Source organism: Primulina tabacum, chromosome 17 (assembly GCF_025594145.1).
Source record: "Primulina tabacum isolate GXHZ01 chromosome 17, ASM2559414v2, whole genome shotgun sequence".
NCBI lineage: Eukaryota > Viridiplantae > Streptophyta > Magnoliopsida > Lamiales > Gesneriaceae > Primulina > Primulina tabacum.
The window spans coordinates 15,830,606-15,902,694 of record NC_134566.1 but is presented as its reverse complement, the minus strand read 5'-3'; the positions used below and the strand labels follow the sequence as shown (position 1 = coordinate 15,902,694).

The following is a 72,089-nucleotide window of genomic DNA, read 5'->3' as shown; positions in this document are numbered from 1 at the left end:
ATTTACTAGTAAAAAATTGAGCCAAAAAAGAAGATAAAAGCTTTGAAAATAAAATCTTTTGAAAGTTGTGTGTGAATATTTTTTTCCAAGTACCCATTGATATCGACGAGTTTCGTGGAAGTGACGTAGTTAGAGTATATTCATGACGAAGGTTTTAACGAAAAGTTTAGGCTATGCTTGTTTCTATCTTTTGAAATTGTTATAAAAATGTTAAAATTTGAAAATATTGTTATTTTATTGTATTTTCATTTCTTCTTATGAATTTTATTTTACATATACAAAAAAAAATTATATTATTTTCAAGTTGATTTTATATTCATTCTAAAAAGTATTCTATTATTATATTATAATCAAAATAATTTAGTAATTTATTCTTTTTAGCGATTTTATTGTTTGTTTTTAAAGTCAAAGTTCTGTCTTGGTCCGAGTGGGGATAATATTTGAAATTTTAGTCACTTTTATAGAGAAATTTTTTGAAGGCTGTGTTGATGTCACATTAGCGACGTGTCGAAAAAAAATTAAATTAAAAAAATATATATATATAGTAGACTAAAACTAAAATATATTAGCATAAAAACCAAATTCTCAAAAAACGAATATACGTGACTAAAATTCATATTTCCTCAATATTTAACGTAACAAGAAATATTTTAAATTATATTTCAAAAATGATCAGATATCATATTTTTTCAGTATTACATAACAAGAGATATTTTAAATTATAATTTTAAAAATGTTGAGATACTCTCACAAAATTGATTAGCAGAATATCGCATACATTGTACATGACCATCATCCAGAATTCATGACAAAATGAGAATTCATTCAATCACATGAAATTAAACCCATTGTAATATTAATTAATAATAAAACGAAGTCATAATATCTTGATTTAGATTCATTCATTTGATCCATCTTCCTAGTTAATTAAAGAACAAAATACAACATAACATGAGCAAGTAACATCAATGACAGTCAGTCTTTTTGTGAATTTTAGAGAATGACTGTTTCTGATGTTACAACGATATATACGAAATCTAATATTGGTGACAGATTGGTCGGACTGGAATTCAAAAGCCTCTGCCAAGATTCTGCGGAGGAGCCCAGTGATCGACCCCGTTAACGTCGTTACCCACATGTTGAGTGTAAGATATTTGGAGCGCAATTTTAACAAAGAATTCAGGTTATGATTGCATGCCAAGAAAACCAATAAAGTAACAATAATGAATCTTTGAACATCAATAATTAAAGTGATCTCATCATAGAAAATGATTAATTCCACATTCCCCTTTTTATTATTTTAAAAAATATTCATGAATTTGAAATCCATTCCATTAATGATATCTCGAAACATCACTTACCTCAGACGAATGCTCCTGATTATGCAGATGGTTCTTCCGTTCGACGGCAGTCACCGTGGACTTTTCGACCGAGAAATTCAGCAGGCTGTGGCTCATATTTGTGGTACAAGAAGTGGGAGAAGAGACTGGCATGAGTTGATGCGGCCAACTAGAATTAATATTATTGGAGGGCTGAGATGATCTGTTGGCTTGAAATTGATGGTGATGATCATAATCTAAGTCGTAATCTTGCTTGATATCGACCCCAGAATTCCTAGTAAAACTTGGGTTCAGATTCAAAACTTGCAGGTCTTGATACAAATTCTCTTGCAGCTTCCTCTGTTGCTGAAAAAGACCGCCACCAAACGTGTTCTCTTCTTCATTAACTGCCAACCCGCCTCTGATGATAAATATTTACGTGTAAAATCGATGATTTTAGCAAAAAGAATGGCGTAAATGGTCTCAGGAAACTACAATCTGTATAGTTAATTATATATGTACTGTCAGCATGTATGTATATTGTATGTATTTGTGTGTATATATAAGATACATGGATGGAAAATTAAGAAGGCAGCTAAGATTCCCGCAAAAGGCTTTGATTGAAGAGATAAATTAATGAAGCAGAACAAGCAGTTGAATATATAAACAGGTAATGAAAAAAGTGTCCACAGAAGCTAAGAATTGAAGATATAGATAGGTGTGATTATTAAACAACAGAATACCAATTTCATACACATATTTTATACTAAAAAACAATCTTACAAATTGGAATAAAGGGTTTGTGTCAGAATCATTTATCCGCATGTGTGTGTGTGTGAAAAGACAAAGAACAAGAAGAAGAAATTTACAGAAGAAGTTGGCTCCATGACGAACCGCGAGCAGGGAAATCTTGGTGATGTTGAATATCAGATTCAGAAGGGTTTGGAGAAAGTGAAGGATTCGAACCAAATACAAATTGAGAAGAAAATTGTGGATGCATGCTATTCATGCTCCACCAATTAGGGTTACCAGCCATCATTTATCACACTAAAAACCCCAAAAAAAAATAAAATAAAAAATTTAATGGAGATGAATTCTGCAACAAAAACCACTCTCAACCCTTCACTTAATATAAAAAAAAAACAAAGCTTTTTTCCAATGGATCTCTCTCTTTTGTGGCAAGGTTTTCTCCCAAATTCATTTCTTGGATTTTTCAGACCTTTCTTTTGTTTGTGAACCTAAACGAGCCTTTCTTGAAGCTTTCAGAACTTTGTTTGCTTTCCAGGAAGAGGCTGATCAAGAAACCCCCCGTCTTTGTCAAGTAAGAGTATTTTATACTTGTGGGGGTTGAGTAAGCCTTGTTTGTTTCCACTCCCTCCTCCATCTTTTCTTTTTCTTTTTAATTAACTAGTTCATATTCAGAAAAATAAAATAAATAATAATAAAGAAAATTTATATTTTCGGTCTTTTGTAATTTTCCTATCATCTATATATATCGTCGAGTTTCATTGTTAGTCTTATATCTTTTGATTTTTAGCCTATTTTCTGACATGACGCTAATGTGTCATTGACGTATACAATATCTTATCAACACTCCCGTTAAAAATGATTAAAATTTCCGAAAATCAAAAGATACTATATTAAAACAGAAACTCGACAACATAGATGACCAAAATCGCAACGACATAAATATATAAGATTAGAGATTCAATTTTTCCTAATAATTATATTTCTACACGCTTATATTAAATATCAGTGTAAAGATGTTCGAAATGAATGTATGGTTAAAGGAATTGTATATGTAAATATAGGGTTTTTTGAAAGAAAATTGAACTAAAACTGGAATAAATGCGAAACTGTTAAGATTGAAACTTAGACCTAACTCAACCCCAAAAGCTAGCTCAAGGGGCGAGGATTGTTCAAGCCCATATATACAACTCCCAGGTTATTTATCCAACCGATGTGAGACCATTAACACACCCCTTTCATGCCCAGGAATGAACATCTGGAGCGTGCAGTTTACAAATGACCCAATTATGGGCAGAACGAGTGGCCTAATTATAGGCCGTTCAACACATTACGGTGGAACCCGGGCTCTGATACCATGTTAAGATTGGAGCTTAGATCTAACTCAACCCCAAAAGCTAGGTCAAGGGGCGATGATTGTCCAAGCCCATATACACAACTCCAGGTTATTTATCCAACCGATGTGGGACAATTAACAGAAATCAAATTATAAATTAGTTTGTATATATTAGTAATAATGCCATACCAAATGATCATAAGCAATTATTTCCATAAGTCACTTTCGATCATTTAATATTTAGTACATCATAGGTAGGTCTAGTATGAGATAGTGTCATAGATATTTATTCGTGAGACTGGTCAATCCTGACCATATTTACAATAAAAAATAATATTTTTTTGCATAAAAAATAGTATTTTTCATGAGTGACTCAAATAGAATATATGTCTCAAAAAATTTACTCATGAGACCATCTCACGTGAGTTTTTTGTGTGATATAGATAATATAATGGCTTATCGTGTGTTTGCTGTTTTTTAATATATTCATGCTTTAAACTTTATTACAAAGTGGGACGAAAAAGCTGATAAGTAGCATTTTCAGGCCAAAAGAAACAAATCCTTAATCCTTATGGACATTATTTCCTTAAATTGGGGTGGATTGTGCGAGACCTAAGTTAGAATTTGGGGTAGGAATGTTTTTAGGGTCGTATTTAAATTCTTATTATTTTTTTCAAAAAAATGTGGATGATGTAGAAATATATATGCTAATTTTATTAAAATTGGGGACGGAGCCAAAAATTCAATTTAGAAGAAGCAAAAATGAAATTTTGTTATCAAAAAAATATATATAAATATAAATTAGTAATTGATATGGATGCATAAAATGATAATCATTATTATATTTGAATATAACTTTAGCAAGAAGGTTATTATAATTAAAAATAATTATCTTAATTTAGTACAACCAAAAAAATAATGGTTTCTAGAAAAAGTATCTAAAACTATATATGGCAGCGTTAAAATTATAATTCAAATTTGTTAATGCTTAATTTGTACCACATCAGTCAAGCCTATGAAAATTGAAAGGAAAAAAATAATAATAATAATAATAATAATTATTATTATTATTATTATTATTATTATTTTAAAATTTAATCAGTAATACATAAATTTAAATTAAAAAAACAATCCAAAAAATTAGAATCACTCATTGAGTAAAAAAATTTAAATATTGGGGCGGGATTATTGTTTTGTGCAGAATATAGAATATACTTAAATTGATGTCTTTATTGGGAAAAATTGTCCTGTAGCTGTTCATTTATATCACTTTATACATACATACATACATACATACTAAGTTATATCAAGTGCATGCATGAATAAAAATTAAATGATTCCAGAAAAACGAATTAATTATCTACCAGTTAGCTTATTTATTTTACGTATACTAATAATTAATTCCAAACATGAGTTAGTTTATCTCATATAGTACAGTTAGTACTTATCAACCAAACACATTAAGATTAAATAAAAAAAATTTGTCTTTTTAAGAGTCGGTCTCATAAATTTTTATCTATGATAAATTAAGAAAACCTAAATAAATACTTAAAAGCTGGATAAATAGTATATATAAGTTGAAATTTCATTTGTACCGATACAATACAATACTGTTTTTTAATTAACTATGTAATTTCCAAGTCCATGTCAATTCATTAACAAGTTTTCAGGATCTGTTTGACAACGTTAACACTAATATTGTGAGAAAATATAAATTGTTTCGCGAAATATAGTTAATACATCCTCGATCCTCATAAACCAAGATTTCGTCAAATATTTTAGGAAAACTGTTATTTGATTCATTTATGTTTGTCTCTTCTATATTTTGGTCATTTATGTTGTCAAATTTTAGTATTAATTAATCATCTTATAATTTTTGACAATTTTAGCTATGTTTCAACGGGAGTGTTGATGTATCATTGAACAAGTCGAAAAAATTATCAAAATCGCAAAAAGCAAAATAACGTAACATCATGAAATTTGCAATTTTCCAGAAATTTTTTACTATTAGGTAACATAACAAATCATTATTCGTTTGAACATTATCGTATCTAATCAAGTAATCAATTTTTTTTTTTGAAAAGGAGTAATCAAAATTAGCTTGACAGGAATTGGAGAAAAGCTTAGCTTTACAGTTTTCTATGTTGTTGGCAGTCATTTTCTTGTTGACATTTCAGTAAACAAACAATAAAATGTTGTTGGCAATCTTATGTATTCCCTTTTTATATTTAGAGAGAATAATCTTTAAGGATTAAAATATTAATTTACTTATTCCAATTTAAAAAAGCCACCTAAACTTTGTTATTACTTTAATATTATTGTACTGTTTGCTTTACATTTAACCTATGATTAATGTGCTATTGAATGGATATATAACATTCTTCCACGACTTCTCTGCTTCAAAAAAGTGAAAGTGTGACGCATAATTTATCATCACTATTTGGAAATATTAGGAAGTTGATTAAGATCATTAAATAACTCAAACAAAATATTAGCTTTTAGATTTATAATTATTATTCAAGTTTATATAAATTAATTTTCTAGTCACGCAACTTGAATGTTTTTCATTTTTGACTATGTTATCGTTAATTCACATTCTTAAACCATTAACTTTTACGTTTTTTTTTTTAAAAATAGTAATTTACATTGCCAATGTGACTAATTACAAGAGAAAGAAACAATAAGTTCAAAGAAACACTTCATGAACTCTTCTTGAGCACAAGAGAAACAACTACGTGCATGGCTTAGAGGAACGATGAAGCTGGTCTGATAAGAGTCATATAAGGCAAAACTCTATGTAGGATAGACATAATCATTACTTCAACACTACAAGAATTTTCCCTTCAACAACACACATACGATAACGGTTTTTCACAAAAACCGTTGTCTTTTATTTTTTAACAACGGTTTTAGTGAAAACCATCATTAAAACCGTTGTCGTATAGCCTTTATTTAAACAAAAGACGACGGTTTCTAGAAAACTGTTGTCTTTTTGGGGGTCAAAGACAACAGTTTTCTAAAAACCGTTGTCATTGAGCGTTTTTTAGGGTTAAAGACAATGGTTCTATAAACCGTTGTCTATTAGCGTGTTTTTTTGGACAATCGACAATGGTTTACTAGTGTATTTTTTGGACAAAGAACAACGGTTCTTTTAAAATGTTTTTATATTTCGCAACAGTTTTAGCAAAACCGTCGCTAAATTTAGCGACGATTTTGAAAAACTGTCGCAATTCTTAAACTAACGACGATTTTGCTTAAATCGTCGTTAAATTTAGCGACGATTTTGAAAAACAGTCGCTATATATAGCGACGGTTTTAAACGAAACCGTCGTAATTTTAAAATTAGTGACAATATAGATTAAACTGTTGCTAAATTTTTTTAAATTAGCAACGGTTTAATAATTGTCGTCGCTAATCGCGACAGTTTTTGCTTAACCGTTGCTAATCGTGACAGATTAATAAAACACCGTCTCTAAAGCGACAGTAATTTGATAAACCGTCGATAATTAGTGACGGTTTTTCATGAAGTCCGTCGCTAAAATTAGCGATGGTTTTTCATAAAGCGTCGCTAAAAATCCGTCGATAATTTCAATAATCTGTCGCAAATAATAGCTACGACAACGGTTTAAAACCATTGTCGTTGAATGCACTTTCAACAACACCCTCAGTTACAACAATTTTAAATGGTCTAACGACAACCGACAACGGATAAAATCCATTGTCGTTTTGCGTTTTGTAGTAGTGCAACTTCAGACCATTTCAAAAGATATATAAGTTAAATGATCAAAAGGAAAGGCCTAAAAAAATATTTTTCGAGCACAGACCACACAACACTAGCAAGATTTCAGCATAATCACACATCTTATTGCATACACACAATGGAGGATATGTCAAGATAATTCAAGTGTAGGTCCAAAAAGGCTATCAAATAAATGTGTGCAGTGTGTACCAAAATCATTCTTAATATGTGGTAATATGTACGACAGATCGAGCTGTTGAAGAAATAAACCTGATACATAGACAGTGGATGTTCAAGACACATGACAGGTGAAAGTTCTGTTTCCACAGTGTATGTGTGAGTTGAGAGTGAGTGTTGTGTGTATCAGAATTTAGGTGTTGTGCGTAGGTGTTGTAACACCCACGACAACATGCAGCGGAAATTATGATTTTAACACACCTACACGTAGCTGGAATAATGATAATAATACGAGATACGAGATGTAAATTATGCACAAGTATAAAATACTTGTGCGGTGCCTCAGGGCAAAATAATTCACTAGAAAAACTTGTAAGTTTACAAAAACCAATACTAGTGAAAGAATAAAACTACTCCCTTATTAAGGCGAGTAACAAATTGCATCCTAAACCTCTAACAAACCGTATAACCAAAATACATAGGATGCATCAACTGAGAAGTGAAAAAAATCTTCAAAACTCCACACACTAATCAACACGGTGATTAGGTGTTGTCTTCGGATGTTGGCAGCACTTCACAGCAACAAGTTATCAATCACGAGATGGCTTCAATCAGAAAACCTTTTCTTCGTACAAATGCATCTCTGTCTCTCCGAAAGTTTTTGCTCTGTATCGTCACTCTCTCACCCTTTCGTTTCTTCTCCTTTGAGTCCTATTTAACATAGAAAAACCAATTTTATTAGGAAACAAACTCTTTTTAAAACAAGGATAATATCTTAAAGATATTGTGATATCATATCTTAAAGATATTGTGATATCATATCTTAAAGATATTATGATATCATATCTTAAAGATATTACGAGTCATATCAAAATATAGTCTTATATCACATATTGAATTTATAAGAGATCATATCATCAATTTCGAGATTATCCTCATGTCTAGAAAGGCAAAATATTAAAGATAAAAAAGGAAAATATATCAAGGAATAAAATTCCTTTCAATCTCCCCCTTTTTGCCTTTCTGGACAAAACAACCCAAAAATGGTTGTACATCTCAGCTCCCCCTGAGTTAGCAAATCAGTGACTCAGCCAACTTTAGTTGACTCCCCCTGAATTCTACCGTTAAGCCTTTCCCTGATGAAAAATACAGTTCACACAGGTGTTGTATGTTAGATGTTGCAACATTCAGATCATAACACCGAAATAGTTCATTAATCAGGAGGGAAAAAGATCAGAGAGAATAAAAGGACAACTAAAATACTAAAACAATCAAGAGAGAAAAAAAACTCAAAATCTCATTATCCTTCATTACTGCCATCCAGCTATATCTGTATCTACTCCCCCTTTTTGTCCAGAATGGACACTTTCACCCAGCAGAAGCTCATAGTCAGCCACTTGATTTTCATAATGTTCAATGGTTTTCTTGGCATTTTCAATCTGTTGTCGATCATAGGCAATCTGAGCTTGAATGTAGGAGATAGACAGTGTGACATAACCAGTAGGAGGAACATCTGTAGGTGGTTGTTCAGCTGTCTCAGGCACATGTTCAGATGTTGTATTATCAGTGTTGCCAACATCCGGAGCAACACTGGAAGTCACCCACGGCAGATCAATCTGTCTGTTGCCTTTAAAATACACAAGAGAAATCTTCAGGGAGTCTCTAACAAGGCAGAGATCTTCATCAATGTCCCTAATGAACCCTTGAGACTCCAAGATCCCATAGATCAGTGAGGGATATGGTAGCTTAGTCTTCTTGAAGTCCCCTTCAGCATATTGTAATGCTGTCCTGAACACCAACCTCCCAAAATTAAAGGCCCTTCCAGTGCCAATATTAAACAAAACCAGGGCTTGAGATCTGGTCACAGTGGTGGAATTTTTTGACGGGGTCCAATTCCAAATGGAGGTCTTATGTAGGACAGAGTAGAAGGACGTGAGATTAGCAGCGCTCAGCTTCTTGGGATAGTCGGGGAATACTTGGATCACACCTCCAGTGAGCACAGAGGTGACAGCATGTATGTCAAGATCCTCGTCAGCTTCCTCAAGATCCGGAGTGTTGTAGAATTCATTGATCACCGACGGAAAGAACTTGTAGATATGATCCCGAACAAACACTCTCCCATACTTCACCGATTCCTCATGTCCAACACTGCGCAGAAGATTACAGTAGAATTCTAACACCACACGGCGACAGTAGGGCATAACAGTGGTGACTGTGGATAGCAACTTTCTGTTTTTGAGAAACTCAACCAGGTTGTATTTCCCATAGGCAGTGACATCAATATTTTTCTCCTCAACCAACTCTCTCTGAACAAACAGCGGCCATAATGCCAAGGCATCCTCAGAATAAAATTTGGGGGAAAAAGACTTACTCACATCATAGTCAGCAGAGTCAATGTTGTGCTCGGTGTTGTCAACATCCACCTCAACACCGGCAGCAACATCAGTAGCATCATCTTCAGAAGACTCGCTAGATTCAGAGTCAATGTCCTCAGATGCATCATCACCTTGTTCCTCAGATTCAAAGTCAGATACAGACGATGAGGAGGAGTCATCAGAGGCACCAGGCCGGTTTTGCTCGAATTCCTTCATCATTTCTGAGTCAGGTTCATTCTCCTTAGCCATTTGTTTTCGGGCGGCCTTATCTTCTTTGAGCTGAGCAATAAACTCTGCCAGAGATTGTTCATCATCTTCAGGTTCACCAGGAGATTGTTCTTCTGCAGCTTCATGAGAATCCGTGAATGGTTTTGGCTTTTGACTACCAGAAGTAGAACCAGATTCCTTAGCAGCAACAGTTGGTTTGGGGCGAGCCACCAACTCAAAATCATCATCATTGGAGTCGTCTCCAGATGAGAAATCAGGGTCCAGAATAAATGGGACGGTGGATGCCCTTGGTTTCTTGGTAGGGACAAAGTCAGGATCGAACCCTGCTTGTCTCTTTGACTTACGGCGCATAGGAGCAGGGGGAAAGGCTCTATTCACGGCCTCAAAATTTGGGGGATTCTCGACAGTGATTTCGTTCCCAGGTTCACCAGGAGCGATCATTTCCAGTGGGATTGGTTCTTCTGGTACACCCACAATTTCCATGCCCACAACATCGGTTGCGACTGTGGGTGTTGTGTCAGGTGATTTGTCGCCCATGCTCGCAGCCATTTCACTCCTAATGTCTTGAGGATCAAAGCCAGCCATCTGCAAAATAGAGAATAGCAAAGTAAGGAAGTTCGAAGAAGACAGAAATTTACGAAGAACACAGATACTTTTGCGCGAAAAAGAAAACAAATAGTTAGGGTAGGAGAGATTTTAGAATATGAGGGAAAATAGTAAGCCGTAAAGTTGTTCCTTATTTATCCCTAAATATTTAAGCACACCCCTCCAACGGTAACATTATGATGAGCCGCAACTCCGGCATTTTTTCAACTCAATTTTTACTCTCACCCAACGGTAACTTTCTGAAACAGTGCCATCATTATTTCAAGAAATCAGGCAGGATAAAACACCACGTCGAATTAACCCCACAAACAGTTAGAAATCAAGAAATTTTAAAATTAAGTCGGTTAGGGTTTTCTTCGTATTTCATGAATTAAAAACTGATAGCCCACTGGTCATGATGAATTCACATAACAGCAGTATGAATGACTTAAATTTATGCCTAAAGTATGATCAAAAATGAAATGCACACGCATGTGATCAAACTGTGATCAGTCTGTACTTAGGTGTTGGCAACACCTCTTGGCAACACTCACAAGTTGGACTCAAACTTTCTTGAACATTTTTAATTCAGACATGGTAGCTCCCACTCTAGAAGAACGGTCTTCATAGGACTCATCTAGGTAGCTTTTTCCATCTGTATTTTGACTTAGAAGTGGTAGCTCCCACACTAGAAGAACGGTCTTTATTGGACTCCTCTAGGTAGCTTTTTCCATTTTCTTCTAAACATTTTTTTGTTCTATTTTATTCTCTTTTCTATTTTTCACCATATTGCTCAAGAATTTTCTAAGTCATTCATTATCTACATTGGACAAGATCATGTGGTACACGATCATCCTCAACAGCTTTATGACTTAGATTGAGCACACACCATTCTTTGGAGAATATTGATGGAAAGTTTGATTCACAACTGAGAGCACGCCATTCAGTATCCTACACTTGTATAGGCTTCACACAAAGCAGGATGTATGCAATATGTCTAGCATCCTAAAAATAAAATGCACATGCATGCTGGGTGTTGTCCACAGGTGTGGTAACACCGAGGACAACATCCGTGAGTGATCATTGTGCACACAAGCTGAGAGACTTCCTAAGATTGGAAGATCTCTCAAAATCCAATGGTTTTGTAAAAATATCAGCCAGTTGGTTCTCAGTTCTAACAAATTCCATTCGAATTGTTCCCTTATCAACCAAATCTCGAATAAAATGATGTCTAATGTCTATGTGTTTCGTTCGAGAGTGTTGTACTGGATTTTTTGAAATATCAATTGCACTTGAATTGTCATAGTATACAATTAAGGTGTCACTGTTGAAACCATAGTCTTTAATCATTTGATTCATCCACAAAAGTTGTGAACAACAGCTAGCAGCTGCAACATATTCAGATTCAGCAGTGGACAGAGATACACAATTTTGCTTTTTACTATACCATGACACCAAATTGTTACCAAGATAAAAACACCCACCCGTTGTACTTTTCCTATCATCTAAGTTTTCAGCCCAGTCAGCATCACTAAAGCCCACTAAATTGGTGTTTGTTTCTTTTGTGTACCATAAACCTAAGTCAACTGTTCCAGATATATATCGCAAATTTCTTTTGACAGCCTTTAGATGAGTGACTTTAGGATCAGCCTAGTACCTAGCACACAAACAAACACTAAACATGATGTCGGGACGACTTGCACTTAAGTAAAGAAGACTGCCTATGATGCTGCGATACTGGGTGTTGTCAACACTTGCCGCAACATCGTCTTTGGACAATTTTTCAGTCGACCTCATTGGTGTTTTCATGTGCTTAGTGTTCTCAGTAGAGAATTTCTTCACCAAATTCTTGGCATACTTGGATTGACATAGAAAGATACCATCATGCATTTGTTTAATTTGCAATCCAAGAAGGAAACTTAATTCTCCTACCATGCTCATTTCAAATGTGGTAGACATGCGTTTAACAAATTCATCAACATGCTTTTGAGAAGAAGCACCAAAAATGATGTCATCCACATAAATTTGACACACAAGAATATCATGCTTCGATTTTTGAATAAAAAGGGTTTTATCAACCTCACCTCTTTTGAAGCCTAAGTCAAGCAGATATTCAGTAAGCCTTCCATACCATGCTCTTGGAGCTTGTTTAAGTCCATAGAGTGCTTTCTTCAACTTGTAGACATGGTTCGGGTGGTGTGGATCTTCAAATCCTTTAGGTTGGCTTACATAAGCTTTTTCTTTCAAGATGCCATTCAAAAAGGCACTTTTCACATCCATTTGATATAATTTTATGTCCATGTAACATGCAATAGCAAGTAAAAGTCTAACCGATTCAATCCGGGCAACAGGGGCAAACGTTTCATCAAAATCAATTCCTTCAATTTGAGTATACCCTTGAGCCACTAGCCTAGCTTTATTTCTCACAACAATTCCAGATTCATCAGTTTTGTTTTTAAAGATCCATTTGGTTCCAATAACATTCACATTATCGGGTCTGGGAACCAAATCCCACACATCATTCCTAACAAATTGTTCAAGTTCCTCATGCATTGCATCAACCCAAAATTCATCTTTTAAGGCTTCATTTATATTTTTGGGTTCCATGAGTGAAACAAAACAAGAGTGACTAACTTGAGAGTATACGGAAGTCATGCATACTAGTCCCATCATTTTGCGATAGTCTACCTTCTCCTTTCTTCTCGTTTGCATTCCTCCAAATGTTTCTCCAATGATCTGAGATGATGGATGATTTTTCTGAACCTTGCTGGGAATATCAATATCTTCATTGGTTACACTGTCATCATTCTCAGTATACTTTCCTAGTTCATCATTTGATTCTGCCAGTGCAGGTGTTGTCTCCGGTGTTACAACACCGGGTGCAACATCTATGTTAGGCAGTGTCTCACTTTCGTTCAGCAGCCCATCAATATCATCCTCGATTGTTTTTCCTGTTAGATCTGCAAGATCATCAAAAACAACGTTAATAGACTCCATAGTCGTTCTTGTTCTCAGATTATACACGCGATAGGCACGACTATTAAATGAATAACCAACGAATAAACATTTGTCACTTTTAGAGTCAAACTTTGCAAGATGGTCTCGGTCATTCAAAACATAACATACACACCCAAAGACATGAAAATACTTAAGGTTCGGCCTCTTTCCCATGATGATTTCATAGGATGTCATAGTAGAACCACTCCTTAAGTACACACGATTTGAAATATGACATGCTGTGTTCAAGGCCTCGGCCCAAAATCTCTTTGAAATATTCTTTGAACTTAACATGACCCTAGCCATTTCTTGCAGTGTCCTATTCTTCCATTCGGCTATTCCATTTTGTTGAGGAGTCTTAGGGGCCGAAAATTCATGAGTTATCCCTCTCTTTTCACAAAATGATATAAAGTGTGAGTTTTCAAATTCTTTACCATGGTCAGCCCTTATCTTACCAACCCTCAGATTATGTAGATTAGTAATCTTAGCATGTAATTTCTTGAAAACATCAAATGTATCGGATTTTTCTCTAAGAAATCTTACCCAAGTAAAGCGAGAGAAATCATCCACACAAACGCATGAATACTTCTTACCTCCAAGACTTTCCACTTCCATTGGACCCATAAGATCCATGTGCAAGAGTTCAAGACACCGTGTTGTCCCAAAGTGTTGCAACACTTGATGGGGATCACATGTTTGCTTACCATTTTGACATGCACCACAAACATACGGAATTCCAGAGGATAAATTAGGCATACCTCTCACAGCATCGTACTTACCAAGATTCTTTAATGTCTTGAAGTTTGCATGTCCCAATTTTTGATGCCACAAGTTTAATTCACTCACCTTTGAATGATTGCATACTAAGTCTTCTCCAAGTTGATAGCAATTATCAGCAGACCTTGTACCTGTCAAAATACGAGTATTAGAATTATCAAACACTTCACAATTGTCTTTATCAAACTTAACATGCAAACCGTCATCACAAAGTTGACTTATGCTTATTAAGTTTGAGTTAAGCGCTTCGACATAAAGCACATTGTGTAGATTAGGCAGTCCATCAACATTCAAGGTTCCTTTGCCAGCAATTCTTCCTTTAGCACCACCACCATATGTCACATGACCACTCCTCAGTTCAACATAGTCAATCAAATGGTCTTTAGAACCTGTCATGTGGCGCGAACAGCCACTGTCAAAGTACCATATTCCTGCAATGTTAGTCTTTAATGAAGTATAAATAACGGAACATTGAATCTTAGCCTTTGGTACCCAAACCCTTTTTACCGTCGGTTTTCTGTTGGCCGTGTTGCGTCGGGTGTTATACAACACCTGTGGCAACACCTGTTCTGATTCACATCTCTTGTAATCATCTCTCAGTTTAAAGCAGTAGGGTTTGATATGACAAGGTCTAAAACAATAGTGGCAGATAAAGTGGCGTTTTCTGGATTTGGACTTCTTGGTAGATATTTGCCTTTTAGATGGAGCACCTTTTTCAGTTTGTGTAGCATTTGAGGTTTCAACACTTCCTTTGACAAAAACAGTTGGTTTTCTCTCAGTATTGGAAGATTCTCCAATTTCGAACAGACTGTTCGGATAACCAAGTCCAGCTTTGTCATTTTGTCCAATTATCAAAAGTGAATCAAGTTTGGATGAACTTGAATTCATCTTGGCAAGAATCTGAGTTGCTTCTCCAGGTTCCTCTTTGACTTTGCATAATTCCAAATCTTTCTTGCTTAAGATTACTTCAAGTCGTGAAATTTGTGACTTTAACTCAGCATTCTCTTTGGAGAGAATTGCATTTCCTTTAGTTCTTTTGATCCAGTCTTCATATAATTCTTCGTACATCGTCTGCACACTTTCTAGAGTGACTTCATCATCATCTACCTCTTGAGTTTCAGACTTACTTGCCTCCGCAAGGGTTGTAGATTTAAGACATACTGAATTCGAAGAGGTGTTGCGGCCAGGTATTGCAACACCTGTGGCAACACCCAAAGGATTGATTTGCATTGAGCGTTTTTCCTTGATCACAGAAGATAACGATGTGTGATTTTCAGATTCACTTGATCCTTGATCATCATCAGACTCTTCATCACTCAAAGTGACAGCCATGCCTTTGTTTCTTCGAAGTCGATTGGCACACTCATTGGCATAGTGTCCAAATCCAGAACACTCTCTGCATTGTACTGAGTCCAAATTTCTGACATTTGATTGGATTTGCAATTCAGTTTTTGGTCGAAATTGTCCTTTCATAGGAGTAAACTTTTAAGCTTTTGCAGAAGTGGTGATATTGGGCAACACAGATTTTTGTCCAATTTTCTTCTTCTCTCTCATTTTCTTCAAGTAATCACCGAATTTTTTAGTAATTAGAGAGATAGAATCTTCACCTAAATCAGACTTATCCACCTCTTTAGATATTTGAAGGATTTCATCATAAGATCGGTTGAGGCTTCAAAGGCTATTGTCTTCCCTTTATCCTTCCTTTGTAGATCAAGATTCATCTCAAAAGTTCTGAGAGAACTCATTAGTTCATCCAAGTTGATCGTTGAAGTGTCTTTAGATTCTTCAATAGCGCAAACTTTGACATTGAATCTCTCAGGAAGAGATCTTAGAACCTTGTTCACCAATCTTTCATTTGGTATGGGATCTCCTAGGCCATGTGATTCATTTGAGAGTTGTCTCAACCGGCAGTCATACTCAAGAATAGACTCCTTGTCCTCCATTCTCAAACTTTCGAACTTTGATGTCACCATCCTTAGCCTAGTTTTACGCACACTTGCGGATCCTTCACAGTGCTTCTGGAGTATCTCCCAAGCATCTTTGGCGCATACACAAGTGGTGATTAAATTAAACATCCTTGTGTCAACAGATGAAAATATAGCATTGAGAGCCTTGGAATTAAAGTTTGAAGTTTGCACTTCATCGACAGTTCATGTACTTTCAGGTTTGAGCCGTGTGTCTCCATCAGCATCCTCGAGTTTTGGTGGACTCCAACCATCAAGTACACGTTGCCAAGCTCTTTCTTCAATGGATTTAATAAAAACCCTCATCTTTACTTTCCACAATGCATAGTTTGATCCATCCAACACGGGAGGCCTAAATACAGTATTTGTTGATCCTTCCATAATTCCTTTTCACTCTGAAAACAAAACAAAACAGGATCTCACTTAGTAGCGTCAAGTGGAAGCTCTGATACCAATTGTAAGTTCTGTTTCCACAGTGTATGTGTGAGTTGAGAGTGAGTGTTGTGTGTATCAGAATGTAGGTGTTGTGCGTAGGTGTTGTAACACCCACGACAACATGCAGCGGAAATTATGATTTTAACACATCTACACGTAGCTGGAATAATGATAATAATACGAGATACGAGATGTAAATTATGCACAAGTATAAAATACTTGTGCATTGCCTCAGGGCAAAATAATTCACTAGAAAAACTTGTAAGTTTACAAAAACCAATACTAGTGAAAGAATAAAACAACTCCCTTATTAAGGCGAGTAACAAATTGCATCCTAAACCTCTAACAAACCGTATAACCAAAATACATAGGATGCATCAACTGAGAAGTGAAAAAAATCTTCAAAACTCCACACACTAATCAACACGGTGATTAGGTGTTGTCTTCGGATGTTGGCAGCACTTCACAGCAACAAGTTATCAATCACGAGATGGCTTCAATCAGAAAACCTTTTCCTCGTACAAATGCATCTCTGTCTCTCCGAAAGTTTTTGCTCTGTATCGTCACTCTCTCACCCTTTCGTTTCTTCTCCTTTGAGTCCTATTTAACATAGAAAAACCAATTTCATTAGGAAACAAACTCTTTTTAAAACAAGGATAATATCTTAAAGATATTATGATATCATATCTTAAAGATATTACGAGTCATATCAAAATATAGTCTTATATCACATATTGAATTTATAAGAGATCATATCATCAATTTCGAGATTATCCTCATGTCTAGAAAGGCAAAATATTAAAGATCAAGGAATAAAATTCCTTTCAACAGGAAATGTCAATTTATTATTTGAAACATTTGAATATCATGGTCCAAGAATCACTTTTGAAGATGATTCAAAAGGTAAAACTATGGATAAAATTAAGATTATTAATGGTAATATTGTTATCAATGATATACTGTTAGTTGAAAATATATGTTATATATAACTTAATCGGCACAAGTCAATTATGTGACAATTGATATATTGTAGAATTTCACAAACATACTTTCACTGTCAAGAATCCACATGATAAAACTATGTTGATATGTAACAGAACTGGTAACATATATAATATAGATTAGCATGTAGAACAACCATCTGATCCGACATGTTTTATTTTTGTTAATTTTAAAAATAATTGGTTGTGATACAAAGGTTAAATCATTTGAATTTCAAAACCATATCTAACCTGAGTAAGAACAACATAGTAGCCGATCTGCCCAAGATTGAGTTCTCAAAGGACAATATATGTTTATCCTGTCAGATGGTAAAGCAACTCAAATCGACTTTCAAGAACAAAAGATGTACTGCATCAACTTAATGCTTGGAAGTACTTCACTTGGAATAGTTTGGTTATACTCCGGTAATGAGTTTAAGGGGAGTACACCTTGGTGATGATCGATGATTTCTCAAGATTCACATGCATTATCTTTCTTAGCTCCAAAGACCAGGTCTATTCTCAATTGATAAAAATTTTAAAACATCTACTGAATGAGAAGACCCTAGTGGTTGACAGGATCAAAAATGATCGAGGAACTAAGTTTACAAACAGGTTTCTTGCAACTTATCTGGAAGAAAATAAAATCAAGCACAATTTCTCAGCTGCGAGATCATATCAGCATAACGGTGTTGTTGAGAGACGAAACATAACACTTAAGAAAGCAGCTCGAACCATGTTAGCTGGTTCAGGAATTTCACAGCGCTTTTTCATGTGAAGCTATAAACACTATATGTTATAATTAGAACAGATAGATGATCAACAAAAGGCGTGGAAAAACATCTTATCAGATCTGGAATGGAAATCAACTAGAAATATCATACTTCAGGGTATTTGGTTGTAAGTATTTTATCCGTGACAATAATAAAAACCATTTAACATTGTTCGATGCAAAATCATATGTTGTAATATTTTTAGGATAGTCATGATCTGTTGGTAAATCTTATTGTGTATTCAATACAAAAACTCTAAATATTGAAGAATCAATTAATATAGTATTTGATGAATCTTTTTTTTCCTAATGCACAAAATGCACAGTGGAATGATCTTTCCAATAGAATGAAAAACATTGATCTTCGATCTGACAATAATGATGAGATTCATATCAGAAGAATAAATAACCTGCATTGTGAGACAGATATCCCCACAAATAAAGTTGATTGAGACATCGAGCTTATACCAGAAGATCAAGGTAAACCAACAGCAGATCAAGATCGAAATCAAACTAAGCTTGTTGAAAAAAAAATTGATCCAATCCAAGAACAATCATCCTATTATAAATTCAATTCTTCTTGGGTCATGCTATCAGTGGAATAAAAATCATCCACCTGAGCTGGTCATAAGTAACCCTTCTACTCTTTTAAAAACTAGGAAATAGATGCTTGATGAATATTTGCACGCCACATTTATCTCCCAAAATGAACCGACGAAGAATGATGAAACTCAAATTGATTATAATTGGATAGATGTCATACAAAAGGAATTAGGTCAATTTGATAGAAATAAAGTTTGGCAATTAGTTCTTAGACCGTCAAATCAATCTGTTATAGGTACCATATGGGTTTTCATAAATAAACTTGATGAAAATAACAATATAATTCGTAATAAGGCAATATTAGTAGCACAAGGTTATAAGCATGAAGAAAGAACATATTTTGTTGAATAATTTGCGTTTGTAGCTAGATTATAAGCTATTAAGATATTTCTTGCTTATGTTGTTTTTAAAGACTTTAAATTTTATCAGATGGGTATTAAAAGTGTATTTTTGAATCGATTATTACATGAAGAATATATGTTGAATAACCTCCTGAATATGAGAACCATGTATTGTCTGATTAACCGACAACCCATTATACATAATTATTTACATATAAATTCATATAAATAAAATTGATCCAACAAATTTTTCTCAAAGTCTTCTCTTTAATCATAATAAAAATGTCTATTTTTTTGGTTAATAATTGTTTGGATAGTATCTTTTTAAATTTTTTATTAGCCGACTTTTGTATTTGTATATGACACAAACTTTAGTTTTTGAAAATTGTTGAACCTTAGAAATCATTATTTTAAGTTGCATTTAATTGGAGCGTGGGGAGGTCTTTCATCGGATCCCAATCTTTTGAGTGTAAAATAAACAATTTATTAATTGGTGATATAATTTCAATGTGCGATAAATATTAGAGCAATCGAAATAATTTGGAAGAGACATGATTAATCAGCTTGCGTACGTGCTATTTTTATTAATCTGAGATTATATATATTTAAAAGCTATTAATATTGTAGAATTTCATATATATAAATAAAAATCTTTCTATAATTACCATTACTAGTTCATGATTTTGATTAATGAACTTAAAAAAATTACAGTTAGTGATGGATCTAAAATGATTAGTTTAATATAGATAGAAACACCTCAAAATGATTTTAAATTTTTATATGTGATTGACCGACATCTCACTCGTCAAAATTTTTAGATTCGGAGACGAGGATATCGTCAATTTTCGTTATCATTTAATTAACAGAAGATTGGCTGAAGTTCAGCTCAAAGTAGCATGAATGGTTCATGATTTGTATCCATTGATTCAGAATATCATGATTGTGAAAAATCAATCTGGTCAAAAAAATGGTTTAGGAAGGCATTATTGGTGTAAAAGAATTGACTAAAGGAGTTAGCATCATAGAAAATGAAGAGTAAGTCTCTTGTGAGACGGTCTCACGAATTTTTATCTGTGAGACGGGTCAACCCTACTGATATTCACAATAAAAAGTAATATTTTCTCATTGATGACCCAAATAAGAGACATGTCTCACAAAATACGACCACTGAGACCGTCTCACACAAATTTTTTTCGAAAATGAAAAAAAATTAAATACTTTTTACTTAATTGATTCTATTATTTTAAGATTGGTAAATAGTAGGAGTAGCATAATAATTATTTTAATGGCCGATTCACTCATTATTAAGAAAATGATACTAAGAAATATTATTTTTGTTTATCAATAGTATTATTATTGTTATTGCAAAATTTATGGTTTTTTTATAATTTTAATTTTTTTTCATCCAGAAAAATAAAAAAGTGCTCCAGTTAAACCAAGAAGAAAATGGGACATGTAACACATGTTTGGTCACGAAGAGAATTCCTATTTTCTAATAATGGGCTTGTTACTCACATTGGTCAAATAAAGTTTCTTCTCTCCCATGATTTGGATTTGGATTTGGATTCTTTGGTGTATTTCTTTTCAACCTATTAATTGGCTCAAAGTGGACACTAAATATATCCCCAAAAACATAAAATTTGCGATAAAAATTAAGTAGAAAGAGAGAAGCTGGATATAACGTACGTGCGAAAAGATGGAAGATAATCAATCGGAAAATATAAGATATTACACTGGCAAATGAGCCAGTGAATTTAGTTGCCGACCACCGCGTCCCATCTAAGGGATGTAAACTAGTCAAATCGATCTCATGTATCATATTATTCAAGCTCGAACTCGAAAGAGTATTCATTTTTCAAACTCGAGTTCAACTCGTGAAAATATCTGGTCACTCAAACTCGATAACTCTTGAAGCATAAATATTAGAGTTTACTGACAAAAATACTCTAAAAATTTTTATAAAACAATAATATTAAAGTTATTTTGAATTTGATTCTCAATTGTGTGTAGTCTTTATTTAAAGAATATGGGCATCCCCTATATTGATTTCACGCCAAACCAATGAAACAGAACACGGTGAAGCTACTGAAATCTGGAAACCGTGGCATTACCCCTGTGGATACTGATCAACTAAGAACCAAGGAACAACTAACAATAAATATTCGCGGCATTACCACGAACTGAAGGACATCTAAAGAACCACAAACATCTATGACAACAGTACCTGAAATCGTCAACTAATTCAAAATTACAAGCACTTGAAACTAATCCGATCCCCCAAGTTCAACGATATCATGTTTCTGGTTCAAATACCTGAAGATACACCATTTGAGTGTATCTATTGAACACAGAATGATCAAATTGAGACAAGCCAAGCCTCTTAAATAACCCATATCTACCATCTTCTATGATAGGAGTAGATGCACGAGCTGGATCATACCTTGTTTGATGGGTTAATGAAGGACCAGCAACGAGAGGAAGCTCCCAGTAAACTGATTAAGAACGTGTGATCAACGAAATGAGTGGTTTGACTGTTCAAAGAAATGGAGAAAGAACATGCAAGCTTCACTCTTTCACACGTTAGCCAAATTGATAATAACAAAAATATAGAAGCAGGGAACGAAAACAATCTGGTAAAGATACAGATAGAGCCGCATCCTCAGGAGTCATCCTTATCTGATTATACCCAATATAGCAATCTATAAATGAAAACTTTTCGAACCACTGTCGATGAGTAAGTATATCCATGTTCGCCAGAGGAAAGTTATCCTTTGGGCAAGTCTTGTTGAGGTCTCGGTAGTTGACAATCAAAAGCGGTATACGAAAATGAGCATACTATTGAAATTATGAATATAATGTATAAAAGAACAACAAGAAAACAATAAATCAAACCAAGGCCTGTACGAAATACAGTTTTCTTAAAACATATTTGTTCCCTCCGAAGTACGATGCTTCGAGGATCTGGATTGACAGCTGTTTCTCAGTATACAACGGCAAATTAAAACCATGCAACAACTTAGCAACGAAGTAACTACACCGACGAATTGAAAACATATATTCACTTTATCACCGAAATTTAATGGAAGTCAAATGAAAAGGTAACAATATGAAATGCAAGAGAATGCTTGAAAGAGATCTTCAGTGTTTATAAAAATCTTTTTTTTGTATTGTGTATGGAATGAGGAAATAAACACACTATTTATAAGCCCCAAAATACACATCAAGATTCATGCAAGATAAATTAACTCAATTAATCTTCTCATTAACTCAAGAATATGAAGAGCCAAAAGTCTTCAATTAAATCAAGAATCTGAAAAGTCAAAAGACACTTTCACAATCATGAGCCACAAGTAACTCAAGAATGTGGAATGCCAAAATACATCTCCACATTCATGAGACATAATTTTTATTCAAACTTTTAATTTGATTCAAATTTCCAATATCATATACTCATACAACCATCAGATTCAACTCATCGAGATAATCACAGCCTAAGAGGAAACCAAAGATTGTAACTTCAAAAGGGAAATAATTGTGGTTGCAGGGTTAATGATTATTTCAAAGAGAATCAAGCTTTAACATTAGAAGCTAAGCCATTTTTTGGCTACTCTTTGCATGGTTGAATTCATTAGAAAAGTTGTTAGCCAGTAAAATTACTCTCAACTATGCACCCTTAGCTTTTACTGTCAAATTATTGAATGATTTGGACGAGCATACATAATAAATTGAAAACCTCGAAATCAATATGAAACCCTTGGTCAGCAGTTTGAAAATTACAATCCTGGAGACTGGAAAAAACCAAACCATAAACATCACAGGCGGTTTAAAACAAACTGATCCGAATTATTTCTTGAAGAAAATAAAAATTTTACGTTCTCAACCGAAATTAAACCACATGCTTTGGTTCAGCCATGGTTTGGAAAACCTTAAACTGAAATTGACAGTTTTGACTTTAAAGAAAATGAAACTGCCCAACTCGAACGGAGTACACTCTTAGATTTGGTGATCACTTAGTGATTTTGCATGAAACACCTGTCTATCCACAATTTTCTGCTCGACAAATGGTGCTTCAGTTTCTCGTTATGGGAAGCTAATCCTTTCGTCATACTTGTTTCAGAAACAACACCACAAGGAAGCTCGACTTATTTGGTGCTAGGGTTATTTTTTATTGTTATGGTTCTGAAGAATGGGGAGAGTCATTTTTTCGTAGGATACGTCTAATAGAACGATTTGCACTTTATTCAATTTTCAAAATATAATTTTTTACTAAAACTAAAAGAAAATTGTTCAACCGCACAAAATTTAATTGTTTTTCTTTCTAAATTTAGATTCGTCAAATTTAAAATTGAGAATCATTATTCGATTGACAAGAGAACGCCGTAATTTGAGTTTGAGAATCTAAATTTAGATTCGTCTAATGGAACGATTTGCATTTGGCTTGCATATCACAAGAGGAAAGCTTCACTTTTTCGAAATGTTTGATGAAGATATCGCATGTCGTGCGAGGCACCACTCGAGTATTACTTTTAGGCACCATCGGATCACTCATACTTTCTTGACTTTGATGTGACGTATTTGTTGAGGCTCTTGTTCACATTCTTGATGTTCTTTATTGGAAAAATTAATATCATGGTCATCGATAATGAATGAAAAAAATCGCGCTGCTTTGAAATCGGATGGCATAATGAACTTTCCCTTTCGTTTGGCACCTCTTCTTGATCTACCTCCGGTCATTTGTATAAATATGAAATTGAAGTAATTATAAAAATAAATCAACAATTGCCAATAAACTAATAATCGAAACTTGATATTTTTATCATCAATAAACAATTGAGAATTAGCAATCGAGAGAAACTGTGTGAAAAATATGAAGGGAATTAGAGGTATTTATAGAAAATATTTAGGACAAAAAGAAGTGCAACAGTCGACCCGCCGGTCCCATCTATACCATTAGGTATAGTTAAGGATATTGGCTAGTCCCTTCCCTCGTTTGCACAACAGCCACCCAATCGTGACCTTAGATATTCAACGGTCATTTGATCAACTGATCTTAATTGGTCGTTCATTTAGAATATATAAAAAAAAATTTGATCAACCAGCTGGGTCAACGATTTTTACACCAATAAACTGTAACCAGACCGCCTTAAGACGGTTCTGACCACTGTTCTGGGTCAAACCGATTAACACGAGCTGGTTCAGTCCTTGTTTGGCCCGGACCTTGGCCTGGTCTATGTGATTCATTGGATCTACACCTATTGTAGGGCTGAGTTAACCCCAACTGGGAAACTGTTGCGTTGAATCCTCCTCTCTGCCCAAGTGTGAATCTGGTTTTTCCTTTGATAGTGAATCCTCTTCACCAAGAGTATGTGTTCTAATTTTACTCCCATTTAAGATTACATATATTTTATATGTTATCCATATATTTTACCTTATTATTTTATCTTCTATCATCTGATTATATTTAATTAAAGTTGATAAGTCTTATTTAAAATTACAAGTATACTTTCATTTAACTATATTTTCAAAATTCAATCATATCTTTATCTATATTTTCAAAATAGTCAATCACATCTAGTAAAAAAAATATATGAAAAAAGTCATTAATTCAAAAATAACAAAAATTATTATATTTAAATATCCATCGCATAAATCAAATTATACTAAAAATTAAGTTTATGGATGTTAAAAATCTGTCGCTTATGCCCTCACTCTAGTTATATTTTTAAAAATGGGTTTTTTTCTTTTTTAAAAAAATTTCTACTATCTAGTTTCTATCATGAGCAAGTTTTTTGTGATACGATCTCACGAATCTTTATCTGTGAAACGGGTCAACCCTACGTATATTCACAATAAAAAGTAATATTTTTTCATAGATAACCTAAATAAGAGATTTGTCTCATAAAATACGACCTCTGACCGTCTCACACAAGTTTTTGTCTTCTATATTAGTCATTATTATACACAAAGAGACAGCCTAATAAAATCTGTTTTTGCGGAAAATTATCATATTTAGATAAATATTAAACAAAAACTTGCGTGAGACAATCTCAGAGATCATATTTTGTGAGACGAATCTCTTATTTGGGTCATTCATGAAAAATATTACTTTTTATTATGAATATCGATAGGGTTAACCCGTCTCACAGATAAATATTCGTGAGATCGTCTCACAAAAGAACTACTCTAAATATTATATGTTGTTTAATTTTTAAGAATGAGTTTTTTTAAATAAAAAAAATTCCATGAGGTATTTTTTCGTAAAAAATATCGGAATCTTCAAATTAAATATTATTTTTATAGAAAATATCAGATTTTTTTTTGGGTAAATTGCTCATAAATCCCCAAACCCAAACTCAACTTTATCCAAACTCCCTATACCTCAAAACCTTTCTTTTAACTCCCTAATATCTTAAAATGGACAAAAATACCCTTATTCCTATTTTAATTTCAATTGATCCTCACGCTTTCAAAATGGTATCAGAGCTTTAGGTGGATTTATTTAAACACAAATTTTATTTTTACTAAGTAACTAATTGTATGAGAAGGAGAATTTTGAAAAAATTATGAATCCGAACTACGGTTCGAGAAAAATAATTCACAAGGAATATTCCAATATTTTGGAATATAAACAAGTGCATCTAACTATTATTAGATATCAGAAACAGCAAGGAAAGCTACTGCACTCTCAGGTAAACTTATGATTCAAATAAATAAGTTTTGGAGATAGTTCCAGATTCCTCTAAGCTCTATTCAGATCTTAGAGAAATTCAGAAGACAGTACAAAATTATGGCAATATGCTATATTTTGTACCACAACGAGTTGAGAAAATCCTTGAAACCCAGGAAGAAATTCTTGGAATATTAAAAGATATTCAAACAAGAATTCAGAAACTGGAACAACAACCCAGTTCCAGTAAACGAACTCCAGGAGGTTGGTTACCACCATCCTTTGGTACTAAACCTTTGTTACACCAACAAGGGAAGGCCAGAGTGGTGTCAAAACCTTTGACCGAAGAAGAAAAGATGATCAGTCTAATCAAGTCTGTCTCAGAAAAGAAATTGATCTGATGACAACTTTAGAAAGGATTGGTTTAGAGGATCTACAAGAGCTTGCGGAATCTTTCGCAAATCTCAAAGTTATAGATCTAAAGATGAATACAGCAGGGAGTGAAGTACCTGTTATAACCTGGTCATCTACTCAGGAACCACCAGGGGAAAGTATGGGATCTCATAATGTTAACATGAGAGAATCCCAATCAGATTTTCATACTGGTGGAGGATCACACCCAGCGGGTACAAAGACAAGGAGAAGTCAAATTCCCTTGCACCAAACACCCTACGGGAAGACTGTTTTAGATCCTATACATCCTTATGGGGTTATGCTTAACCTTGATGTATTAGATTTCAAAAACAAAGAAGATCTCATAGATGATTGGACATCTGATATGAGAATCGCAGCAGGAACACTTGATCTCAATAAAGAAGGATTCATTAAACTTTTAGAAATGAGTCTAATGGGATCAATGAAAATTGCTTTGGACATGACTTCATCAGAAATGAAAGAGTCAGTCCTGGCCGGAGAATCTATGAGCGAGATAGCCGGAAAAATGGCTACCCTATTTAAAGCACAATTTATAGGGGTAGACTATTTTAATAGTCAAGATACAGAGAAGAGGAAGAAATATACTCAGGCTCTGTATAGTCTTGAATTACATGATATATGTTTGGTGGATGAATATATTATGTTATTCACTAAATATAGATGGAATTCAGGAGTCGAAGAAGATATAGCTATGCAGCTTTTCTTCGCAAAAATGCCAAGCCCTTGGAGAGATATGCTCATAAGGGAATACGTACCTGGTAATCCAGATACGCTGGCAAGAAGAGCCTCTTTCCTCAAAGGAAAGTTGGCAGAATGGTGCCAAATGGCAGCATTGCAAAAGAATTATAAACGCTTAAGGGGTATCAACAAAAGAACTCATTTGTGTTGTAAGGAAAATGATCTTCCAACAATTATTGGAAGTAAACCACAGAAGCATAAGAGGAAAAGTTTCAGGACTCATCCTTATGCCCGAAGTGGGAGAAGTTCTTGGAAACCAAGAACTGTATGGTCTAGACAGAAAGCCAGATCTTATAAATCTGGACAAAGAAGCGGACCATCGAGAAGTAGGATATCATCCCAAGCATCGAGTATATCTCGAAGCACAGGAAGAACACCTACTAAGAAAACTTTCAGAAGAGCTCATACTCGGGCTAATGAAAGTTTCAAGGACCGTAATTGCTGGACATGTGGAGCAAGAGGTCATATTTCGACCAACTGTCCAGAAAATGAAAAAAGAGGTATTAAACGCTTTGATCCTACTCCGGATATTGAGGAAGCAGTTTATTATCAAGATCTTATTCAAGTATACCGATTTGAGGACATCGCCTCAGATGAAAGTATATATGAATAAGAAGAAGTCTTAAGTCAGGAAGAATCTGATGGAACAGAATCGGAATCTGACTGAAGACGAGGTGTTTCGACACGAAACACATGAAGATCTGTCTGGGTTTTTCAGCCAGACAACAATATCTCATAACATGATTCAAAGAATCATGAGAGAAAATCCGAGTCTACAGAGATATCAAGGTTTCTCTGCAGGACAGATAGAAAAATTCTTAGGAAGTCTTGGCCTAAGAAACAGAAAGCATCATCTAATTTATAAAGTATCTAGAAGGGAAATGGCAATCCCGATGGAACTTACAAGAAATAGAATGGAGATGCAGTTAATTCCTTCCGAAGAAATTAAGGAAGAATTACAAAAACTAAAGATAGAAGTAGAAGGGACTATGTCTTGGATTCATATTGGAGCAATCCAAATTATGATAAAAGCTACTTTTAAAGAAGGAATAGATTCACCTATTGATATTGCTATATGCGATAAAAGAATGGGGAATCTTCAAGATTCAGTACTGGGAACAATCTCAGGAAATCTCTGTGCGGGAAAGATTGTAGAAGTGATCTATCCAAGGATAGCCTACAACCTGGCAGATCGAGATTTCAGCCGAGCCTTGACTTTGCATTAAAACTTCAAGGAAAAAAGGCTGATGAAAGAAGGTAATAGGCCATATTCTATTACCTATCAAATTTCATATGCTCTGTCTAATACACACCATTCTGAACTGTTTATTAGAAATGAGTTTATTGAAATCCCTGAAATATTCGGAAAAGTTGCTCAGGCAGTTTATCCAGAACGAGTAGAGTTTCCTTTGATACAGGAAACAGATATCCAAATACAAGACAAACCGATTCTACAAAGGAATCAAAGTCTTAAATTGGAATCAAGAAGACTATCTTTTCAAGGAGATAGAATTACGAGTTACAGATGGGGAAAAACGCCTGTCATAGAAACCCAACAAGAGCCAAAAAGTTTTTCTACAATGGGAAAACTTAGATGCCCAGAAGGTTGGAAGGAAGTAGAAACAGTATTTGATATTACAAAACAAATTAATCAATTTCCTTGTAATTCAATATACTATTTGGAACAACCGATGATAGGAACTTACCAAGGACTGATTAATATCGGAGAACTGGAAGTTCACATTCAAGGAATTCCAGGGAAAGAATCAGATCGAATGATTCTTGGATTAGAGTTTCTCAAGGAACACAAACCTTGGAAACGTCTAGAGTATGGAATGGAGTTTATGGCAAATGATAAGATATGGAAAATCCAATGACCACAAGCCCATTCTCCATATACATTCCAGTAGGAATGTTGTATGAACAATATAAGGCAGAATACTTTGCTGCATATATTGATTCAGGAGCTGGAATATGTACAGCAAAACGAGGAGTTTTTCCAAATAATTTGGAAGAAGAACTACCAAAGATTGCTGGAAGAGATTTTTCCAGACGAATCTTAATCTTATGTAAAGGGATTAAGATGACTGAAATTATGATTGGCGGTGCTGGACAAACACCTTGGTACAAGGTAAAGACACCACCAATTTATTTTCATGATACAGGAGCTGACATATTATTAGGAAATAATTTCCTACAAATGTTCAAATCATATACTCAAGAAAATGAGACTAGAAGATTAGTGTTCACAACACCATGTGATCACAAAATCATAGTCCAGAGACTAAGAGAAGTATTTTATAGAAAATTGCCGATCCAGTTTCGCAGCAAGCATGGTGATTCAGGAAAACTTCTGAACCCAAAAATGAAGGATTCAAGACGGTTTGGAGAAACAATGCTCCAGTTGAGAGCTGATAAAGAACTCCAACAAGAAGATATAGAATACCTTAAGATAACTCTACAAACAAATGAAGTAGAGTTTGAAGCTAAGGTTTCATTGGAAGATGTCAAGAAAAGGATCAGAGAAAATTATAATGAGGATCCCTTGGCATGGTGGGACAGAAATCAACTCAAAGCTTGTCTTAAGATTAAGGAAGGCAAAGAGTATGAATTTGTCCGTTGTAAGCTTATTCCAATGAATATCATTGATCAAAGGGATATGCAGATTATAATCAAGGAACATTTAGACCTTTGTTTAATCAAAGCAGGTATGTCACCATATAGCAGTCCAGGTTTCTTGGTAAGAAACCATGGTGAGATAAAACGAGGAAAACCCAGACTTGTTATTAATTATCAAGAAATTAATAAAATTCTGGAATTTGATGGGTATTTTATACCTAGTAGAGAACACTTGATTAGTTGTATACGCAACGCCAAGATATTCTCTAAATTCGATTGTAAGTCTGGATTTTATCAGATTAGGATGGAGGTAGGAAGCAAGAAATTCACAGCTTTCTCCACACCTCAAGGACATTATATTTGGGAAGTATTACCAATGGAATTGGCTAATTCACCCCAGATATTTCAAAGAAAAATGGATAATCTTTTTAAGGATTATTTTAAATTTATGTTTGTTTATATTGATGATGTTTTAATAGCATCTAAAGATATGAATGAACATGTTAAGCATTTGGAGATTTTCTCTAATATTTGCAAGAAAGAAGGACTGGTTTTATCTGAAAAGAAAGCAGTCATTGCTAGTAGAAAGATTGAATTCCTCGGAATTGAAATCGATGAGTCAGGAATAATTCTGCAAGACCACATAGTTGAAAAGATGCAGAATTTTCCAGAAAATCTCAAAGACAAGAAACAGCTTCAAAGCTTTTTAGGAGTTGTTAATTTTGCTGGGATGTTTATAAAAAACCTAGCAAAACACAGGAAGGTGTTCAGTCCATTATTGAAAAAAGATGCAAGATTTATATGGAAAAAAGAACACACAGAAGGACTTATCCATTTAAAGAAGGTTTGTAAAAATCTTCCAAAAATGGCGATTCCTCAAGACAAAGATGATCTGGTATTATATACCGATGCCAGTGATCATTGGTGGGCAGCAGTTCTTACTAAGCTTACACCAGATGGAGAACAACCATGCAGATATTGTAGTGGGTTATTCTCAGATGCAGAAGCCATTAGATGGCATATCAATGAAAAGGAATTTTATGCAGTAAAAAGAGCTTTTGAAAAATGGCCATTATTTTTACTTGCAAAGAAATTTACTTTGAAAGTTGATAATACACAGGTAAAAGCATTCTTAAGGAATAAAATTGAATCTAAACCAGAGAAGGCTAGATTATTAAGATGGCAGGCATTATGTCAGAATTATATTTTTGATATTGTGATAATAAAATCTCATGAAAATATTCTTGCAGATTTTTTAACAAGAGATGGACAGTAGTGATATCAATTCCATCATCAAGATGCAGAGGCATTTGAGGGAACACCTTGAAATGCTTCAAAACGAGTTTAACAAGCTAGTCGTAAACGCAGAAGTTGCGGGAAGACTACAACAAGCCGATAAGAGAGTTGTCTCTGATCGAATTACAGGATGTTTACAGGCATATACTCAGTTATGGTCTGTAATGCAAAGGCATATCCTCCAAGGCATTGAGAAGCCATTGGTTTCCCAAATGGAGAGTTTTCGAGTACAGGACTCTATACCTGTAGCAGGGGATTCAAATACCCCTTGCACAAGTGTTAAATCGGGATCATCACCAGATGAGTCGGCTGAAACAAAAATTGAGACTCCTAATCCTTATCTTGAGTCTTCAAGTCAACCCTTCACCTCGGGGATTGAAGAGGGAGAGATCAACCTTAGGCCTCGTATTGACAAAGGCAAATCTAAGGTTGGTACTAACGAAGCAATAATTTCTCCATTTCAGGTTTATCAACAGAATTGGGAGAAATTGAAAACAAGAATTGGAATCAACCCAGCTACTAACAGGGTTGATGTCTCAGGAAAATATCCAAGTGTATGGATGAAACCAAATTCATATCCAAAGGAGGTTAAAGCATGGTATGAATTCGGGGCTCTTGCCTCAGTTTATACTACATCACCCAGCTTTCCGGAAATTTCAGGATTACCAAAGTGGATCCAGGAAGCTGTTCATGAAACTTGGGCGAATAATGATTATTTGTCCAGAGGAGATGTTTTGGAGCTATACTTTTTTAGTGCAGCACCAGAACCAGCAGGGAAAGGTTCTCACGAAGCCTTTCATTTCATCAAGTTAAGGAGACCGGATACAAATATCCAAAATTTTATCAAAGACCCTCCAACAGAAGAAACACCCCTGGTTGCTTCAATTTCTGAAGATGATATGTCTACCAGAAGAGCTTGGGGTCTATGGGTCTGTCTCACTGAGATGGACAAAGTCAAGTTTCCGTTCAAATTTTATAATCATTCAGTGAACGGATCATTCCTGTTAAACACCATGACAGGAAAAACCACAAGTTTTGCAGAAGATTTATTCGAGAAAAAGAGAAATCTTTTGTGGAATAGCAAGCTGCCGGCCAGTAAAGAAACTCGCCGAAAATTCTGTAACATGGCACATATAGGAAGATGGTCAGAAAACATCTGCCTTGAATGCCAAAACCAGAAGGAACTTGAATTCGGTAAAGGATTCAAACCGAGATCTGATCGGAAACACTTTACCGACACAAGCACAAGTGGAGATGGACCACATTCACGTTTTCCTCGAGGAAACCGAAAGCCAAAGATTCCTCGACAAAATTGAAAGTGGACATATGACTAGTCCACTAACAAAAAAAAAACCCACAATGTAAGTGGAAAGACAGGACCACCAATAATCGGTGGACAAGGACAACATGACCACTAATAATAAATGGTAAAAGACGAAAGAACATTGGATCCTTTATTTTAAAAGGGAATCCAATAAAGAAAACAAGAAAACTGGACCCAAACTTTACACTATAAATAAGGGTAAAGGAACCAGTAAACCATACCAGACTTAAACCAAAACTGAAAACAAAAGAAAATGTATTTCAACTATCTCAGAGTTTCCAGAATAAGGATTAAGGCAACAAGAAAAGAGCTGAAAATTTCCGAAGATTATTATAAACAGCTCAAAAAGAAGGAAAGGAGATACAAGCTGATCTGATCCAAACGCATATATACGATTTATGCAGGCAGATAAAAATCCAAGAAGGGGCGGTTTCTAGAATAATAATCTAGAAAAAGACAAATCAAGAAAGGTGGAGGGACCAACCTAATGGACCACTCAACCACTACATGGTCCATATGCAAGCTGTAAAGGTTTATGAAGATTTGAAGTCCGAAGTTTCAAATCTGAAGGAGCCTTCTATAAATAAAGAAGCAGAAGGAAGATGAAGGCATCGATCAACCTCTTCGTTTTTCTTCAAAACATTTGTAATAATTCTCTTTCAAGTTTATGTGTGTAGTGAGTTCAGATACTATCAGTAGCTAAACAAGTTTCTCCTCCTCTACAGGAGGTTACTACGTATGAATAAAATGTTTGTGTTTAAATAAAAGAAATCTTTGCTCTAGCCCTCTCATGTATTATTTTCAAAATTTTATCTTTTATTGTACACCCTAAGGTAGGAAACGAATTAGGGTTGTGCCAAGTGCTGCTGAAGGAATCTGCGTCAGTAACCATCGGTTGCGATCGTGTGGTTGGACTGTGAGGAGCAGTTCGTAAAATACGGTGGATATAACCCGGTGGTACTCCGGTCAAAGAGGTAAAAGATTTAGTTTATTTTCGGAAGCATGATGGGCCATTATTTAAAAAAAAAAAAATCAATTATTTAAAATAAAGATATAAGGGTAAATTTGGAAATTTAAAAGAAATGGGGAGTTGAAACAAAGTTTTAGTATGATAGGGAGTAAAGAGAAAGTTAAGAATGGGTATAGGGTTTTTTTGACAAGTCTCCCTTTTCTTTTCTTTAGTTGGTTTATAATTGCTTATATATAGATATTTATTATAATTGACTATCGAATCAAGATTAATAGCAAATTAAATATATATATATATACATATAAATATATAACAATAATAAAAATATTAATAATAATATACTATTAATATTGAGAAAATACGTATATAATATCGGGGACGCCAAACAAAATGTCGGTTAAAATAAAACCCTGATCTCCCTTCATTTAACCTAATTCCTGGAACCAAAGATATTTCTTCAAGGAAAAAACCAGACACCAGAGCAAGAGATGCCGGGATTGACCTGCAACGCTTGCAACAAGGAATTCCTCGACGATTCTGAGCAGAAGCTTCACTACAAATCTGAGTGGCACCGTTACAATCTTAAACGGAAGGTGAGCCGCTGTCGATTCCTTTTCATAATCTTATTGTATGTGTTTGATTTTGTTTATATTTATGGGATTATTTTACTAGATACTTCACATCATATTTCATGTGTTATAAGTAGTGAAAGGACGACTCTTTTCTTTTTTGGCTTTTGTTTAATAAGTTGTTGATGGGTTGCTTATTGTACGGAGCTCATATTTTTATGAATTCATGATGACTATTGGTGAATGATTGGTTCTCTACCGCAGATAATGATCATAGAAAGAAAGCTGTTTGTAAAAAAATTGACATTTGATGTTATTTGTGGAAGAATATTCAATTTTGTAATGTGAGGTAATTAGAGAATGAAAAGTTGGATATTTTATATAATCGAGGAAAGCACATGATCAAAGTAAAAGTCAGCATGTTGTCTTGAATTTGAACAGCTTACTCGTGAACACAGGGTGCCTGAACTTGAAGGATATGGATTGCCTGTGTTTGGGACTCTAGGAAGAGTTCCTTACTTGCTTATTTTATGAACAAGATATTCTAGCCACTCATTACTCGACCAAATACATGATCGACATGATGATATAAAACTTTATTGGAGAAACACAGCGCTCAATTTTAGAAGTGCTGTTATTTATCGCCTTTGTTTGAAGCTGGTGGTTTGAGTAAGATCATGATCGCCCATGTTTTTTTCGCTTATAGTTTCATGTTAAATTGAGTGTGAAATCAAGTAGTTGTTAGTATGGACATTTTAGTTGTCTTCCACAATTGAGTAATTTGAAATTCTTGTCTTAGGTATTGCTCCAGAGCCATCGTATCTGTATTCTGCTGCTGTATGTTCTTAAATTTTTCCTGATGCTTTAATTAAGTTCCTGGTTTCGTTCAGGTTGCAGGTGTTCCTGGAGTGACTGAAACACTTTTTCTAGCTAGACAATCTGCACTTGAAGAAGAGAAAAAGAAATCAGATGAAACTCCCCTCCTGTATAGTTGTGGACTTTGTGGAAAGGGATACAGAAGTTCTAAAGCCCACGAACAACATCTAAAATCTAAGAGTCACTTATCACGCTCTTCTGAATCAACAACTGGCGAAGATGAGGGAAGTACAATTATTAAGCCACTTCCACGTGTTCCAAAGGTGCCTTTGCATCGTTCGGTACCAGAGGATGACGATAGTGAAGAGAGTGAATGGGAAGAGGTTGATGATATGGAGGAAGACTTGGCTGGTGAAGCCAGTGATTCTAGGGCCAAACTCAGGGTGAACGAGAGTCCTTATAATGATGATATGGATGAGGATGATTATAAGTTGGATGCAACTTGCTGCTTAATGTGTGATTTAGAGCATGATTCAGTGGAGAACTGTATGGTTCACATGCACAAGAAACATGGGTTCTTCATACCTGACATTGAGTATCTGAAGGATCCTAAAGGTCTTCTTACTTATCTCAGCCTCAAGGTATTAAATGTGTTTTTATATCAAGGACAATTTTGTTTTCAACTATATTATTTTCTCCAACTGTTCACGGTGTTTCATTAATTTTATCTTTTGTGCTTCTTTAAAGTTTAAATCTTGATGCCTGAACCCACACAGGTTAAAAGGGATTTGATGTGTTTGTATTGCAATGAGAGATGTCATCCATTCTCCAGTATCGAAGCCGTTCGGAAGCATATGGAGGCAAAAAGCCACTGCAAAGTGCATTATGGTGATGGAAGTGAAGAGGAGGAAGCAGAGTTAGAAGTGTTTTATGATTATAGTAGCAGGTTTTTATAGCACCAAGAAACTACATAGTTGTGTGTGAATAAATTATACGCGTGAACGTGTAACCTAACCTGTGGTTCTTTTTTGTTTATGCGGATAAAGTTTTGTTGACGAGGAAGGAAAGCAGCTGGTTGTGGTTGATGACATGCAGAAAGATGTTGAACTTGGTAGTGGTGGCTCAGAGTTAATTATTACCCGAAGATTTGGCGGCACAACCCTGACCAAAATGATTGGTTCAAGAGAATTTTTAATATATTACCACCAGAAACCACGGCCAACTCCTGCGAATAGCGCCATTACTGCCGCCAAATTGGCCTCTAGGTATGTGAAATGATTGGATAGTTCCTTACTTCCTACCCCTAAAAGTAAAATAAAACTGGATATTTAAGTGAATTTATACAATTTGCCCACAGGTATAGGAGCATGGGTCTGGCAACAGTGCAATCAAGAGAACACGTACTCAGGATGAAAGTAATGAAAGCAATGAATCGGTCTGGTATCGAGGCCATGCGCTCTAAGATTGGTATGAAGAGTAATGTTATACGCAACCTCCCCAACAACGTTCCATATTAGTTCTTGCTGCATCTGTTATAAATGCGCGGTGAAGAAAAGACTGTTATTCCAATTCTTCTGTTCATTCATATGACTGCTGCATGCACACATCAATACTGTAGAAGTTTCATTTGTGACGGGTTAATGTGTAATCTACTTTATTTTAATTATTTTTTAAAAAAAAACTATGAAATAGCATAAGAACAAGCATATTTTTGGATTGCTCTGGCGGTGACTGTGGTTGTGTGTGGAAAGATATCGATTACTTTGTCCAATTTTTTATTTTGGATTTTGCAGCACGGATTTCATATTTGGTCTGTATGTTGGGTTGGAGGTTGTCTTCTTTCTGGATTAGATCAGTTCTTGGTTTTGAGCGTCTTAGAATTTTATAATTGGGGCATTATGCGAAATATTGGAGCCCTTGTATAGCATTAAGTGGTATTTTCAAATATAATATTGTATGTACTAATCGTCTTATTGGTCAATTTTAATGAGACGGGTCTTTGACCCGACCCGACTCCATAAAAATTTATTTTTTATGTCATGTGTATTATTTTTCATGATATGTATAAATCAAGTTGACTCATCTCACGGATATAGATATATGATCAATGGATAGTGGCGTAGTCAGGAAAATTGGATCACTCGTGCTAGGATTTTAAACTTTGAAATCTTTTAATTTTTAAAATTAAGCTACTCTGATTAATTTCAAATTAATACAAATCTTTTTACAATTTATATATAAAAAAATGTTCAAAAAATTTGGGTCACATGTGCTAAATAACAATCTTAGTCATTTTGCCATAGTTTTCTTGATTTTCTAACAAAATTTACAAACTCTCTATATGATCGGTTCTAATAACTAAAATCGATAATCGAATAATAGTTTTGAGATTAAATTAAAATTTTCTTATAATTTACAAATAATCTTATTTATTTACTCTTGAAATTTATCAACATTATTTTGCTATAAACTTTATGATACCCCATGGGCCTCCTAGGCCCGGATTACATCTTGGAGGCCCGACCACATTTGGGTGGGAAACCCATCAGGACCCAAGTATTCTCTTATAAATACCAGGTTTGAGCATACGGTTGATTCATTCACTATATTGTTTTCAGCAGCACCCTTAATTGTTCCCCCCATATATCCTCAGTCACTGACTTGAGCGTCGGAGGGGCTACGTCAGGACACCCTCCTGGCCCTCTTCTAACGGTCTTCTTTGTGATTTCAGGCTCAGGATAATTTCAAAACCTGCGTCTGGATTAGTGACACTCGTTGGAATCGGACCCTAAATTTCCCGTGAGTATCACTTGGCGCCGTCTATGGGAAGTTTGAGTTGAGACATAGAGATGGTAGGCAAGAGAGGGAGTAGAAGAGCTACCTCAGCATCATCGCGTCCTCAGAGGGGACCCGAACAATCTCATGTTGAGACAAGACATGAACAATCTCGTCAAGAGACAAGAGCCGAGCAGCCCCTTCACGAGACAAGGGTCGAGCAAGGCCCTAACCTTGCTAATTAAAGATTTAATTAGCAAGTCCTCCGATTTGATAGAATTAGCGTACCGTTAAAAATAAAATCTTGCGGGTAAAAATACCCAAATAAAATCCTATTTTTGAAAATACCATTAAAAACGATTTAAATTAATTTATAAAAATAGATCATATAATAAAATAATTTTTCTGAAAATTCTCCGGTCTCCGTTCCTCGTTCGAGCGAAATGCATCTAGAAACCCTAATGCATGAACTTTTAAAATTTCGTTAAATAACTCCTATCATGCATGAATTATGCACAAAATGCATAAAAATAACTAAACATAAATTAATGAAAGAAACATGCATTTTAGGCTTTAAAACAATTTAATAAAATACCAAAGAATTTTAATAACTTGCATGCACGTGGTTCACGTGGACTTTCAAATTTTCGGGACCTTACAAGTAGAGTTGAGGGAGCGAAGAAAGGAGGAAGGAAGAGGGGTGCTGGGGAAAGAGAGGAGGATAGAACTAGAAGTAGATGACAATTCTCATCACATGTTCCCCTGGATAGGAGTCGTGACGAGGTGATGGAGGTGAGGGAGCCCGCGGGGAGGTGGTAGAAGTCACGAAGGGTTGAGTGCAGTGCTAGATTGCCTTCACGGGACAGACGAGAAAGATCCGCATCCGGGAGTCGACCGAGGTCTCGCCCGTCCCCTAGAAGTGGCCAAGGCCCTCCATGGATAAATCAGGGGGTTGAGGAGCAGAGAGGAGAAGGTCGAGGTCAAGATGTCCTTCAGTAGCCCGTCGAACCGAGAAGGAGAACGAATGGGGATAACCACCCTACGAGAGGAATGATTCATATGATCTCGAGCGGTGCTACTGATGGAGACTCTGGGCGAGCTCGGAAAGCACATGGGAGAAGGTTGGAGAACTTTGAGATATCTAGGGGAGCAGACTTACCACTAGATCCCATCATCAGCTTTGGGCCGGAAGAGCTCCGAGGCGTTGTGACTCCACATAACGATGCCTTGGTGGTGACGGTCACCATTGTCAATTATGATGTGACAAGGATATTTATTGATAATGGAAGCTCCGTGAACGTCTTGTTCAAGAGCACGTTGGATCAAATGAAGGTGGAAAGATTTGAGTTTGAGCCGGTCTCCACCCCGCTGTATGGGTTTGCAGGACACGCCATCCCGCCTTTGGGTCAAATTGTGCTTCCCCTATCCTTGGGGACTGATCCTCGGCGGGTAACAAAAATGATAGTGTTCACCGTGGTGGATACCCTTTCAGCGTATAATGGAATTCTTGGACGGCCAGCCCTGAAGGATTTCAGAGCCGTAACTTCCACTTATCATCAAAAGCTTAAGTTTCCTGTGGGAAAAGGAGTTGGAGTCTTGTGCCGGGACCAAAAATTCGCGCGTCGGTGTGATGAAGGGGTAATGAGGGAGGAGGGAAAAAGAGCGTGTGTGGAGCTTAACATGATTAGGAAATGAAGAAGTGGGTAACTTTGTCCTGTGGAGGTACAAGAGGAGCAGAGATGAAAGTTGGAGAATGTGCCGGGCAAGGCTCTAAAGAGGCTCAGGAACTCTTACCACCTTAGAGAATATTAATCTTGACTTGAATTTTGCTGTATTTCGTTTCTGAATTTGTTTTATGTTATCAGTTGAAATTTAATAAAGCCAAGTTCTTATATTAAGTTTGTGGATGTTGTTGTATTGTGAGGATGAAATGAATTAAATTTTCCTACTAAGGCACCGCCTAGCATAGGAGCAGAGTTAGGGACGAGAAAAATTTTATTTTCCTGCTATGGCATCGCCTAGCAAAGGAGCAGAGTTGGGAAAGAAAAATTTTTATTTTCCTGCTAAGGCACCGCCTAGCAGAGGAGCAGAGTTGTGAAGGAGAAAAATTTTATTTTTATGCTAAGGCGTCGCCTAGCAGAGGAGCAGAGTTGTGAAGGAGAAAAATTTTATTTTCATGCTAAGGCGTCGCCTAGCAGAGGAGCAGAGTGGAAGAGAAGAATTTTATTCTATTTTTCCTACTAAGGCATCGCCTAGTAGAGGAGCATAGTGGAGTAGAGACAAAATTAAATTTTTCTGCTAAGGCACCGCCTAGCAGAGGAGCAGAGTTAGGGAGGAGAAAAATTTTATTTTCCTGCTATGACATCGCCTAGCAGAGGAGCAGAGTGAGCAAGAAGAAAAATTTTATTTTCCTGCTAAGGATCGCCTAGCATAAGAGCATAGTTGGGAAAGAGAAAAATTTTATTTTCCTGCTAAGGCACCGCCTAGCAGAGGAGCAGAGTTGTGAAGGAGAAAAATTAAATTTTCCTGCTAAGACACTGCCTAGCAGAGGAGCAGAGTGGAGTAGAGACAAAATTAAATTTTCCTGCTAAAACACTGCCTAGCAGAGGAGCATAGTTGTGAAGCAGAAAAATTTTATTTTCCTGCTAAGGCACCGCCTAGCAGAGGAGCAGAGTTAGGGAGGAGAACAATTAAATTTTCCTGCTAAGGCACCGCCTAGCAGAGGAGCAGAGTTAGGGAGGAGAAAAATTTTATTTTCCTGCTTTGGCATCGCCTAGAAGAGGAGCAGAGTGAGGAAGGAGAATAATTTTATTTTTCTGCTAAGACATCGCCTAGTAGAGGAGCAGAGTTGGGGAGAAGAAAAATTTTATTTTCCTGCTGAGGCATCACCTAGCAGAGGAGCAAAGTTTGGGAGGAGAAAAATGTTATTTTCCTGCTATGACGTCGCCTAATCGAGGAGTTAGAGGATGAGGGTGAAGAATTTTTATTTTCCTGCTAAGGCCCGGCTTAGCAGAGGAGTTATGAGATGATGAGGTGAGAGTTTGATTTTTCCTGCTAAGGCCCGGCTTAGCAGAGGAGTTACGAGATGATGAGGTGAGAGTTTGATTTTTCCTGCTAAGGCATCGCCTAGCAGTGAAGTTAGATGGTGAGGAGGTTAAAGTTTCATTTTTTCTGCTAAGGATTATTCTAGCAAAGGAGTCAAGGGCACGGGGAAGTGAGAATTATTTTCCTTTAAAAGCTTAGTAGATGACCTTGAATATGGGAGCGACGAGGGCAGACGGTGTTAGAAAAATTTATTTGGTTCGTCGATAACGAATTATGTTTGCAGGGCGAATGTGGCGTCAGGGGCGCTCGGGCGAGGGGCAAGCGTGGCGGAGGCGCTCGGGCGTTGGGCGAGCGTGGCCGGGGCGCTGGGCGAGTGTGGCTGAGGCGCTCGTACGGGCGCTGGACGAGCGTGGGAGGGCCGAGGGGTGAGCGTGGCGGAGGCGCTCGGACGAGCGCTGGGTAAGCGTGGCAGGGTCGCTGGGCGAGCGTGGCGGAGGCGCTCGCGCGGGCGTTGGGCGAGCACGACAGGGGCGAGGGCTCAACGGCGTCGGGAGAGCTCACGAGCGCAGGTGTAGGGAGAAGAAGGTGGGTTGCGATGGTGGAACGTATGTGAAGTGCAGAAAAAATTATGCAGGGGAGAAGTGAAATTGAACAGGATTGCGACTTGATTTGTTTCCAAATTTTTGGAGACTGATAGATGACTAGAAGAAAATGCACAACTCGCACTTGGTAACTCAAGGACGGCAAAACCAATCGAACTTCGAACCTGCGATTCAGTTCGACTCGGGAGGGGGAGACTGGTGATACCTCATGGGCCTCCTAGGCCCGGATTACATCTTGGAGACCCAGACCACATTTGGGTGGGAAGCCCATCAGAGCCCAGGTATTCTCCTATAAATACCAGGTTTGAGCATACGGTTGATTCATTTACTATATTGTTTTCAGCAGCACCCTTAGCTGCTCCCCTCATATATCCTCAGTCACTGACTTGAACGTCGGAGGGGCTACGCCAGGACACCCTCCTGTCCCCCTTCTAACGATCTTTTTTGTGATTTCAGGCTCAGGATAATTTCAAAACCTGCGTCTGGATTAGTGATACTCGCTGGAATCGGACCCTAAATTTCCCGTGAGTATCACTTTAATATGAAAGTTTTAATTTAAAACTATATATTAACGATGTTTTGATTTGTAGATTTGATTAAAATAGGATATTTATGTCAAAAAATTACTTAAATTGATTGGTTACGTGACTTAAATTTATAATCTCGTAGATAAATGAGAAAAAAAATGTAACGTGTTTATAGTAATGGGAATAAAATCATGATATTTTCAAGAATTTGTATTCCACAGAGTATTAATATTAATAGATTTAAAAGGGTTATTATAAACGACATATGTACGTAATGAAATTTCATTTTTCGCGAACTAAATTAATTATTTCATGATACCAATCAGGGATTCTTTTTGTCAAATTTTGGGTCTTATTATTTACTTGTCGATTTTTGTTTAAATTGCTGATATATTATCGTACATGTCAACAATTTCGAATGTCATATCAATATTTTTCGGTCTCAAATTAGCACTCCGACAAAATAAAATCAACAACAAAAAAAATATCAAAGTTACTATATGAAACTCAAATTTTGAATACTTAATAGACTAAACTCAAAATTGAACAAGTTACTAGACTAAAAACGTTATTTTCCCATCAAAATTAAAAATTTTCAGTAAATTGACTGATTTAGAATAATACTAACTAATTATTTGCTTATGAAAAATTCATCCTTCGATCCTGAAATCAAGTTGTTCCCACTTCTGAATATAGGGTCCTTTGTCAGGTAGAATAACCATTAATCCTTAGAGCTTATGAATCTGAATGAAAGAATATTTTGAAGCCAATATTACAATCTTTATTTCTTCCCAAGGTAAAAAAAACAGAACAACAAAAATTTTATTTTTGAAATTATTATGAGAAAAATTTATTATCGTAGTACTATTCTAAATAAATATTTTTTAAAAAAATATTAGATTTCAAGATTTATGTATATAAGTGTGTGTATCACTGCAGAACACAAGTATGAAGTAACCTTTAGTTTTCCTTTCCGGTTTCTATTTTCTTGATCATAAGTATTTTATTCTAATTAATTATGGCCGGAATCGCTTTCGGAGGATTCGATGACTCGTTCAGCATTTCCTCGTTGAAAGCATACATCGCCGAGTTCATATCCACGCTTCTCTTTGTATTTGCCGGTGTTGGCTCCGCCATGGCCTACAGTTGAGGCTTATGAATTTAGTCGATAATCAGGATTGATATATACAAATTCTTTATATTTTTTAAAAAAATATTTCACGTGTAATTTGAAGCTATTTTATCTGAATATCCATGTGCGGCATGCATGACCATTGCTAAGCCTAACGTCCTAGATTTCATTGTTCTTGACAGACAAGTTGACAGCAGACGCCGCCCTCGATCCAGACGGGCTGGTGGCGGTGGCTGTTTGCCATGGATTCGCTCTTTTCGTGGCGGTGGCGGTAGGAACCAACATCTCCGGTGGCCATGTCAACCCGGCCGTCACGTTCGGTTTGGCTATTGGCGGCCAGATCACTATCCTCACGGGTATCTTCTACTGGATTGCTCAGATTTTGGGATCCATTGTAGCGTGTTTATTGCTTAAAGTCGTCACAGGAGGCTTGGTAAGTCTAATTATGACATTTTAAGTTAGTGCCAATTGAATTATTTCTAGCCTGAAAGAAAGAAAAAAATTAAACAATAAATATAAGATCCTAATAATAGGAGAATTACTATCATTGTGAAATTTCGATATTGCTGAAACTAACCATAAATAATATAATGCTAGCAAAATAGAAACGGTGAAGTATACTTTTTATAGAAGTATTTTCTAAAGCATAGCTATTAATAACCACGAATTTGGGAAAAAAAATCGAAAATACAAATAAGGGAGAAGCCAACAAAATTCCTGATCAGTTTCTGAACCTTGGGATGAATATTGGGCATGCAGGCAATCCCAACCCATGGTGCGGCTGCTGGAGCCGTTGAAGGAGTTATAATGGAAATAATTATCACATTTGCATTAGTCTACACAGTCTATGCTACGGCAGCTGATCCGAAGAAAGGCTCGTTGGGCACTATTGCGCCGATTGCTATTGGATTTATTGTGGGTGCAAACATCTTGGCCGCCGGACCGTTTTCCGGTGGGTCGATGAACCCCGCCCGATCTTTTGGACCCGCTGTGGTTAGTGGGGACTATTCCGGCAATTGGATCTATTGGGTCGGTCCACTTATTGGCGGAGGATTGGCTGGGACCATCTATAGTAATGTATTCATGCATACCGCTTACGAATGAGTTCTAAGATTGATTTTTGAATGTTTTATGCAATTTTTGTAATGTTTGTGGTGGAAAATGAGATGTCCCTTTTGATAAGGGGGATTCTTTTGTAATAAGAGAGTCGAGGGAATTTGTTTTCTTTTTCTTCCTTTTGTCTTTATTGAACTTGGTTTGCAGCCTTTGGATCCATTTTCTTGGTGTCTTGTTTGCTTGGTGAAAAGATATTGAATTTGGTGAGGATTTTACGCTTTTGTATTTTGCTTTTTGAAGCTTACAATCATGAAACATATTTTATCCCGGACATATTCAATGGAAGGGTAAGGATCATGTGTGAAGTAATAATTTATATACTACAAAAACTTGCATGAGATGATCTCACGGGTCGTATTTTGTGATCAGGAAAGAATAGTGGGAAAAAAAATATAGGATTGATAGCACTCTTGTCTGGATGCCTACACTAAAAAAGAACATTGTTAACGGATTGAAAGGTCCGTCCAACTTAAAACTTGCCTCGTGAGAATGAGGTGCTCAAAATAAAAGTAAGGGCGTAAACAACTTAATTGTCCAATACGTAAGCACAAGTATACAAACATATATGAAATGCATTGTACCGGTGATCATGTATCAATATTAGAATCTCGTGCCCAAACTTTAAGCGGCAATGTGTGTAGCACAATACTAGGGGTGTCAACTCGAGTGGGACGAGTGGTTCGGATCGAGTTGGTTCATAGTACTATTTAAAAATTGATAAACCCGAACCCGATTCAAATCAAAAACTCTCAACCCGAACACGAACCCGATTAACCTGATCAACCCGACTAACCTGATTTTCTTTAAAAATTTTTAAAAATTAAATAAAATTCAAAAAAAATAATAATATTTTAATTTAAACACAAAATAACAAAATCTCTCTTATATATGTGATTTAAATTTAAAAGTCTAATTATAAAAAGTTAAAATATATTTACTAAATTAAATTAACAATTATTTAAAAATAAAAAATGTACAAAATAAATATTAAATTATGAAAATTTATGATATAAATATACAATAAATATTTTTTCAGAAATACTATATATAAAAATGCAAACAATATTTATTAATTATATTTTTTAAAAAAAAAACTTAAAATTTTCGGGTCAACTCAACCCGACCAACCCGATCGTTTTTTTGGGTCAGTTATCGGGTCTAACCCGATCTGACCCGAACCCGAAAACCTCAAACATAAACTCGATTTTTTTCGAGTTGAACTGTGTCGGATTGGTGAGTCGAGTTTGATTTTGACACCCCTATACATTGCTCTGTAAAATAATTGATAATTCCTACACATTATAAGATCTCGGACCTACAATGTCATATGTCGATGTTGCACATTGCTCCGAAGAACTAGTAGTCACTCCTATGTTACGACACACATATGCAGCTTCTTTTATTTTATTTTTTAGAAAACTACATCACTGTATATTTAAATAAATAAACGATTTTGTTTAAAAAATAAAGAGTATAAATTCAAAAAATTTGCATACGAAAATTCAAGAATTTTCATATTCCAACTATTATTGTTATTTTTATTCATATTATTAGTAACAATAAAATAAAAAATACGTTGATGGATACATATATATATATATATAATATATATATTTTTTGAAAACTAAACCAATACTTATTTAAACGAATACTTTTTTTAATAAAAATAAGTTCAATGTTTTTAAAAGATAAATTAATTATAGTAGATCTTTTGGAGATGTTTCGTCGATCTTTATCCTTGAGACGAGTCAATCATATTCATATTTAATAATACTTTTGACAATAAAACATAATACATTTTAACATTATGTTAAATCTGCAAAACTCGACCATCTACTTTATTTTTTTACATTTTAGCATTATGTTATTACATAAACAAAATATTTTATTAAAACTTTTTTTTAATACCATTGAAACTTGAATGCACCAGCCGTGGAGAACAAACCCAAATTAAGGCTGTTTGGATTTAAAAGCTTTTTGTTTTATAAAATATTTTTCTAAGTTGACTTTAAAAAAAATAAAAGTTGTGTTATTTTTGTGTTAACAAAAATTTGTGTGAGACGATCGTATTTTGTGAGACGGATCGCTAAATAGATAAAAATTTCTTTTTAAAATTCATAATTAATAGAGTAGTTTTAGATATAGTTTACAATCGCTAAAAATGAGTTATTATTGGATTTTGATTTAAAAACAAATCAGTTGTGTGTTTCTTAAACTCAATTTCATCGTCTTACATTTTTCTTCTTTGATTTTTCATCTGTCGTTAGGAGGAATCTTCTTTGTTAGATTTAATTCTTGAGGTAATTTGCACCTAAAGGTAAAATATCCTTGGATCTGTTATTTTTTCATTTGATTAGGCTACAATTTTTATTATTTTTAAAATTTTCAATTCCAAATGACTTTCGAATTGGAGAAAAATTATGTGTTATTCTTGTGAAAATATAGCTGCAAGTGTTGAGTCATCGATTCTTGTTGATTGTGGAATGGATTTAAATAGGGCTAGTTTAATTTAGATGCAAGTTAAACTGAACTAGAGTTTGTACTGTCGTAGATTTTCAGTTTGAGACCGTTCTTGGGATGATGATGTGCTCTCCTGACACGTCTTTGGTTGTAATTATTTTTTTGCTTATGTTAAATTATTGGATTTAGGGTTGTTTCTGTTAAGGGTGTGACTGAATGGATTTTGGGACTTGCTTAAATCTGCAATGCCTGTGTAGTGGGAACTAGTGGGAAAAAGAACATAGACGGTAGAAGAAAATCAAATCTTGCAGACAAATAAACGAGTTCAACAAGGAACAATTGATATGGTTGGCAACAATTTTTATATCACAATCCAGTTGTTTACCATGCACACAAAGTGTTCGATGGAATGTAGTCTTGTGAATTCCCCAAGTTCTCATTGTCACTCTTTTCACTGATTTCTCGATAATTTTGCCTTGTATCATTACTTAATTTGCTTTGGCTTTTCATTAAGTATTAAGAGAATACTTTTTCTTGATGCAAGAGTCAATGGGGACGAGATGGAAAGGAAAAGCAGCAGAAGCAACATCCCTCGCAGACCCCATGTCAAAAATAGTTTCTCGACTTCAATCCTCTTTGATCGAGTCCAATTCTCATGGAATCCTTTCCGGCTGCAGCGTTCTTCTTGCAGCACATCCAGAGCAACTTGAAATCTTGAATCAAGCGTGTTTTGGTCGCCCGATAATTACCACTGAGAAGGATAAGCAGTGGTTTCAATTGTGTTTGGAAGAAGCTTTTTACTTGTGCTATGTGATGAAATGCATTAAGATTGTTGGTGGAAACAATTGCCTGATGGATGATACAGAGTTGTGGCAATACATGGCTTCCAAGAAAGATTGTTTCCCAGTCTTATTTAAAGCATACTCTCATCTTCGAATGAAGAACTGGGTGGTGAGGGCAGGGTCTCAGTACGGTGTCGACTTTGTTGCCTACCGGCATCATCCAGCTCTGGTGCATTCAGAATATGCTGTACTTGTGATATCTGAGGAAGATGGTGACGCAAATGGCAGGCTAAGGGTTTGGTCTGATTTTAATTGCACGCTTCGTCTCTGTGGTAGTGTTGCGAAGACTTTGTTGGTTCTTTTTATTAGCAAAAATGGTGACAATCGTGATGTTACCCCATCATGTGTAGAGAATTATAATGTTGAGGAGAGGATCATTTCCAGGTGGATTCCAGAGCAAAGCAGAGAGAATCAAGGAATCGAACACAAGAAATCATTTAAATCACAAACTTAATTATTGGAGACATGAACGTAAGATTCAAGGTCTCCTCTTATCGAGGGGGTGAAAAAATACATTTAACGTATTGAGGTACAAAGAGACCTTGTTATGTTTTGTTTTGGGAATTTTTGAGGAAATAATTTTGGAAAAATAATTTGTATGTTTTGAAAAATAAAAAACTAAAAATCCATTAGTATCTAACAAACTCTCTCGAGCTACTTAAAAAAAATGTGCCAAAAAAAGTGTTCTTCGTAAAAAAAAAAGTGTTCTTTGTAAAATGCATTGATGTGGGTTATTAGGAAGAAATCTCCTAAGCATAAAAAATCATATAAAGTAATAAAACGCTAGAAGGAGGGCTTGAACCTCCGAGCTTGTGGTTAACAGCCACACGCTCTAACCAACTGAGCTATCCCAGCAGAGCTTCATTTTTTTGGTAATTATGTTTATTGTTAATTAAATTTAAAAAACTAAGTATGAAATAACCTAAATCAAAAGCTTTGCAAGGTCATTGCATGTGCGGGCTTGATTTTTCTGTCACCGGTGAGAGGAAAAAAAAAGATGACGGTTTCAAGTGAAAAAGACGGTAACATAGGATATGCATATTCAAAGACCCATTAAAAAGAATTTGATTCATCCAATTGCAGTAATTAAATTAACATCATCAGATTCATCAACAATCATCTCGTCTCTGAATAGAAGCTTAAGGTATGGCAAAACTCTAGGAAGAACATGCAAATCCGCTAAATTAACACTCATCAGATCAAATGCAATACACGTTTTGTGCATGTGGTCTTCGTTGAACACTGGAATCTTGGGGTATCTTTGGCTGAAATGAGTAAGAATTATACGGTATGCACCAGCAGAATCACCTACTTCCACAGCTTCTTTTGTCGTGCTGTGGTTTCGTGCAATGGCCTCGTCCACCATGCTATCTTCAAAGGTTGCCTAAAAGAGGGAGACAATAAAGTTACAGTCAAGGATAGTTCTCGTCCTTGAGAATGTAGCTTTACAGAATCGACAAGAAGCTGCTAGCAATGTCCCTTAAAACATATACTTAAAAGAGTAGATATCGTCTTGCTAAAAGCTATAGGTTTCAGTAATAATGGAACTCAAATCATATAAGTTCTGGAGGTTTAAGATACTTATATAGTGACAAACACTAAGGTATATTTACAACGCAAACTAAATCTCCCGGGTGATTATTATTAACATTCAAACCTTGGGATGTCCTGTCCACATGCATTAATTAAAACCAACATAAAAAAGTACTAAAATTTCCATGTGTTTCCACCAAAATGAATTGCTTGTGTGGATAAAAACTGTAATCTGAAAATTGTACACTTTCTTAGAAACACACTTTGTTCAATTTCAACAGAAACCCATGGAAAAGATTCTATAAATCAACGGAAATTAGTTTTTATTTTATTTTATTATGACTAGTTCTCTGAATTAGATTTGCTTCCGTAGGTGTTCTACTTGTCTATTTTAAAAGATCAACGAAAATATTCAAAATTTCAACAAACACAATCCATGCTCATGGGGTTTCAATGTCATTCACAATACAAATATCAACCCAAAAAACCAATTCAAGTAGAGCAATGAGTTTCAAGACTTGCCTCGTGTATAAGAACCGTTGCCCCAGATGATGCCTTCACAAGCTCAGGACATGGCCTGGTGTCGCCTGAGTACACTATTTTCCACCCTGGTACGGTCTTCCCAACTCTATTGATCTTATTTGTGCCTTGCAGTACAACACCAAATGCTTGTGGACAATGAATGACAGGAAAACTTATCAATGCTTCTAATCCAGCTTCATTGAGAACCTTCTTCAATGACTCAAGGATAGGAATGGCGGCAGCATTTTGTGTATGACTGCCTGGTCCTTTCCAGTAGCTCTGCATACGACTTCCTCGAGCAAAAAGTGTAGAATCAACATGTTTGTCTACTTTCCCGATTGGGTCTAGACTCTTCACATTTTCTTCGTTTGATTCTAAAGCCTCTAGAGATGCCTCTGTGGTAAGCCCGCAATCAAGAAACTGCATATCAAGATCCTCGAGTCTTTGGTATGCATCGAGAAATCTTTTAAGCTGCCTAGGGCCAACAACGATGACGGGTTCGTGTGACGATACCTTCAATAAATCACGTCTCAATGCAAGTATTCTTGCGAGACCTACGTGATGATCGGCATGGATATGTGAAATCCAAATACATCGTAAACCTTTTACAGCTTCATCTGCACCTTCAACACCAAATCTGTGGCCAAAATATCATGGAAATGTTATAACTTTATAACATCAGGAAAACAAGTATCGAAACAAGAATATGTAACATGGTTTTACCTTCTTTTTAGCTGTCCAAGGGTTCCCTCACCACAATCCAAAAGTAGACTTCCTTTTGAAAACAAATTAATGAAAATAGAACTAACATTTCGATATTTTGAGGGTTGAGATGAACCAGTTCCAAGAAGAACGATTTCCATTTCTTCTCTTGTTGTATTTTCAAGACAGCTTGGAATTGCACCTCCGTGTAACCAGGGTTCTTCAGTCATAACTATGTCAGCTTCTAATGATGTCTTCTCCAGACTAGTTATTCTGCTTTCCCACCAGAATTGGGCCACTTGTTTTGAAGCATCCACAATCTCAGGTATCTCTGATTTTAGCTCGTCAATGATCTCAGACGGAGATGATACATTTGGTATACCCGATCTGTCGAGCCCAAGATTTGCATAGGGACGTAGATGGAACTGCATAGCATTTATGAGTTTCATCACCAGCAGACTTGAAATAGACACTAGTATTTAAATCTTAACTAAGTAAATAACCCTATAACTAACAAATAGGCATTGTGAATGACACACCCAGAGTTCTCAAAACTGCCTCCAAACTAACAGTGAGAAGAGTGCAATGACATAAAAACAACGAACATGTGATAATTAAAAAAAATTCATGTCAAGACTCAAAATCAAGTCATAACCTTATCATTCTTATTCATTTGTTTTTCATCCATTAAAACTCAAGAACAAGTAATAAATCAGTATTTGTACAAGCAAATTTGAAAAAAATGATACAATTTATGGGCTAGAAAACCAGCTGCACAAAAGCTAACCATTACATAAAGAGGTCCAAGAAATATAAGAGAAAATAATGATAAAAAATCTTGCGAACAGATTGAGCACTGAAGCTTTTATACCTTGAGAAGATTCTCTGCTGGTATAATTTCAGTTTTTGAAACAAGATTCTGCCAGGATGGAATAAGATAAATTAGTAAAGAGCACATACACATTTGAGTACAATCATATGAACTAAATGTACTTTTCGATAACAGAAATCAAAGTTTGAATACAACATAAAATCATCGAGATATACCTTATTTGACTCTCTTGCATCTGATGACATGGACTTGAGATGCTGCAGAGACCAAAAACCAGGAGCTGGAAAAAATTGAGGACACAAGTAGTTAAGACGTGTTGCAATTCTAGCACTTGCTTTCATGATTGGCACTTCGATATTCCTCCTAAAATAAATATGAGATCCATCAAATTTAACTGTTCCAGAACAAACCAGTCAAAGTAAAAATATCCACCAAATTTGAAAAGTATAAATTACAGAGAAAAAAACGAAGATAAAAAGAACCAACGTTTCATGTCCTGCCATGATATGCTGAGCAGCGCCAAATTTAGACATCCACATTTGATAATCAGGAGTCTTTGAGACAAATGCAGGACTTAAATGAATTACACAATTCACAGTTTTGGGACACTCTGGAGCTATATCTACATAGTAGGGAGTCAGGTATTGTAGAGAGGATAACTTCTCAAAATGTGCCAACGTTGGGCAGTCGACCAGCAGTACAATAGGACCAGGAACAGACGGACCCAGTACATCACTTGGGTGTACCTAAAAAGCACAATACATGAAAGGTTTAAACCGGAAGAACTCAAGGATACTGCATACTGCAAAACCTTTTATATGGTAAAGCAATCTACCATGATATTTTGACGATCTGACTTAACAGAATTTCCAATTTGCAGTTCACGATACTTTGGACCCGGTTTCAATCCAAGAGAAGAAGCTTTTTTCGGGTCAAATTTTCCCTTAATTTCTGGCAATTCGCAAATGTAGATAACAGAAAGATCGCCAGGCTTGGTTTCATTCAGCCCAGATTGAGGAGAATTAAGCACATGAGAACTTTCTTCCATTGGTCTTAAGATTATTGCAGAAATTTTAATCACTTCATCATCAATAAGAACGAGAGGATCACGAATCTTCTTTGATATTCGACGAGGAGACCCATTCGAATCAGGTGTCTGCCCAAAACTACGCGCATAAACCATTGCAGCATTGGGTATGAAAGATTTCATTGCATCGAGTAAATATTTAAGATCGGAAGGACCCCAAACATTAACCTAGAGAAAAATTAAGGGTTACATCACGAACCATTCTTCATAATCATAACCACCAAACATGAAAAAATATTGATCCATATACTTACAGTCATTCCTTCATCCCCAATGCCGGCCAGCGTCAGTAAGAGGCCTGCAATCAAAGGTCAGCAATCAACATATCAAAATTTTGCAGACAATGGCACGGGATCATCTATCATTATTCTATTATATGATGTATACAAAACCATGTGTTTCTGAATTCAAAAAAGGATATTGCAGGAACTGCAGTTCAATAGCTTACCTGGAAGACCCCCGGCAGTTTCTGAGCAGACACGGGAGAGAAATATATGATCAATCTGCAGAGATTTTCACAAACAAGTAACTCATTCCCAGAGTGACAAAAATAGAATGGGCTATTTTGAGATTTATGCAGCAGATACCTTCGACAATTTGATTTTGAACTCAGTGCAGTAGCGTTGGAGCCCCTGGAATAAAGAAATATCACATTCAGGGAAACAAGTACAAAAGTTCTAATCAAATACACATAATCATAGAGTTAAAAGGACAAACAAAACTTAGACAGTAAATATTTGTGCAGCTTTCTCCTGATCCTATCCAACCAGTTGAATAAAATGTAGCACAGGTTACATGTTAAGACAACTCGAAGTTGCATGTTTTTTCTCTGTTTCTCCCAATCGGGAATTATAGCTAAACAAGAGATGCAAATAAAGTTATATAATTTAATAGCTTGATATATTAAAATTATTCCCTCTGAGTTATGCATGACCATGTTTTAAGTAGTCCTTGTAAATTTAGAATAAAACGAGCAAAAGAATTCTCATGCAGCACAAAAATCGATTCATAATTTCAAGAAAGACTAAGAAATGGGATTAAAATAATTAAACTCACTTCTCCAGCATTGAAAATAAATCTTTGCTTGTCAAAAAACAGCAGCACTGAAGGTGATGTGTCTTGAGTATCCATACCAGTCCCAAGAATCTGATGATAAAAGACGTAGTAATTATGTCAAGTAAACAAAACATGTACAAAATCAAAATCAGGTCACTAAAAAAATCTAATTCTCAATGTATAATCATTATTGAGAACTGAGTTCATCGTATGAAAGGAAGAAGATATTTTTTAACATGAACAAGAAATTTCAGGCATATTGGACAAGTGAATTAAGAAAATAATTTGTTCAAATCCACGTTGGCCAAAACCCATCTTTCTACTATCTTGGAACATTGATTCCTAAGTTTCTCAAGTATTAGGGTGAGTGGTGTAGAGCACCTTTATTCTATACCTTGGAGCAATTCCCCGAAACCTAGGAAATTCTTCTAAAATGCATACAAATCTCAGACACTTTCTATAAATGCTTAAGTCAGTAAGGCTGCTTCAAGGATTTTCCAAACATGGCATCTTATAAGATTCTTGCGTTATTGTTTTATGGTCTTCCTTTCCTCCAAATCTTCAAATAAAATCATTTAGACGTTCCTCCTCTTCCTAATGCATCTATCTTCAGAAAAGAAAAATCAAGATCTGAGATTCAAGACTGTACCAATTCCATTAATGAGAACTCAAACCCTCACATTCAGAACATATATGTAAGGTTCTACCAACATGAAAGCTTGATTAGCCAACCTGCTAATGGACCTCAGGCACAAAATACTTGCCTAACAAATGTCTTTTTTGTTCTGTCATTCTTTTTTGTCAAAAGCTCTATTTCTTTTGGAAACATGAATTGGCCCTATGAATTTGGATTTTGGACACACTAATATCATGCCACCAAAGAAATAACGGAGAATGTCTCCTGGCAGCTGGCACGATTCTCAAATCCACAATATTTGAGAAGAACATGAACGCAAAGAAAACCAGTCAACAGATCTTGCTCCACTGGCCACATCCAATAAAGTGATCAAACTTTAAATATACTTCATACTTTTTAAGAAAAAGCTGAGGTCAGTGAAAAAAAGAATCTATGAACATTTCTTACCACAGGAACCAGATGAAGAATTCGTCCGACTTACAATCTAGAAACATAGCTATAGAGTAAAGAAAGCAATAGCCACATTTATCGCATACATAGCTTGGCCAGGTGCAGGAGTACTTGATAAATTTTGATACAAATTAGAGTTCTTTTCCAGGGATGAATGCTCAGCTTTTTCAATTTGGAACGTGGCCGATAAAAATTTTATAAATAAAGCCCAGATGCAAGAAACAAACTTCGCTTCAAAAAGCATATACCAACAATCTATCAGAGCTTAATTCAAACAGGCACCGAGAAAAAAGATCCAAAAATAAGAAAAGCTCAAAATCTTCCATACCTGAACATAAGCAATGGTATTGACAGGATTGAGCTTCCGAACTTTAAGCTGTAAATTCTTCTTATTCTTGTCAATCTGATCTCTACCTTCAGCCCTCTTCCTATTAAACCCAAAGCCCTCATCACCACTTTTAGTATTATCCATTTTTTCTTCCATCGCCAATAAACCTGCTTTACTACTATCACTGTCCTTCTTTTTAACAGTTCCTCTAAAAGAACGTGAATTCTTGTTGACTTTATTGTCTGGTCTTTTGTTGTAGGAAGAAAAGGTGGTGAAATAGGGAAGGGAATCGTGCTTTTTGATATAAGTTTTTGAGAAAAAAGGAAGTGAAGATAAGAAGGGGTTTTGAGAGAAGAACAGAGGTGCGGCGGAGAAGGGGTGGCGCCGGCGGTGGTTTGCGGAGGAGAGGAGGAGGCGGAAGCTTGTTACATGGGGCATGTTGATTTTTATCCAGGGTACATTTGCGGGGTTGAGGAAAGACGGCGCTTCAGTGTAGGGAATTCTGAGGCCCAACCCAATCAAGACAGGCCCGATACAATGTGGGCCGAGTAATCATGCTAGAATTTTTGCTGTCTCGGGTTGGCGAACTTTTTCTGGAAGTTAGATGGTACAGTGAGGGATCCAATGGTCCAGCATCCTTTGAGGTCTACAGCGGATCTACATGTCATGTGTGTGTTTTGTATAAAAATTAGAAAATGTTTTTTTTATATTTAAAATGGAATTTATACATTTTTTTTAAAATAAAATAGTTGGAAATAGAGTGCTATGAAAATTATAAAAAAAAGTTTCACCACTTCACCAAAATTAGTTAGTAAAAATGGGATTAGATTTAATAACATGTGTATATAAACATTTATATATATATATACAATGTTTTTAAATATATATATATATATATGATATTGATAAACCTCGAACTAACTCTAATATTATAAAATATAAGAGTATATGCTACTAGGCCATGGACGTCACATTAATATAATTTCGAGTAATTTAAGAACATGTTCAATTGTAAGAGAATATAGGTGTGATGAAATTGATAACTTCATTTAAATTTTTTATTTTGTATTATTAATTTTAATAATTTAAAACGGTCAGATTAATCTAACTTTTGAATTTTTTAGATTATTTTTAAAAAAAAATATTGCAGACAAGCTTCACCGCGCGGAAGAAATCCACATGGAGCCTGCTTGCATCATCGCGCGAGGATTGCTCCTCATGCGACATTCCCGGGCGTTGCAAGAAATTTTACATTTCGCGACGTTGAACAACGTAGCAAAATGTAAGTAAAACACGTCGCCGAATATTTGGCGACGCCAAAACTCGTCGCTAAGTTACGTCGCAAATTGTTCGTAGGCATATGTCAATCGGCCCTTTACCATTGTCTTTATGATAACAAAAACGTATCTGAAAAAATTACTCTAAGAAAATTTGGATCCGTTTACAGATGTAGTTAGGATTAACAAATTTTATTATATATAAAAAAAAAATTGAAATAGAAAAGTTTAAAATTACACACATAAATACAGTTATTTTACAGAAATAAATGAAGCTCCATGTCTCCTTCTGTGGTGAAGCTAAGCTAAACTATAGGCAAGCTAGCTTGGGACCCCTCTCGCTGTCCTAGATTGGGGTTTAACATTATCTTTTTATCAAGTGGTTCTTAGAAGAGCACTACTAAAGGAACTTTTAAAAATAGAATTTTTATAATAATATTTTGAATAATTCTCTTTGTACAACAGTCTCGACGATTTATATTCGTGAAATTGATCCACTCGATCCATATTTACGACGAATAATGATACTTTTGACATAAATAATATTTTTCAACTAAATCAGTATATATTACAAAATATATTTTTGAATAATAATAATATTTTTAACTCAAATTATCATATATTACACAATATTTCTTCATAATATAACTAAATAAATACTATTTTTCAAGTGAAAAATGATACTTCGGATATAAAAATTAATATTTTTCATGTGTCGAATATTTTCACTGAAAGGAACATATGTTAAACAATTTTTATTCACAATATAATAACAAGAAATGATAGTTTAGTGTGCAGTGAAAAAATAATATTTGGACATAAAAAGTAATGTTTTTCAAGAATTGTGTCGAGACATATATTTTTCTCACAAATATGACCCGTGAGATGGTCTCACATTAGTTTATGTGTAATACTAGGAGATCAATCACGCACGAGAACTTCCTAGGAGATCAATCATCTCAATACTACTCTCACTCGTGCATGCTTAACTTAACATCACTCCCAAAGAAATATAAAAATATGCTTCTTTGGAGATTTGATCTCATAACATCGCTCTGATACCGATTGTTAGGATCAAGCGCTTATCATTAGACTAAAGGTTATAGCTGTTAACAAAAGTGCAACATTATTTTCTTATTTTCATGGCAGTGCAAGGTACATCTACTTGGGTGCCAATGGGTCGTGTTATTAGGCTCATTAGTCCGGAGAGATGCGTGTTTATCTGCTGGTGTTGTCTCATATCCCTTAAAAATCAGTCTTATATTTTTCCTACTGTTTCTCACATCCCCAACAGAGACTGTATTACCAGTTAGAATCTAACATCATTTTTTAACGTCAAATCAAGTGTTACAACGTCAGTAGCTTGACACATGAAAACTTCCAAAAAATTGTATATCTCAATAATGCTCTCATTTATGCACGTTTAACCCAACAAGACACATAAAATATAATATGTGTGTGTGTGAGAGAGACTAATTATTGGAAACCCCCACGAAAATAGAAAATGGTAAATTTTATCACGAGTGGGAAGCAAGATATTTGGACCACGTTTGTATATAAGAATGTCACAATGAACATATGTTTTTATTTTATTTTTTTTGTAAAAAAATAAAAGTAATTTTTTTAATGAAACAATAAAAGTAATAGGTTGATGGAGGCTGCATACTACCTTCGGATATTATATTTGTATGGCTGCTATACAGCTAGAATATTCGGGATTTAGAGGGAATACAAAAAAAATATCTAAATTTTAAATAAGATTTTTATATTAAAAAAAGACTTAAGAAATATGTTACTAAAATATCATTAAATGTATAAATTTATTTTATTGTTAGTATGTAAACATGTATTCCACAAATACAAAAGAATTTTAAATTTGTTGCAATCATTTTTACATATAAACATATAGGATGTCGTTTATTTCTATTTTAAAACATTTTAATTATGTAATTTTAATATTGTCTACGTAAACTGTATAACATTTTTTATACATCTAATGCGTGTGTTTTGTTCTTAGTTTTTTTAAAAAAATAAGGTTTTAAAAAACGGGAAATGTGGCGAAGCATCACAATCAAGTTTCAAGTTTCACAAATTATAGTTTTAATTATATTAAGTTGATTAATAGATTAAATAACATATAAACATACGTTGTTTTTTTTTTAAAATAACAAATTAATTAAAATTTTAAAGGCAAAAACTTGTGTGAGACGGTCTCATGGATCGTATTTTGTGAGACAGATCTCTTATTTGGGTCATCCATTAAAAAGTATTACTTTTTATGTTAAGAGTATTACTTTATATTGTGAATATAGGTAGGATTGACCTGTCTCAAAAATAAAGATTCAATACAACTAACACTTACCATTAAATAAATATATTTAATGTATAATTGATCTTCTATATTGTCAAATTTCAGCTTTAGTTCGTTTTTTTTTTCAATTTTAGCATTTTCCAACGAGCATATGACACCGATATGGCCCTGATATGCCCTCAACATGAAGCTATATATTGTATGTAGTGTCACTATTGCACTCATCGTGAAAATTAACTAAAAAAATTAATAAAAATCGAAAGATATTGAACTAAAACTTAAATTTGAAGACATAAAATATTAAAATCGCAAAAAAAAAAAAAAAAAACAAAACAAAACAAATACACATTACCAAAATTATAATTTTCGTATTCTGTATACATCTAACAATACGTGTTGCATGAAAATTTATATCTCCACAAACTAAATGACAGTGAACGACACATAGGGCCGTTGTTTTACTAGGGGCTAGGGTGGGTTTAGCCCAACCTAATCTCGGGATTAATATATATATAGAGTTATGTATTTTAGGAATTTTAGGCACTGAGCAAAATTTTTATACATGAATTTCTATGAGTTTTAAATAATCTAGCATTTGAGCTTATTCGGTATCTATATGGTTATCTTAATTTATATATTTACTCATTCTAATTCTACATTTTATATATATATTTGTGTTGTTCTGATTATAAATATGTATTTACATAAATATAATGAATAAACTAAAAAAATATAAATACTAAATAATAATAAAATTAAGTGATAATTATTAGAGTACAAATTGTATAACTAAATTATTTTAATGAATAATGTCATATGTACATTCAATTTTTTTACTTAATTTACTATGAATTTATTTTATAAGTTCATTATTATAAATGATATTTATCATATATCTTGATATATTAAATTCTTAAGATGATTTTTAAAATTTATCTAATTCGTATTATACAAAATATAACAAAAATAATTAAAAAATTTATTAAATAATATTTATATTTTCAATATACAGCCCACCCTATTTTAAAATCTTGACTACGCCCCGACGATACAAGACTTGGAGAGTAGTTGCGAGCAAGTTTTCCAAAATTTTTTGTTAGCGGGAATCTCGTGGAAACGACATATTCAGGTATATATTATTAAATAGCATCAAACAAAATGTATATAAGATTTGGATTAAGATATTTTAATTACAGGAAATATAAAAATAAAATTAAGAATATTCCCTGCAAAGTTTCCCAAACTCTTGAAAAAGGTGATTAAGTTTATTCTTGTGGACAATTATTTTTGGTCAAGGTTACAAGTTTCCTAGCACTAAATTCTCAATTCATTAAACGTGATGGGTTTCAATTAGAATAATTTATAATACACATAATAATTATATATATATTATATAATAATTATCAAATATAAGGTAGTAAATAATTTCTAAAGGAATTAAACAAATTTTTTTATTGCAAAAAAAAGTAAAAAGAAGAGGAACATGATGGTCTTTTTTAATCATTTTTTTCTATCAACTATGAAATTATTGTATGTTTTTTTAAACTTTTTCACTTGTTTTTTTTCACTAGGTATGAGTTGACTTATCAACGATATGATATGTAGAATTTTAATATATTATGTTATAGAATATTAATAATTTATATTATATAATAAATTGGGAAAATATCGTGACTAGTATATATATTTCTTTGTGTGTAAATAATTATTGCACCAAAAACCTCAACCAACTCCATTTTTCCTTCCTGCATAAATCAACAAAATGCATTAAATTCTCTTCATATCTCCACCCCCACCACCGCCCCCCCCCAACTTTATATATATATATATATCCCGGGAGAAGAATATTCAACTTCCACATACACTATAAATTTACGGGCAAGGCTGAGCCACCTCTTTCTGATGGCAAAGCCGCCGAGAGACACTGCTGAATACACCGGAGGTTCAACTCCTATCCAAAACAAAATCGAAAAAAACAAAAGCAAGGACCCTTTTGAGAACGATGAAAAGAAATGCAAGAAAAGAGAAGGAACTAGCAGCGGGACCAAGCATCCAATTTACAGAGGTGTGAGAATGCGAAGCTGGGGGAAATGGGTTTCGGAAATCCGGCAGCCGCGTAAGAAGTCGCGGATTTGGCTCGGAACTTACCCAACGGCGGAAATGGCGGCCAGAGCACATGACGTTGCGGCGTTGAGCATAAAGGGAAATTCGGCGGTTCTCAACTTCCCTGAGATCAGCGAGTTTCTTCCTCGACCAGCTTCCCAATCGCCTATGGATGTGCAAGAGGCGGCGGCTAAAGCTGCGGCGATGGAGGTGCTCAGCCCGTTGTGTTCTACTTCTGATGCCAATGCTGAAGGGTCAGATGAATTGGCGGAGTTAATCGAGCTTCCGAGCTTGGAGGGGAGTTACGAGTTCCCGGTGGTTGACTCGGCGGATGATTGGTTGCATCGGCCGTGGTGGGCGTTGGATGAGTACTGCTCTGAGTATTTCTACGATCAAATGGAAGATGGACAGAGTGCTTTACTTAATTCCATGCAGCTTTGAGAAACTGAAAATTAGGTGTGCCTTTTGCTTGAATGCTTGTACTTTGAATTTAATTACTCAATCACTTTTATTGTACATAAAATTATTTTGTACTTTTTTTTTTACCTTTCATTGAATACTTTTACGTGCGTGCTTTAATTCATCGAATATATTATACTCAATAATATTTTTTACACATTAATTTAATTTAAAATTATATTTATTTTACGTACGTCGTTTACAAAATATCAAATTATATATTATTTCTTAAAAAAATTAAAATTTGTTGAATGAAACTCTATTAATATATATATGATCGTATCTTCATCTAACTAAATAATCTCTTGATTTTTAAATTAATTTATCCATTTTTCCGTGCATAATTATATATTATATATAATCAGGCATATATTTTATAACATTAAATAAAATAAGTTTTAAAATAATCTTTTTTTAATTTAACTTCACGATTTTCCCCAAAAATGTACATTCAAGATCACAAAATTAATTTTTGTTAGCTGTTTTCTCTTAATAAATGAAAGGAAGAAAGAGCTAGAAATGGTATTGCATCTTCGGCAACATTCTTGTTGCTATGGCTTTTCTTGGCATTAAATATAGGTTGAGCTTTTCTTTTTCACTTTTTCACAAAGAAAGATGGGATGGGATTGATTTCGTGGCATGTATGGAGCGGATCGAACCAACATGACAAAATAGGAATTAATCGTTCTCTATTAAGCATCGTTTTAGCTCGTGAGATAAGATTACGATAAATGTATGACATAAAAAATAACATAATCATGATATCTCATTCCATATGGATGACTTACAATTATATACTTCTATAGCAATTTAGAATATTAATAACTTTAGTAAAACGAGAACGAATACAAAAATAGTTGTAGAAGCTTATTGTGCAGTCAACTAATGTCTCTATCTTTGGAATTAAACAATGTGTTAACGCGATCCAAATCCATTTTGAATAAGTTTGGAATAAGATGTCTCTGGAAATCAAGAACCAATTGAGTCTCTATGCGGAGAATTCATCAATACATCGATATGAAAGAGTACCAAACAATTGTGACAATGATATATCACATTATATATTAGTTATTGTGCAAATTATATATTTTCATAATTAATGTCGATTTATTTAACTCAAATTGATATCGTATCGAAATTTTGATATATGAAATAAGGATGTGATAACCATTTGGACTACTACGAGACCTTTCTTGAGAAGCATGATTATGACATATTGTCTTGGATACTTTTACGTTGTGGAATTATTATTGTTTTGTTTGCTTTCTTTTTCTTGTCTCCTTTTTTGAGCCACCGTGAAATTATATGCCAGTATAGTAGAAGCACTGGAGAAATTGCGCGCTTAAACAACACTAGAAAAATTAATCATGATATGTAAAAGTTTATTTTTTACACGAAAACTATTATTCTTTTCACCACATAATCCATCATATTTTTGTACCCATAATATATATATATATATATATAAAATATGTTTTTGGCTTACACGTGAATTGAAGGAATTGGTACTAAATTTTTTGACAGATTTTTTTTTTGCTGGTTATTGAAGTAGAAAAAGTTTTGTTCCCAAATAATTACATTAAAATAGTGATTTTTCAGTATCACCAGTTAAATTATTGTACGTTCATTGGGACACCTTGGATGGGGCGCGTATACCTTGGCTAATAAAAAAAATTGGGTCCACTCTTATTGATATTAAATAATAAATACCTTATATACAAACAATTCGATTTATCTACGATGCATATTTACGTGAACATCAATGAGATATTATTCACATATTGAATGTGTTTAAACATAAAAATATTATACATCCAACAAATGAATGATACATCATCGATGTTTAAATAATTGTGTGTATTAGAGAAAAGAGAAATCAATGTGCACAATGATAAAATGAGGGATTGATTCCAAATGTTATACTCAACTCACATGTCATTTTATGATAATATCTCAATTTATACCCTTGGAGACTAGAATTCGTGCATGTTTCGACGGGATTAATATCGTCATCTTCTGTTCAAGATATTTAATTATTGGAATACCATTTTTTCACATCCAAGATGCAGCTTGACGTTCAAAACATTATTAAGCATCGTATGATTTAAATAAACATTCATAGGGTATTTAGTTTAATTAATTTTTGTGTATATAACGTCGGCTTAACTATTCCGAGTTTTAAGTGGATATAGTGTTGTTTTTAAATCCCTATGAACGGATCTCTTCATTTCTTTGATCATCTAATCAAGTATACGATTAGAGACTAGATTCTTCGTATGGATTGCACTAGAGATCTAAACGAAATTCACGTCGAGATTAGATCGCCGGAATTTCAGAAATTCGGCGGTGTTATGACGGTATATATATATATAATCAAATAACTATTATTTAATTTCTTAATTAACTATTAATTAATTGATCAGTTCTATACTCCTCTATAATATTCCATTAGAATCTTGTACATATTAGTCAATATAACTAAATTATTATTTAATTAGTAGATTCTAAATTTGCTAAATAAATAATCATGAACTCATAAAGCATCGATGTATTGAGGGCACAAATCCCGTTCATATAATGAAAATTAAAAATCTTGAAAGACAAATTTTTCCATTGATCTGTTTTTGGCAACTACCAGTTTCGTGAACTTTTTCACTAAAACAGACAGTTCAATTCTTTTCATATAATTTACAATCAAGCTAACTTTCACATATTCAATTACATGTAATCAAATTATAAACTCCTTTTATAAGTCATCTGTTTGATTTTCATCAAACTATAGTCATCAAATTCAAATTCTTGAACTTGACTATCTCAACGGGAACACTGAATCCAATAATTGTGTGTCTCAGTGTTTTAGGGATACAACTAGCAGTGATTTCAAAACTTCATGTGATTTAGAATAAATTTTATTCATATTTGTGCTTACCCTAATTAGCATCATTCTTTTCATCAACCCTTTGATCAAGAACGTCAGAACTCAAGTCTGATTGCACCCATCAGATCATGATAAGAGCGTCTAATAACATTACCACATGATCCTCTGGGTATCACTGATGGTGCTTGCAAGAACCTTAAGTTATGGTTAGAGTACAGTACGGTCTCTTCAACTCATATATCTCGATCGAATCTACAATCATTGATATATCTAGAGTCGCAAATTAACTTAATAACGACGTGATGCATCTTTGAGTAATAATAGTGACACGATATATGCAACTGAGAAATGTCTTAACAAAATCCACATGTCTTACTCTGGCCAAAGATTCTTTGTACTATTAACTCATCAGATCACATAGGATATCTTCACCTGTAGGTGAGCGGTGAATCATCGACTACAATCCATTTGCTCCAACACATTTTGAAATTACACCCAATCTCACCACTTGATGACCCTCAATGGAGTTGGTAAACGAGTTCAAGTTCGGTTCTGGTACGCAGATCCTCCATGTTGTCTTGGATCAAATGTCAAATGATGTACAACCATAACCACATAATTTTTCACTCGATAAGTGATAACTTAAAAAGTTCGAGGAAGGATTGTTCAGTATATCATCAAATGATTACTCATATGTATGAACGAACATCTCCGTACGTTCACCAATGAAACATTATGTCACATCACATATGCTAGTCTCAGACTCAAGTGATATTTATCTTTATTTAAGGCAGCTGATTTGACTAAGAACTTGTTTAGAATATATGATATATTTATTGATGAATTTCTGGATCTTACGTCAAGGGGCAGACCTAATGGTACCTATTATATATTTAAGGACTTTATATATGTAGCTTGCATTAGTATACAAATAAAGTAAATACGAAAATTAAATAAAATCATAAAATATTATTAAAACAAATATTATTTCACATAAGAATTAATAAAACTCAAGAAACAAGTTGACTTGCTGGACATCGTCTCTATCACTAATCTCAAAGCAACAAGTGCTAATGGAATTGGTTTAATCTCCCTCGTTTTATTAGCCCTTGTGTACAAGCTTATGTAACTGTTTTTTCTAATATATTGATTACTGTTCTTTTTTAAAAAAAATAATTTTCCCGCCCGTTATTCATGCAATCAAAAAATTCCTGTTTAATATCACTGGCTTATATACTATACAATTATTATTATTATTATTATTATAATATATATATATATATATATATATATAATTTTATTTGGTAGCCAGTATCGGGTGCCCGCATAATTTAGGGTACCCAGTTTTCCCTACCTGAGGGCATCTCCAACCGTCCTCCATAATGGATGAATCCTCCATTATGGAGGATGAAATCTTCTCCAACCGTACTCTATTTGTTTCCTCCATTTTAGAGTATGCAACAGTGATCCTCTATTTATGGAGTATCACTGTTCATATAGAGGATTGAAAAGGGGTGAAAAATAATTACAAAATAGATATTTTAAATATTGCCATATAGTTCTTTTGAAAATTAATAAGCGAATTACATGTAGTTGTGTCATGTTTAGCGAATTAATTAAGTTTAGTTAAATAATATATTATGAAATTAATTAATTATATGTGTGTATGTGTTCGAAAATGAAATAAATTAAAAAAAAATTATTTGGTAATATTTAGAGGATATGAGTTGAAAATGAAATAAATTAAAGAAATAGAGTATTTGGTAATATTTAGAGGATATGTGTTGGAGAAGGTGTTTGAAAATAGAGATCATAGATCTCTATTTTGGAGGATAGATGATGAAAAATAGAGGATATGGATTGGAGAATGCCTGACATGTCAGATACCCGATTAAAATTACTCAAACATAGGAGTTTAAATGAACCAAATCGAGTCAAATACTAACAAAATTTAAAAGCTCAAATTTAGATCGAATTAAATATATTCGAGTTCGATCTCGATTTGAAGCTCAAATTTTGTTAATTTGTTGAGTCGAGTGTGACTCGAAATCTTTGAACATATTCTCGAGTTATTTGAACTATTGTTCAAATAGTAATTTTTGAGAATGAAGATTTGAAAGCTCGAAACATCTTAAATCTCGAAATATATATTTAATATATAATTATTAAATTTTATGGCTTGTGAGCATCTCACGAACTATCAAATAAATTAATTTTGACTTGAGTCTGCCTCGAAAAAAGTTTGAAAATCGAAATCGATAAATTTAAATATAAATCGAATATTTATGTAGTCAGCTCGAAAAATTCGTAAACCGGCTCGATTCATTTAGAGCCCTACCAGAACCGACTAACCTGAGGGAATATTCATTCAATCTGATTCGATATGAGCTTTTCGAATATATTATGCAATTTGATCTCGAAAGATTAATTGATTAAACAATCTTGTCTTGAATCACATATTGTTTGGGACTCTTGGCTCCACAGTTTTTGGGTAGTTATTTCGCATGTATTAGTTATTTGCACGTAAAATTTCAATAGTACAATGAAATTATCCTCTATATACAATAAATAAATAGTACCTAAAATATCAAGTCTCGTATAAGGAGAAAATGAATCAAACTTTCACGTACGTATACTTTGTACAGTTGCTGTAATTATGATTTTCTTTTTATTTCGATGATATGTAATTTTTTTTTTTATGGTTTACGAGTAAATAATTGCGAATGGATATGCATCACGTACGGCCGTGTTGCATGTCATAATATATAGTTGTGCCTCCTGGCCCATCTTGCATTTAATCTTGACAGCCGTATCCCTCTTTATTTTTTAAAGATATATCTCTTTAATATTTTGTTTTACATATATATATATATATATATATATATGTACACACATACACACGAGGAATATAGAGTCAGAATTGGGTCGACCTCAATATCTTATTTCAGATTTGAAATTTTGGTACAACACAGATTACATGTCTTGAGAATCGAAGGTTGTTAAATATCCAGAACTTGTAAATTGATCGTTAATAATTTCATCTTAGATATTGATAAATTCTAGCTGAATTGTGTTGTTACATGAAGTTGTAAAACCAAATTTTTTTAGTGTATTTTTTTTGAGTGAAAGAAATGGTGATCATATGAATATTTATTTTCGAATATCTATAAAATATCTGTCTTATTTTCTTTATGCACCTTACACACTTGTTTATTTGTTATTGAGTCATTTCTTGTTTATAGTTGTTTGTATTGAATATAAATTATCACTAGTCAAAATTAGATCGTTTTCGGACTTATTTATTTTAGTGGTCTAGTGAAGCTATCTGCTCAAAAAAATTGTTTTAACAACCTAAAAAATATTAAGACATCTCGATTTTAAGAAAAGATTTTGAAAGAGTTTATTTAGCACCCCCTCTAAACTCTGCACCGATCCCAACAAGTGATATTAGAGCGGGGTTTTTCTTGAACTCTGATATTATAAATTTGAAATGACATCATTTTACAAGTTCCGATTTTTTCAAAAGAATAATATGATGATTGGAAGATTCGTATGCAGGCACAGTTGGTTGCACATGATGATGACATGTGGTATGTCATCAATGATAGTCGAATAAAGATCCTTAAAGCCAATATGACTATAGCAGTTTCTGAGGAAGCACCACAAATGGTTGAGAGGCACCGGTCAAAATGGATCGCAAAAGATAAGAAGAATAACAATTTTGACAATGTGGCCAAACATTATATATAAACTCTTGCTAAAAATATATTTAGCAAGATAATTATGTTATACTGCCATAGATGACGCAATGATTATCAGTAAGTTGGAAATGGACGCTTTATCTTTGCCCATGTTGGCAAAGGTGAAAAGGCAGGAGTATGAACTTCTTGATGTTGAAGAAGAAAAAATCTTCGCTATTTTTTTTATTTAGGTGAGTCAGGCTGATCAGCAGCGAGAATTGGAATAAACACAAGTTGAAGTTTCTAAACTGCAAGTTGATAAGGAAGTTGTGATGTTGGACAAAGAAACCAACCTCTCAAGAACAACAGACTCATGCCGCTGAAATGCGGAATCAGGTAGATTTTACTGTTGCAGAAACTCCTTCATCTCCACCTCCCATAGTCAATAAGACCAGAGATCTCCTTGAGATGCCAATAATCTATGTCAATGAAGTAGTCTGATCACCGATTTGACTTTAATCAAACTCATGTGAACATTTCTTCTCCACTGACTCATATCAAATAGATGTACAAGATTATGTGATTACAGAGGTAATATGTTACTGATATGTGTCATTTTTACGCATTTTATTGCATTAGTTTCGTGCGTAAATGTATTGTTTGTGCATGTCTTTTCATATACATTTTGTTTGTTTAGAATTAACATATGTATATGATCGTGTCTCACTCGTACGTGATGAATTTTCAAGTGAAATGGGCGGAGTATTAAATCGGGAGAGAAATACACAAGCCACGCGAGAAGAAGAGGAACGGGGCAGAAAAGTTGGCGCCCGAGCGGTAGGATCTTATCTCGCGCCCACCGCTCAGGCGCGAGATGTGCCTTTCGAAGACTAGATTATAGATAACTCGGCGCTCGGGCGGTATAATCTTACCGCTCGAGCGCGAGTATCGCATATTGCGAGAAAAATTACAGAGGAGTTGACACTCAGGTGGTAGAATCTTTCCGCCCGAGCGTACCGCTCGAGCGGCACTCAATTCGGAAAAGATTTTGAGGATGACTTCTTGCCTTCCGCTGGATCTTGCCAAGTGGTGGCTGCAAAAAGAACCCTAAGAGACGAAAATTAGAAGAATTTTCAGCAGCCACAAAGTTAGGAAGAGAGAAAAGGCTTGGAGAAAGCTTGAAGTTGAATATTTCAAGATTTCCGGGCAACGTTCTTCGTGCTTTCGTCACGTCTAGTATTTCTAGTTTAATTTCTCTTGTTTAAATATTGTTTTGCTTAGTTTGATAATGATTTCTTGTAGCTAATTTTCATTATTTGTTGGGATTTAAGAGGATCCTACCTCGAAACCGAGTTTAGTTAATTTATCTATCAACTTTTGATTTATTTTTTGATTGTGCTATTAGTTTCATCGGGTTGTTGAAAAGTAGCTAACTTGAATAACGGTTTTATATTGCGAGTGAGTTCGAGAGAATAACTCGTGTAGGAACGAGTAGCATAATCCATGAATTTATAATTACATAGAAATATGAAGTCGAATACACGTCGATAGTCATAGTCCAGTAGGTCGAAATCCATGGGATTTCATAGAACGACATGCAATTTACCTTTGATAAATAATTAAAGAGATTTAATCACTTCACTATGTTGAATTAGTTTGACATAACTCGAGAAAGCGTGTTAAATTGGATAGAAAATCTCTTCGAAAGCATAGATTATTGTCGAACGAATTAAGTAAATTAGCGAGGGGTAGGTGAACCGAAATTCCCAACAAATTTATTCCTCATTGAATCTTAAGACAATCATTTTAGCTTATTTATTTCATCATTTAATTTGGGAATCATTTTCGTTGAGCTTTTATTTAATCATCGTAGTAGTAAACAATCATCCAATTATTGTTGCTAAAGGTTCAATAACTGAGAATAACAATTGTAAAATACAATCTCTAGAGGAACGATACTCGTACTCTCGTACACTATATTATTACTTGACATCGTGCACTTGCGATTATTTCGAGTTTGAATATTATTAATTTTTACTAAGGATTGTACAGTGCAAGTTTTGCTTGATCAGTTACTATAGAATAACTGCCTACCATTCCAACTGGTGCGTATATGAAAGGTGATCAGATTAACTACCCAGAAAATCTAACAGGTAAAGAGATGGTAACTCATAGTGCATTCAGATCAACTATTGCACGTGTGGAAGTTGTGGCTGATCTGCAGTCTGTTAGTAATAAAGTCGCTGATGATTCAATCATTCAGTTAACTTCTCCAGACATTGAATATCCATCTGGTAGAGAGTTAATAGTTCGGATCGCTCCTCTTCTTCAAAAAATAATAACATATATGTATCTTCTCTTGAACATCTTCTTCGAATTCGACGAAGCATGTTATGTGTTATTTGTTTATTTGTTTATTTCTCCTAACATCCATAAACAAAATCGTGTCTATTTGTTTATTGCATTTACTTATCATTTCCATTGTTTTAAGGATGCATTGTTGGAGCATGTTATGTGTTATTCAAATACAAAATTATTGCATACCAAATGTTTGATAAAATGCTTCAACCAAAATATTTTTTACTCATTCAACTTGCATATATTTTAAATGCTTTACAAAATGTTTAATCGGTTTCTACGAAGGATTATTTCGAGTGTCTTCCGCTTGGTTTGAAAACCAAACTCGATTTAATTTATCGGTGTTCAATATTTCAAGAACCGAGCTATTGTAGCTCAATGATGATCTCCCTAATCGATCCTGTCACAAAATAACAGCATCAATCTGTTACATGTCCCAGCCGCTTATTTTTTGTAATTACAGGTTTTCCAACCGTTGTATCAAGTCTAGTCGCTCAACATATTTTCAAAGAACTCTAGCTGCAGTTCATATGTTTTTTTACCAGACCACACATCAAAAAAGTGTACAAGCATAACCGTTATAGTCCAATCGCACTGGTCAAATATGAGAAATTCAAGATGGATAAGTTGAAATCAAGCTATTTCTGATAAAACACTATGACACAATATCCTACCAACTCCAAATGACAGAATGTTTCCCAAAGTATCCAAATTCATTCAACTTTTCATAAGTTAGGAGATAAAAGTCACAAAAACAAAGAAGTATTAAATGATATGTACAGTGACTGAAAGCGAGAAGTTCATTTAGTCGATTAACAAATACAATTGATCGTTGAAAATCATTTTCGACCGTTGAAACTTTTTAACTATAAAGATGCATACTCTAAATTGAAGAACACGAAAGTAGAATCACAAATACAAGCTTAAATCTTTCAAATCTGCATTCTTTCAAGATTTCTGAGCACACTTCAGCGATCAAACTTCAAGCTAATCAACTTAGTACACACTTATCAGAATATATCAGATCTTCAAGGATCACTTTGTGTTACTCTATCAACTCAAGCCGTTCAAGGTAACTGTTTGTTATTGTGTTTTTTTCTGATTAACCGAGAGTTTTTAAATATCCAAAATTTGTAAATTGATCACTAAGAGTTTTATATTAGGTAGATAAGTCTCAGTTGAAGTGGACTATTACAAGAAATTGTAAAACAAAAGTCTTTTAGTAGATTCATTCATGAGTAAAAGAAATAGTGACGTATTAGTTTTTATCTCCGAGCATCCATAAAATATGTCTTATTTATTATCCAATAGTTTTTTGTTGATAGTTATTTGCACTGAATATAACTTATCACTAGTCAAATCAGATCTTTTTGCACTTGTTTATTTCAGTGGTCCAGTTAAGCTAGCTATTATTTGTTTTAACAACCTAAAATCTGTTAAAACAACTAGGTTTTAAGAAAACATTTTAAAAGAGTTTAATCAATATCCTCTAAACTCTATACTAATCCCAACAATCTTCACCAATTACTTTTCTTTTTATCCATTTTCATTCATTATTTTCCTCTGTTATCAAATGTTGATTTACCAACAAAAAAAAACTCTAGTGTAATATTTTTTGTGTTAGCAAAAAAAATTGATATTTAAAAAGTTTGTCGTACATTTTTATTATATATAAATATAATACAAATGCAAAAACTTGTGTGAGATGGTCTTACGGGTCGTATTTTGTGAGACATATATCTTATTTGGGAAAATAAACTAAAAAAATATTATTTTTTATGCTAAGAATATTACATTTTATTGTGAATATCAGTATGGTTAACCCGTCTCACGGATAAAAATTTGTAAAAATGTCTCACAAGATACATACTCTAATACAAAATAACTAAATTACACCTAAAAATTGAGATGCATACAAAAAATATTCCTTTTGAGATCATGGAATGCCAAAATTTTAAATTTAAAAACCGATGTGTAACAAATTAAAATTAAAATATTCTGTTATTTTAACAAAATATCTAATATATTCTCTAATGATTAAATTTATAATTTTTTTATAAATAAAGTTATTATTTGAGTCTAATTGTTTTATGTCGATGTTCACTAAATATTAAAAATGACTTAACGTAAGTTCCTATTTTAAATAATATTTTTTAAAAAAAATTATCCAAATGATAAACATGTTAAATGAAATTTTATTTTAATATACTAAGACTAATGCTAGTCTAGATCTCCGAATTTTTTTAAAATTGTTATTATGATTAAGTGACAGATTTTGGTTTAACTTATAAAAAAAAGTAGGAAAACATGTGATAAATAACTAAAACAATAATTAAACATAATAATTAGTTTATTTTCAATGCAATTAAGACAGTCTTAATTAATAATTTTTAGCCCAAGTGGGTGATAATTAATCATAATGCGGGGCTCTTCTTTTACGCAACTTTAAATCAATCATTCTCAAAAAGTGATGGCACTTGAGGAAATATGAGTCGTTTGAAAGAGACATTCTCAGTGCTTTGTCCGACGGAGATTCTCCACGGCTTACGTATTTGTTCTGGTCGGATG

General features: G+C 34.4%; 5 protein-coding genes across 8 annotated transcripts; 4 read left to right on the top strand and 1 right to left on the bottom strand.

Moving 5' to 3' along the window:
* The first annotated feature begins 33,821 nt into the window (after positions 1 to 33,821).
* LOC142531612 (cytoplasmic 60S subunit biogenesis factor REI1 homolog 1-like) lies at positions 33,822 to 36,601 on the top strand. The gene is made up of 5 exons (XM_075637815.1): positions 33,822 to 34,017; positions 34,884 to 35,450; positions 35,586 to 35,755; positions 35,856 to 36,074; positions 36,167 to 36,601. The coding sequence occupies exons 1-5, from the start codon at positions 33,913 to 33,915 to the stop codon at positions 36,324 to 36,326; spliced, it is 1,221 nt and encodes a 406-aa protein (XP_075493930.1). The 5' UTR covers positions 33,822 to 33,912; the 3' UTR covers positions 36,327 to 36,601.
* A 6,108-nt stretch (positions 36,602 to 42,709) lies between these two features.
* On the top strand, positions 42,710 to 44,146 carry LOC142531167 (aquaporin TIP2-1). Its single transcript, XM_075637230.1, has 3 exons — positions 42,710 to 42,903; positions 43,073 to 43,323; positions 43,650 to 44,146. Exons 1-3 carry the CDS (start codon positions 42,777 to 42,779, stop codon positions 43,992 to 43,994), a joined length of 723 nt encoding a protein of 240 aa, XP_075493345.1. The 5' UTR covers positions 42,710 to 42,776; the 3' UTR covers positions 43,995 to 44,146.
* Positions 44,147 to 46,168: 2,022 nt separating this feature from the next.
* Positions 46,169 to 47,901, top strand: LOC142530303 (tRNA-splicing endonuclease subunit Sen2-2-like). Of its 4 annotated transcripts, none has more exons than XM_075636074.1 (2): positions 46,169 to 46,306; positions 47,011 to 47,901. In XM_075636074.1, exon 2 carries the CDS (start codon positions 47,016 to 47,018, stop codon positions 47,760 to 47,762), a length of 747 nt encoding a protein of 248 aa, XP_075492189.1. In that variant the 5' UTR covers positions 46,169 to 46,306; positions 47,011 to 47,015; the 3' UTR covers positions 47,763 to 47,901. The 4 variants fall into 4 exon arrangements, with proteins under 4 accessions (XP_075492189.1, XP_075492187.1, XP_075492186.1 ...); XM_075636072.1 differs by having other exon boundaries at positions 46,178 to 46,323; XM_075636071.1 differs by having other exon boundaries at positions 46,205 to 46,323; positions 46,656 to 47,901.
* Positions 47,902 to 48,343: 442 nt separating this feature from the next.
* Positions 48,344 to 54,923, bottom strand: LOC142530302 (tRNase Z TRZ3, mitochondrial-like). The gene is made up of 12 exons (XM_075636068.1): positions 54,456 to 54,923; positions 53,041 to 53,130; positions 52,572 to 52,616; positions 52,433 to 52,487; positions 52,239 to 52,282; positions 51,733 to 52,152; positions 51,384 to 51,643; positions 51,113 to 51,260; positions 50,937 to 50,984; positions 50,087 to 50,490; positions 49,364 to 50,000; positions 48,344 to 48,692 (listed from the first exon to the last, which is right to left on the bottom strand). Exons 1-12 carry the CDS (start codon positions 54,891 to 54,893, stop codon positions 48,378 to 48,380), a joined length of 2,904 nt encoding a protein of 967 aa, XP_075492183.1. The 5' UTR covers positions 54,894 to 54,923; the 3' UTR covers positions 48,344 to 48,377.
* Positions 54,924 to 59,861: 4,938 nt separating this feature from the next.
* LOC142531115 (dehydration-responsive element-binding protein 3-like) lies at positions 59,862 to 60,729 on the top strand. The gene has a single exon (XM_075637149.1). The coding sequence runs from the start codon at positions 59,946 to 59,948 to the stop codon at positions 60,585 to 60,587; it is 642 nt and encodes a 213-aa protein (XP_075493264.1). The 5' UTR covers positions 59,862 to 59,945; the 3' UTR covers positions 60,588 to 60,729.
* The last annotated feature ends 11,360 nt before the right edge of the window (positions 60,730 to 72,089 follow it).

What these genes read in the sequence shown, in the direction of transcription:
- LOC142531167 (XM_075637230.1), top strand. Translation starts at nt 42,777, where the DNA reads ATGGCCGGAATCGCTTTCGGAGGATTCGATGACTCGTTCAGCATTTCC. An exon ending in TGGCTCCGCCATGGCCTACA is followed by an intron (nt 42,904 to 43,072) that starts GTTGAGGCTTAT and finishes TGTTCTTGACAG; the next exon opens with ACAAGTTGACAGCAGACGCC. An exon ending in AAGTCGTCACAGGAGGCTTG is followed by an intron (nt 43,324 to 43,649) that starts GTAAGTCTAATT and finishes TTGGGCATGCAG; the next exon opens with GCAATCCCAACCCATGGTGC.
- LOC142530303 (XM_075636071.1), top strand. Translation starts at nt 47,004, where the DNA reads ATGCAAGAGTCAATGGGGACGAGATGGAAAGGAAAAGCAGCAGAAGCA.
- LOC142531115 (XM_075637149.1), top strand. Translation starts at nt 59,946, where the DNA reads ATGGCAAAGCCGCCGAGAGACACTGCTGAATACACCGGAGGTTCAACT.
- LOC142531612 (XM_075637815.1), top strand. Translation starts at nt 33,913, where the DNA reads ATGCCGGGATTGACCTGCAACGCTTGCAACAAGGAATTCCTCGACGAT. An exon ending in GTTACAATCTTAAACGGAAG is followed by an intron (nt 34,018 to 34,883) that starts GTGAGCCGCTGT and finishes GGTTTCGTTCAG; the next exon opens with GTTGCAGGTGTTCCTGGAGT. An exon ending in TTTTATGATTATAGTAGCAG is followed by an intron (nt 35,756 to 35,855) that starts GTTTTTATAGCA and finishes ATGCGGATAAAG; the next exon opens with TTTTGTTGACGAGGAAGGAA.
- LOC142530302 (XM_075636068.1), bottom strand. Translation starts at nt 54,893, where the DNA reads ATGCCCCATGTAACAAGCTTCCGCCTCCTCCTCTCCTCCGCAAACCAC. An exon ending in ATACCATTGCTTATGTTCAG is followed by an intron (nt 53,131 to 54,455) that starts GTATGGAAGATT and finishes TTTTATCATCAG; the next exon opens with ATTCTTGGGACTGGTATGGA. An exon ending in TTATTTTCAATGCTGGAGAA is followed by an intron (nt 52,617 to 53,040) that starts GTGAGTTTAATT and finishes TCTTTATTCCAG; the next exon opens with GGGCTCCAACGCTACTGCAC.